Here is a 70,243-nt window from a genome sequence, read left to right on the forward strand (position 1 = left end):
GCGCAACGGTCGACTGCAACACATTTAATACGCGCCTGCGCGCGCAGAGGACAGAGCACGCGCAGAAGGCGCACCGGACAGTCTACAGGACCTGTCCGGTGCACCACCGGACAGCCCAGAGGCCCCACCTGTCAGAGCTCCAACGGTCAGAACCCAACGGCTGGCGCACCGGACAGTGTCCGGTGGCGTATCGGACTGTCCGGTGCGCCATGTGACAGCATCCGTCCAACGGCCACATTTTGGTGGTTGGGGCTATAAATACCCCCAACCACTCCACATTCAATATCATCCAAGTTTTCCACCTTCTACACATTACAAGAGCTATAGCATTCAATTCTAGACAAACCAAAGAGATCAAATCCTCTCCCAAGTCCGGAAACACTCCAAATCAAATAGTGACTAGAGAGAGTGACATTTGTGTTCATTTGAGCTCTTGCGCTTGGATTGCTTCTTTTCTTTCTCATTCTTTCTTGTGATCAAACTCAATTGTAATCGAGGCAAGAGACACCAATTGTGTGGTGGTCCTTGCGGGAACTTTGTGTTCCGTTTGATTGAGAAGAGAAGCTCACTCGGTCTAAGTGACCGTTTGAGAGAGGGAAAGGGTTGAAAGAGACCCGGTCTTTGTGACCACCTCAACGAAGAGTAGGTTTGCAAGAACCGAACCTCGGTAAAACAAATCCTTGTGTCTCACGCTTTATTTGCTTACGATTTGTTTTTCGCCCTCTCTCTCGGACTCGTTTATATTTCTAAGGCTAACCCGGCTTGTAGTTGTGCTTAAGTTCATAAATTTCAGATTCGCCATATTCACCCCCCTCTAGGCGACTTTCATAAACCCAAGTACTTACAGTGTCGTCCGCAGCAAAGTTTAGTTGAGCTTGCATACCTGCACCAAATGTTTGCCATGCCCTTTTTAAACAAGCTTTGAAGTGTCGATTCAAATGCCCAGTGCCACCAGCAGAATCTGCACTCAACTCAGTTTTACAATAGTGACATATAGCAATATAACTTTTTATACCATTCTCGATAATCTCCCGCTTATCCATATGCTTCCAGCACTCTGCCCTAGAAACAGATGGTTTAGCACCCTTTGCTGGCACATCAACACCAATATCCCCATCTGCTGGTAAGGAACTAGAACCAGACTCAGCCCCTTTACTACCATCTACTGGTACTGTTAAGGAAAAGGAACTAGAACCAGATACAAGCTCAGTGCCACCACCATCTCCTGGTACTCGTAAGGAGGGACTATAAACAGATCGAGACCCAGGGACTTCCATGGTAGGGGATAATTCACTAGAAATAGGATTGTTGGAATCATCTATCCTACTACTACGAAAAGCTTTTCTACCAGCTACCTTCTTCCTCCCCATTGTAGAGCAAATGAATATAGATCTAGCAAGTAGCAAGTGAGCAGCAAGCAAACTGGGGTACTGGTGTATAAATCTAGCAAGTGAGCAACAAGCAAATGAATATAGATCTAGCAAGTAGCAAGTAGCACAGATGAATCATGATTCAACTAAGTGAGAAACTGGTGTATAAATAAAGCAAGTGAGCTCGAGCCCATTAGTCTCAGTCGGCATGAATCATGATTCAACTAGGTGAGAATTTAAGGAGAAAGCACTTACTGTTTGCCTCTTGGGAAAAGGCACGAATGAAAAGGCCCGAATGCGAACCGGCTGAACAGGCACGAATTGGAAAAGACACTTACTGCGGCGGCGTCGACCCTTGAGCTGAGCGCTTGAGCCTTGAGTCCTTGACCCTTGAGCCGGCGTCAGCGGCGGCGGCGCTTCGATTCCTAGGAAACTACTTGTGAATCGGGATTAGGGTTTTTAGAGAACGAAGCACATCAGGGATCCGGCAATGAAACGCCGCATCAGATGCGACCGGTGGTCGGCAAAGGCGGCCATGGAAGAGAAGGTGATGGGGCGGCGGCGGTGGCGCCCTGGAGAGTGGAGACTGGAACTAGAGGCGTTAGGGTTTAGGCGAAACGCAAAAGACAGGTCGCGGCCGACAGAACCGAGGCGTCGCGGTAAATAAAATATGCGTCGCTACTCGCGAAGACGCGGACTCGTGGCCTGTGCGTGCCGTTTCCGTGTCGGGCCGTCACGAGCACGGCCCAAATACCCGTGCCGTGTTATTTGGGTCGTCGGGCCGAATCAGTAAGCATGGCCCAGCACGCTGTGCGTGCCGTGCTGGCCCGTCTTATTCCCTCCCGTGCTGGGTCGGGCTTCGTGCTTTCAAAACCGAGTCGTGCCCGTGCTGGCCCGATGGGCACGACCCAAACTTACAGGACTAGGTGGAAGGGAGCGGCACTGCGGCAACAAGCAGAGCCAACCTTGCCCTGCCCCCCGTCCTCTGCGACCAGCGACCACCCAACAAAGCCAGGAGTCTGAGCCCTATCGTGTAAATAGACCCAACAAATAAAATATAATGGTCTATATTTCTCACTCCAAAATTCCTCCCACCCCCCAATATTCTACAAATATTTCGCAAGTGATTTTTTTCAAATTCTTCCAAAAATACTTTGATACTTCTCCAAATAATTTTCCTCCTGTGGTACTCTCGAAATTATTTTAGAATCCCTACAAATATTTTCTTGTAAATTTCTCTTACACCGTTTATTCCCATGCGGATACATACGCCCCTATTATCATAGGGTAAATTCTACATGCAGATAACAGTTACCCCAGCTAATCGCATCCTTACCTTCCACTAATCCTCCATCTTGCCTATAAATAGAGGGGGTAAGGGGCAACCCCAAGCCATTCCATGGCTACCCGCTCACTCACTCTCACTCTCACTCTCACACAAACACATGGATCGTTCGTTCGTTCGTCCAAAATTTCGATCGCTCGTCCTATCGTTCGTTCGTCCAACTATTCACCTTTGCCAAAATTCTCTCTTTTTAGCTCACCTAAAACATGTCTGGCCAATATCTCGATCATATGAACTTAGAGGTTGTGAATTTCCTTCTAATAGAAACTTCTCGGTCAGCCAATTCCAAAAATTATCCAAGTTAAGCATGCTTAACTTAGAATTTCTTTTGAGACATGCTTTCAAAAAGAAAGGTGGACCTTGTTTGTATTAGTATGCTACCAATTCTATTAAAACCTTAGGTCAAGATACCACGATATCGCAACGTTCCACATGTCTAGGTTTTGTCTAGCCATTGTTTCTCATTTGACACTACAGGCAAAAAACAATTAACACCAGCACGAACCTCTATTCATGAACAACACGAAAATATTTCTTGTTACTCCACTCAAAAAACCTTTTGTTTTTTTTCAAATATCTCCAGATATTCAAATTTTGGAATATTCCAAGAATATTCATTTTTTACATTTTCTTCTCTAGTTTCTAAGGATATAAAATCCAAAACTCCTCCATCCAAACGATGATTTCAACAGTTCTTATTTCATATTTCCTATCAAATTATTCTCTATCCAACCATGTCATCCTCTAAACATGGTTCAGATTCTAGAAAACTCCAAAAAAATATACTTGTTCCATGTACCACATAGAATTCATGTCCGAACTCCAATTCAGATGATTCCTTCACCACTATTCTCATAACCATGATCTCTACCTCACTAAGTCATATGGACCACGACTATAAATACACTCTGATGGCTATCTTCTCCCTCCCCACACCCTTAACACCTTAAGCCAAGGCAAACCCCAGCACACTAAGTTTCTGTACCCTACCGACTACACTTCTACGTTGACTCACCTCCAATATACCCTTCAGGTAAGCATCTCCACTTCATCAACACAAACTCCGCTTGAAACTCTATTCACCATCTGCCACCATTCTTGACCACTATAATGAATATTTGTTGATATGTTCACTGGTTTGTGTGTCTGCTTTTTTCATGTTATGTAATTATCGGGACGTTTGTGCTATCCCATGAAGGCTAGAAGACATTTATGTGACACTGGCCATTTGAATCGACACTTCAAAGCTTGTTTAAAAAGGGCAGGGCAAACATTTGGTGCAGGTATGCAAGCTCAACTAAACTTTGCTGCGGACGGCACTGTAAGTACTTGGGTTTACAATCCACAATTAGCTCGTGAAGAAATTATTAAATACATTGTTTTCTGAAGACTTACCTATTATGATGGGAGAAAGCCCTAATTTTAAGAATCTGATTCAGCGTGCTTTCTGCCCACAATACCAACCTGTTAGTAGAACTACTATACAATCTGATTTGATGCCTTAGTATCACAAACAACTTGCTGTTCTTAAAGAAAATTTTAAAAAAGTTCAGTTTTCGTTTGCTTTAACTTCAGATATTTGGACTTTATCACATCAAAAGACTAGTTACATTTCTGTTGTTGCACACTATTTGGATAATTCATATTGTCTTCATAAGCGTGTTATAGGTTTTAGAGTGATGTATGATTCACATACTGGTACTGCAATTGCTAATCATATTCTTGAGGTGGTTAATGATTTTAATATAAGGAATAAGATTCTATCTATTACTCTTGATAATGCTTCCTCAAATACAAATGCGATAGACTCTCTTGCCCCTCATCTGAAGTCATACATAGATGGTTATGTTGTCCACCAAAGGTGTGTGTGCCACATTATTAATCTGGTTGTTCATGATGGCATAACAATTGTTAGTAAGTATTTGGATAATGTTCGTGCTGTTGTTCGTTTCATAACTAGTACTCCTCAAATGATTAATAAATTTGGTGAGTATTGCAAGGCAAATAATATGAAATCAAGGAAATTTGGCCTTGATATGAAGATAAGATGGAATTCGACCTACCTTATGCTTAAGAAACTAGAAGGTTATGAAAAGATTATAACTGTCTTTGTGAATGCTAATGCTCTTGATATTGATTTGGTTCTAACTAAAGTTGATTGGTATATGGTCAAACATTTTAGAGAGTTCTTGATGCCCTTTTATGTAGCCACAAATGTTTTATCAGGTGTTTACTATCCTACATCCTGCTTAGTCATTGATTACATTTGGTTAATTGCTGAGTCATTTGCTAAGCACAGATCTGATTCCCTTCTTTGCATTGTTGTTGCTCCAATGGAATTAAAATTTCTAAAATACTTTGATAACATATCCCATATATATTGCTTTGCAACTATTTTGGATCCTAGAAAAAAACTTGATGGGTTACAATCTGCTTTAGAAGGAACTGGTGACTTGCTAGATATGGACTATTCAGATGCTTTTAATCATGTGAAAGATGAATTATTTCGTGTTTTTGGCTTTTACTATGATTACTATGACAAATATGGTGAAAGTGATGTTACAGGAACAATGGATGAAACTGACATAGAACAATCAGATAGTTCTTTGACAGCCCACTTATGGAAGAGATCGAAGGGAAAAGAATTTGCTAACTCAACAGTAAATCAAAGGTGGAACCCTAATGCTGAATTGAATCATTATCTGTCTACTAACTTTGCAGCCACTGATCGCACCTTGAAGGGTGATAAGGTAAAATTACTTGAATGGTGGAGGGAACACAAGTACAGTTTCCCAGTATTATCTCATTTTGCTAGAGATATTCTTCTTGTTCCTGTTTCAACTGTTTCTTCTGAGGCCACATTCAACACAGTGGGTAGAATTATTGAAGAAAGGAGATCCTCTCTTGCACCTGAGACAGTGGAGGCCATCACCTGCCTTAAGGATTGGAAAAGAGCAGAAGATAGAAAGCAGCATCAACTTGAAGATCCTGAGATTGAACAAGCTTATGCTGATTTCAGCCATGATTAGTGTTACTTCTAGTTCATTCTGTTATTGTGGATTGTTAATGTAATATGGACTGTGGACATTAAAACATTTACCGATCTGTACTCTTTTCCTTACAGAGGGAGCCCCACACTGGGGTGTAAGGTTTTTAACGAGGTAGATCGAGGAATAAAAATAATTTTCCCTCAAAACTTGTTTGTGTTCATTTCTGTTAATTAGAAGAATTTCCCTCTGTTTGTTCTGTTTGTGCGGCTGGTTTATGTTGTTCATTTCTATTAATTTCTCTCTGTTGTTTGAGGGTTTCTGTTAATTACAAGTTTATGTTGTTCATTTCTGTTAATTAGAAGAATTTCCCTCTGTTTGTTCTGGTTGTGCGGCTGTTTATGTTGTTTCAGCCCCACATTGCTGTTTCTGTTAATTACAAGTTGTCAGTTTGAATTTCCCTCAGTTTGTTCTGGTTATGCGGCTGTTTATTTTTAATTTCGTGCCGGGCCTAAAAAAGCACGGCCCGATTCAAGCATGTCGGGCTTTAGTACCGTGCTAGGCCTCCATTTTATTCTATAGGCATGATAAGGTCCGGCCCGGTAGTATTTCGTGCTGGCCTGGTCCGACACTTTGAAGCCCGAAGCACGACGGGCTCGTGTCGGGCCAGCACGGCACGGCCCATCTTGCAGGACTACACGCCATGGTTTTCCCTTTTTGCCGTTAGCTTGCTTGGCACTTGGCAGAGTGAATGCCACAAGCTTTATTATTACCGCGCGCTTGGTGGGTCAGCTGTTAAAATCAGTCCGCAACGAGAGGGGAAATGCTGAAATATGTCCATCATTCGATCTCTTCTGTCAACAAAACTGTGTGCCATCCTTGTCCAGTTGCCGGCAGCACTTGCAGTACGGCTGGCTCGTGGAGCAAGGAGACTCCAGCACCAGCCACCACTTGACACACCAGCAGCTTCATTATTTCTTGTAGCCTAGCACTACCAGACACTAGCACCCTTGGTCGCGCTCGCGCGCCATGGCGAGTTGGCACCTGGACAGCCGGCGATCTGTTCAGAAGATCTCTCTGTCGTTCGACCGCCAGCAGGCTGTTGCAGCCTGACACGTGTGCTGGTGCGAGTACGCGACACACAGCGAGCAGAGACGCCAATTCGGTGATTCCTCCTACGTGGGGTGCTCACATGCATCTGCGGCTTGTCGCCGATTGTAACGCCGCCGCCGCCGCCGCCGCCGTCGGACTCGGATCAAGGCCGAGGCAGACGCGGAGCGGAGCAGGCAGGCCGCCCAATTATTCGCGCATCCCAGGGGTACCGCCAGATTTAGCATCTGTCCGGGCAGGCAAACAGCCGAGCACGGTGATCCGCCGCTTGGATCGGCAGTCCGCAGTCCCCACCCAAAGGCGGTAGCGCTTGCCGATCGCGGTAACCCCGCCATGTCGCGTGTGGTTTGGAACGCCCAGCTCGCGTCGCATCCATTGATCGATCGGGCGCATCCTACATACCGTGTCCCAGGACGGACACTGGGAACCACACGCACGCCCACAGCGCGACGGCGAGCACGGAATCGGAGTCGTGTGTGTGAGCACATGGAGCCCTTCACGGCTTTGCCGAAACGAGCCGGGGCTCGGCCGGTATAGATTGCGTAGAGGCGGCAGGCAGCCATGAGCCTGTCTACGTGCAACGTTTCTTGTCCCGGCAGAGCCATAGCCACCATCTGCCGGCCACTTAAAACGCCTGTGCTGCTGCCGTCTCCCGCCCGGCCTACTAACTGCCACGGTGCCACCGCATCGCACTTGATTGGGCCGGGGCGTTGCGCTCTCTGGTCTGGTCAAGGCGTCGAGCGTCCGTCCTCCAATGGCTGGCGCGGCGGCGGAGCGCAAGGTGATCAGGGTCCTCCTCGTCGAGGACGAGGAGATCCACAGGGTACGTCCGCGCTGCGCAGTGCGCGTCCACGCGTCCTGTTCCGCGCGCGAACTCGATGTTTCTATATATACGTTCGAATTCCCCCAGCGTGCAATGCAACGCCTGTTTGTGTGCTGGCTGGCTGGCTGGCTGCCGCAGGTTCTGGCGAGGGCGCTGCTGAGGTCGGCCTGCGGCGGCGTGGAGCTGCACGAGGCGGGGACGGGCGCCGAGGCGGTGCGGCGCGTGCGGGATGGCGGCGCCGCCGCCGCCTACGACCTCATCATCACCGACTGGAAGATGCCCGTCATGGACGGCCACGAGGTGCGGCATGCCGTATGCGTGAGCGCGAAACCCTAACCCGCGATTCACATCGGTCGATTGCCCCGCTAACTGCAGCGCGTGCGCTTTGCCATTTAACTGCTGCGCCGAGAACTGACTCTCTCGCTCTGCCCGCCCGCCGGCGTCGGCGGGCGTGCGTGCTTGCGTGCGCGCAGGCGACGCGGCAGATTAGGGCGATGGGCGTGACAACGCCGATCGTCGGGCTGTCCAGCGACACCCTCCCGCCAGACGTCGACGCGTTCATCAAGGCCGGGGCCGACGACTTCACCCCCAAGGTAACACACTGACGCACTGACGCCACTCTGTTTCGTTCTTGTCGAGAAGACAGACAGGCGGCTACATTCTTGAATCAAAAAAATAATAAAAAAGAAACAGAGAAGGGGATAGTTGGGCGGTGTAGTTTGAGGTTTGAGCGGCTCTGATAAATGATTATTCCTTCAAAGAAGACTCGGTGATCATTTTCTGATAACCTCTGTACCTGTGTTTGCAGCCTCTGTCCAAGGAGAAGCTCGTCCGTATCCTTACCAAGTTCCATCTCGCTTAGCTCTCTATTTGCTGTCCAAGGAGAAGTTCATCCGGGTTTTTTTTTTTGGTTGCCAAATTGGCAAATACAATCTCCACTTTGCTCTCTGTTTGGGTGCAAATCTCAATGAGTGGATAAATAAAGGGTCTCGAAGAATCGGGTGGGCTTTCTTCCACTATGGACCTTGGGCCTTATATCAGCTCGTGTTATCCTTCTCGCATATAATTCACACCCGCTCTGTAATCTGTACGTTGGTTGGTATTGGCATCACATGACAACAAGGCCCTCTTTGTTAGGACCGTCTCCTCTGAAAACAGCTATAGATCTGATTTCTCTAAAGTAGTTAGAGCCATATTGCAATTTATTTGGCAAATCAGCTTCGCTTGTGTTTTCTGAATAGTGTATGAGGAAAATGTGCATAGTGCTTATGTCTCATTTATTTAGTTGTATATATATAAGAGGCATATTTATATATAGACTCCAGGAACCCCTCCTCTTTTGTTGAAAACAAACATACAGAAAATAGAAATAGAGCCGCTTCATTCTTTTCCGCTCATCAACCAAACACACCTTTGATGAATTTTAGTAGGAGTCGGTAGAAGCTAGTTTTTGGTGCTCTAACTTCCAACAAGAAAATGGCTCCATCTCTTTAAAGACTCTCAACGAGAAACCGCTTTTCATGACTGTTTGGCAAGGCTTCACAATGAGCCAGAGTCACCCAAAGAACCATGCCAAAGGACCCCTAGATGTTTTCTACCTAGGGATAACAATGGATACCCGATATCTGGTGGGTAAAAACTTTATTAGGGCACGAGTATGACGAATTTTGATACTCAAGATATTTTATTGAGTCATTTATTATACCCATCAGGTATGGTGGACATAGACACGTTCCCTCTTGCCCTATACCCGCTACTCAGATAGAAACCCCGCTAACATATGACATGTATGTTCGGACTAAGTGACTTATTCTCTCTCATACATGGGCTTGTATGGTGTTGCCATTTAATCCTAAATGTTGTTGATCTTGTAATAAAATTATGTTAGTTTTGATAAATTTGTCATACTAGCACAAAAAATATGTTATTTTAACATCTTTTAATATTAATTAGTACTTACTTTTGTAATTTAAAATGATCCTGCCTACTTTAAAGTTAGCGTGTATGTATGTCCGATAGGTATCCGCTACCCTTGGTGGATATGCATATGATGTAATATTATTCTTATAATGGATAGTGAGTATGGAGCATTTTTTCTCTAGTGAGTATAGGTATGGCTTTTTGTGCCCATCAAATACCTTATCCGTGTGGAAGACCTCCAACCTCAAGAAGTCAAGAGAATACATTGTCTCGTTTGATGGTGCCATCTATTTCAAAAATGTAACGGGCAAGGATTTAAATTCCACAAGGAAAATGGAGTTTCAGCATTACGAAATATACAGCATGCGGAAGCAGAAGTAAAGATGTTCAGAAAAAACGTCTCGTAATAGACACAAGTGCATATAAAATGAAGTTTAACTGTTTAAGTGAGCTCTGCTAACACGTACTAAACGAAAATTCAAAGATAATGCAGGCAAAATTTCAAAAAAAAAAAGATGATGCATGGACTTGTGCATAGCTATGAAAATCATTTCAGAAAGAGGCACCTGGTTAATAACATATTTGTTTGAATCTTTCGGTGCAAACTTTATAAAACCGGGGGCAATCATAACATATTTCTTTTGCATTAACTTTTTCCTATTACAGTTCCTATTCAACATCCCCAATTTGATACTACCGAATTTGGTACAACAGATGAATCACCCCGCAAAGTCGATGCTCACTGGCTCAAATTTACAGTTGAGGGAAGCAAGTACGCGGTTATTTCAGCTATTCAGGATCCGACGAGCCCCTTGTGTCGTGCGTAAGCAACAATGGAGACAAATATAAAGGCACAAAAAAGCCCTGATACAAGAACCACCTGTGAAGGGAGGATCAAGTTACACAAAGCAACGCATCATTATATTTGTCGTGTTGCGAGCAGAAACCTACCCATTTGAAGATGTATCCGTGGCCGTCATTCCAGGTATACGGAATATTCATACCAAAGACTCCAGCAACTAATGAGTACAGCGACAGACAGACGGTACCAGAACTCAAGAATAACTCTAGCTGCAGGGACCAAACGAAAAATATGTTATCCTTAAGAGTGCAAAATTGCAACAAGTATTACTCAGGACTCTGCTTGGGTGATATCATATGGAATGCACATTCAGCACCAAGTGATTACACATCAACTACTGAAAGTGACTAAAATCAATCTGTAGTTCTGAAATTTCTACATCTCTAGCAGGGACAAGATGAGATCCAGATTATTGTAAATTATACCTGAATCAACTGATTACGGTGGTTATCAAGCTGCATTGCGAAAGAAGAAAAACCAAAATGTATTTAGAAACTGAATGGTCGAAAAATAAAAGGCAGTATGCATCTATATGGCGCAACATTACCTGGATATTGATGTAATCTTCCGTGTCATCGATGTACTCTCTCAACTGAAAAGGTGTCACAAACAAATACAACGTCAACACAGAGCTAAACCCTAAAATTTCTCTTACAACATTAGAATTTAAAAAATACCCATGTGAACAGCAACATAAGGGCAGGCTTTGCTAGTTTATTGTGATGCTGTAAAACTTAAAATCAGCTGTGCCAACTTACCGTTGTCAATTTGTTTAATGTGCCATCAACTTGCATGAAATATGCCTGCAGATTATAATAGCTTTAAATACTCAACCAAGACAATGACAACTGATAGGTTATGTCCGTCAGGTAAAGAAACAAAATACAAACCTCCAGCAACATCTCTAGCTCTTCAACATCATTCTCATTTCCATGCACAGTAGCTGCACTGGCTCTGCTTGCTCTTGATATTTTTGAACCAATAGTTGGGGAGGCAGGGAACCAATTTGGTCCACCAGAACCACTGACAGGGGAAGATGCCCCAGCCAACTTTCTAGACAAATAAAGATCAGCCATGTCATCGTCGTCATCCAATAATTGTTCAAGCTCATCTCTCACCTGGCAAACAGAGAACAGTTTGTGATTCCTAAACCACGAAGAGAAACGGTGCTAGTAGTCTATCACTATTCACCAAGAATACTAATGTCATGAAATAAAATAACACTACTACACTAGGGGTTGATTTGGTGACAAGGGGATCATTCTCCTCAATCCCCTCCAATCCTTCCGTGATCCCTGGTCACCAAATCAGCTCTAAGGGGATTTTTTATTCATACCATCACTTGGGAGGCACTTTTCATGTATACTACCAACATAATTAGTTAGTCAATTACATGTGGGGGCTGGTCCGACACATCATTGACACGGACTGACGGTATAAATGAAAAGTGCACCTCAAATGGCGGTACAGATGAAAATATACCTAACACATCAATAGAAAGTATACATCACAAACAATTAGCTCATACATGGCTACATTGTGAACATCTTCAGATGGCTCAACCAATTTCTGTTGGTTCAGTTTTAAAGACTTTTTCAGGAAACAAAAAGATTAAATCCCATTAAGCATTTTAAGTCAAACAATATACTCCCTCCGTTTGTTTTTATTTGTCGCTGGTTAGTACAACATTGCACTAAGTGGCGTCAAATAAATAAAAATGGAGGTAGTAGTATAATACTAAGATAATTCAAAGCAAGTTACTTTCATGATAACTAATTAACTAACATCTACATGTTAACTTCTATTATTGAAATGAATCAATTCAATCTCCATCCCAAATTATTAGTCATTCGAACTTTCTTGGGGAGTCAAAGCATCTCAAATTTGACCAAACTTATATAATAAAATAGTAACATTTATGATGCCAAATAAGTATCTTTAGAATTTTTATTAACTGTATTTTTAAAGTATACCTATTTGATGTCATAAATCTTTATAATGCTATCTATGGTTATGGTCAAACTTGAGATGCTTCGACTCTCTAAAAAAGTTGAAATGCTTTATAATTTGGAACTGAGGGAGTAGGGAAAAAACATACCCCTAAAGTCAATTGTAGGCATGTCAATCCCAAAATGCCAAAAAGAGAGAGCACTTTGTGTCACAACTATCTAGCCTCTTATAGTGGCATGCTCATGATCAGAACTAACATTCAGAACACAGTGAACAACAGAAATTATCCACATTCTAAAGAAAAATATCCCTAAGGCCCCGTTTGTTTCCTTTGATTTTAAGGAATTGGAATCTTACTATCGAAATAAGCTATTTTTTAGAATGTGACATTCCACCACTTTCCAAAGTTATCATATAAGCCTATCTCAAATTCATGGGGGTGAGAGATGAAAATTGATTCTATAGATTTACATGTTATTTTTCCGATGTACAACTTATAGCACACTCTTCTACTTGATTCGTTATAACATGAATGTAGTATTTAACTATCTCTCTCACATGATTTAAAATAATATACAAATATATTACATATATAAATATATGAACTTAATTAGTTTTGTCTAAATTATAATTATTAAAATGGAATTAAATTCCAACGAAACAAACGGGACCTAAAAGAACTGTAGAGAGAAGTATCAGGTAACAAACCAAAAGAGGTATGACAAACAGGAACCAGACCTTCTGAACCCTTGCGGTCAATCTTGTCATCCCGCTTTTTAACTTACGTACCCTATCCAAGTTGCGGCTGCTGATCTGCGATGTCCACAACAACTTGGCTTAATATGGAGAAATTGCTACACAGAATGTAAGAAGATGGTGTAACAAGGAATTAGAAAGATCTTAGCCTGACATGCCTTCATGGGTGTATGGAAAGTTGGAAATATATGATGTTGGCAAGGAGACAGATCTGTGGGCTTTGCTAATACTGCTTACCAATACAAATTTAGTTTATTCTAGGGCCCTTCATGCAACATAGCTAATATTATGTTGGAACTGAATGAAGCTTAACCATACAGCAGATCATCTGATAGACTGGATTGAAAAATGTGTTCCACAATCATGATATATACTATAGCTTATGTTTTCATACAAGCATGCTCACAAAATTAAAGGTGTTAGTATTTTTTACCTTACTTGCAAACCAGCATGTCAATTTGATTGCTACTAAATTGATGCAAAAATATAGTACCATAAAGGAGGTAGGATAAATAAAAATAAAGGTAAACGGTATTGCAATCTTTCATCGTAATACTGTGTAGCAATTTCTACTGAATCATGATAACTATACCAAGTTCCCTACACATAAGCAACTAAAATGTGATTGTGCATGATTAGTTATCGAATATTCAAATATATATGTATATATATATATATATTCAATCGTGAAAAAAGAGTAAAGTAGCATATTTCTGCATTATGCAATTAGCACGTCTTTTGAATGTTATTTAACTTAACTCAAATCATGTTTCTAGGATGCTCACACTTTATTAAAACACACTAAGGACAGACCTAGTGTTGGTGGCTCACACAAGAGTGGTCTAGGGAAGTAATGACTCACAAGAGTGGTCTAGGGAAGTAATGACCGAGGCAAGCCTTACCCCTATATTTTTGCTTTATTAAAACACACTAGGATGTTCAAATCAAATGCATACTAATGAAACACAGTATACAAGCACATCCACTCACCTTGGATGTCAACTCATCCAAAGCTGGGTAAGCATCGGTCTCAAGCTCAGTAGTGCGTGCATCAAGGAAACTGCAGATTGCTTCCAGAGTAACCTCCAATGCACGGAACTCAAAAGGAGATTCTGTGAAGTTCATGAAATCAGATAGAAGGATGTTAATGAACTGTACATAGCTATTGTGGGAATCCACCAAGAGAAACAAAATAACAAATATATGTGAAACAATGGCGAGGGCTTTGTTATACTTTTCATCTAGCATGACCGCATATATATTGTTTGCAAGTCAATTGAAACAGGAGGATCCGGCTGCAAATGGCATGCCAATTATAGTTTGTTTCATATAATAGAAAAGTTAAAACAATCTAGGAATAGCGTAGAAAAATGAATCACAAAGGTTCATATATATACCAAGTATTGATTTGGTACAATACTTAGAAATATGTTGTTGTGCTCTGGCTACATAATTATCGTCTTTGATAGAGAAAAGAAAAGGGATGGACAGGCACACACGTCACAAGCAATTCATAGCTCGAACATCTCAAGTTAAGCTCATTTATTCAAAGCTCATAAGGGAAGTTAAATAAACATAATTTAAATTGCAGAGTCATATAACATTATTGGACAAGTGCAAGGATACCCAAGGGCATCAGATATCAAAGTTAAGTGCCATGGATATATACCTTGGACTAACATGACATATTTTCCCAAAAGGAATGTCCCATGGTAAGGACATAAATTAAAAAGAGAGAGAGAAAGAAACAAAATGGTGTGACCATATCTCAATCAAAACATTAGGTCCATTTCTTTCTTGTATACTTTTATGGATCTACAAACATTTACTAGCTTGTTTGCTGTGTGTTCCAATTTTCTTGGGCATACAAGAGGGACAAATGCCAAACAATGTAACCAAATGAACATTACACAAATATATTAGTGCCCTTTTACCATAAGCAGTTGATTAAAAAAAATTAATAGCAGAGCCCAACTTACCATCTTCTTCTGCCCCTTCTACATCATGCTGGCCACTTAAGTTCTCTTTTCCATCATGCTGAGTAGCACTCGATGGTGCTAACCGCCTATGGAGCTCCTCTACTACAGGGATTACATTCTCATCAGAAGGATCCCTAAGCAGAACCTGAGCCAAGCCATGTGAATAACCAAATTAGTGACAGCTAAGAACGCGAAATAGAAGATCCTGAATTCAATCAAATAAACTATGGCTTTCCAATTATTTTATATCAGCAGGACCTGAGAACTATTACAGCGAGCTGCTACTTAAAATGGAGAATTCGAGGGCATAATGAAGCTTGTATTCAGGGAAAAAAATATTTTCTCTTCAAAATTTTATACAGACAACTAATCATCCAAGTTTGCTTAAGTGAAGTTGCTTATATAACCTGCAGAGATCTGTGATTACTCTAAATTATGGAAGGAAACGACTTGAAAGCTCCTAGCAGCTAAACAATCGGAAGGAGGAAACAGTAAGCAGTGAAATTCACCTCGTTGGAAGTGATGATCGCCTTTATATGCTGCTCGAGCCACCGACGAAGATTCCATCAAAAGAAAAAAAAACGTAACTCGTTAGAAATCTCCTTTACTTCTTTTTCCAGATGATGAAGCAGGTGTATCAAGTACTCAGGACCCTTTACTGTGAAAGCAGAACAGCACGATCCAACAGAATCCTCCTTAGGAGCATAATCATAAAGAAAGAAAAAAATCACCCGCGACTACGGGATAAATCAGTTCCTCCTAACAAGAATTTGGTTCTAATCACTCTGTTCGCAGCACCATATCTAGCCACAAACAACGCATACCACCCGAAAATCCGCAAGGGGAAAGCGAAATTGAGAAATCACAGGAAACCAGCCCCGCAGACGCTGCTCCGTGATTCCTCCTCCCACGCCACCCACCGAACAAAAAACGACACAATTGAACTGGCGAAGGCGGACGGGATCGGGGAGGGGAGGGGCACCTCGAGATTGAGGACGATGGCACGCTCGCGCCCGAGGATTGTGGAGGGGTAGGATAGCAGCGGGTCGAGGATGCGGAGGTCGCGCGCGTTGATGTCGACGCGGCGCATGATGGCGTACTTATCGGCGTCCAGCAGCTGCTCCTCCCCGGCCGCGTCGAGCAGGATCCAGCTCCGCGACGCGCCCCGCTTCTTCCCCTCGCTCCCGGTCCCTGCCCCCGCCGCAGCCATCTCCAACGGCACGGAGGCTCTCACATCTCCGGCGCCCGCTGACGCCGCCGCCGCCGCCGCCGTAGCCGCAACCGCCGCCCACGTGGACGGTGGACGGATGACCCCTTTATTACGACAGAAGATTTTCGACGAGGAAGGAGTGATAAATGGCGACGACGGGAGAGAGAGAAAGAGAAGGGAACAAAAAAAGGAAAGTACGATAGTAGGATAGTTTCAGAGGAGAGGAGAGAAGCGTGGGCGTGGCTGCTCGATCTCTTGCTGTACTGTAGGGTTCTGTGTGTTCGAGCGATGGGTGGGTGGATCTACGAATACGAGCAGGAGCAATCAGTCTGTTAACGGTGCGGGATGAAAGGAATCGTAGTTATGCTGGCGGTGCTTAAATTAAGCTCTTGTGCAGCATATAATCAATGATTTTATGAATTGACGGGGATGTTTATAAACGAGCGACTGTTTAACTTTCCAAATCTAAGTCTTAGAGCATCTTATCAATCTAAATTTTAGCTACTTAATAATACTATAATAGCTCTTCAAGAGACTAGTTATTTAACTTGTTAAGATATTCGGCTCTCTAAATTAACTCTCTTGCTAGTCAAGCTAACTTTATGTTGGAGAGTATGTTAGAATGAGATGTTATATATGTATAGTTTAATATCTATGGAGAGACAAATAAAGAGTAAAATAGAGAGTTAGAAATAAAGAGTCTTTTGGAGATGCTCTAAAAGGCTTACTAAGAGCATCTCTAAGAAACTAACTAAATGACTCGTTTGACCAAATTTTAGTTATTTAACAGTAAAATAATTGTTCGAGAGACTAGTCATCCAACTCGCTAAATTGGCTCTCTAGAGCCAAATTTGGCTAACCACTCTCGCTAACCAAATTTCTATCACACATAACATGTAGTAAATGAGTATCACAACCACATATACCGGGAAATAACCTAAATTCGATGAAGGAACATGTTTAATAAAACTATAAACAAATCCTCCACGGATTGTAGCCCGTCAACCGGTTGCGAACATGACCAGTCCTGGGTGATGGCTAAACACTGTATACGCCCGCTGGCTGCTGCCTTGCTTGCAAAGCATGCATATAAACAAGCATTCACTACGGGATGGAACTGCGAGGGTTGTCGTCGTAATATCATGTAAAGTTGCGTGGAACATTACAGAAACATTGGCGTTGGGCGGTCCGCGGTTGCTCGCGTGAGCTGCGCTAGTCAACGGGTCGAGGAGGGGGAGGGCGCATGGCACGACACGCCGAGCTGCGGTGACGCGGATCGCCCGTGGGGCCTGCCGGCCTGCCCCCGGAACCGAATGAGATGCCCACGCGCCCAAGGCCGAAGCCGACCCAGTTGGTTGGTCCACGCTTTTCTCGACAAGCAGGCGCGTGGCGCGGGCCGAGCGTACGCCACCCCGGGGCATATTTCTTTTCTTCGTAGCCGCCGGACCAGAAACACCCGCTAGCGCTAGATGTGCAGTGTGCTTGCCCGCGCGCGTCACCGCGTCCTGTACTCGTCTCGTGTTGGATCAGTGGTTCACGGTTCACGCCTGCGCGGCTTCAGGCTTTAACGATCAGATAGGGGATGCGATGCATGCGACGGCTTTATCTGTGAATCCGCAGGATTGCAGACAGAAAATCGTACGTGTGTGCTATCTATCGATCACGAATGTGTTTGATTTTGTCACCCCGCCCTGGCCGAATTTTTTATATTTTAGCCCTTCCTCGGAAAAAAATTCACGTTTGGACCTTAGAAAATTTTAATGTCGTTTTTGGACCCTTTGCTCGGCGCCATAGCCAATGGTAGGGCTGGAAAAAAAAGCTCGAGGCTCGCGAGCCGGCTCGGGCTCGATCAGGCTCGGCTCGGCTCGGTGAGGCTCGCGAGCCTAAACGAGCCCGAGCCGAGCCTAATTCCGTGGCTCGCTACACTAACGAGCCGAGCCGAGCCGGCTCGGTGAGGCTCGCGAGCCGGCTCGAGGCTCGGTCCAAACTACTTCTTACTCGTATCTCCGTTGACCAATGTGTAAGTGTGCTGTTTTGGTCACAACTCACAAGGAACTAGAGTGTCGGGATATATTTTTTATTATATGGAACATATTATGCTTCAAATTTGAGTTAATGACTATATTTACTGTTGTTGAGTACTTGAGTGTACAGGCTCGCGAGCCGAGCCGAGCCGGCTCGCGAGCCTATATCGAGCCGAGCCGAGCCTCGTTACCGAGCTCGCTAAGTGACCGAGCCGAGCCTGGCTCGGCTCGCTATTCCACCGAGCCTCACCGAGCCGAGCCGAGCCAGGCTCGGCTCGGCTCGTTTCCAGCCCTAGCCAATGGCGCCGAGGTAACACAGCTCGGCGCCATAGGCTATGGCGCCGAGGTGCGTGCTACGCTGGCCCAACCTGAACGACGTGGCGCCAACGTGGTACCGAGCTCGGCGCCAAGATCTATGGCGCCGAGCTCGGATATGTAATAGCAAAGTATGTCTAGCTCAGTCGGTAGAGTGCAAGACTTTTAACTTTAAGGTTGTGGGTTCAAGCTCCATCGTGGACGTATTTTTTTATCACTAATTTGTTTTTTTGTTGTCTATATTTTTCGTTTATGTCGCTGATTTGTCCGTCCAGATTTATTTTTCATCTAGTTTTTTTGTTTTTGTGACCGATTTATTTATTCATCTAGATATTTTTTGTTTTTGTTTATTCAAACTGCGTGACGCAAGTACCATGCACATAAGTAACCCACCCTATGAAAGTACAAAGTACTTTATAAAATCATCAAGTCACTGTTTATTTATACCTTGTATATTTATATTTTGGACTCTAATTATAATCTTTTTGTTTATTAAGTATATTTATATTTTGGACTCTAAAACTCCAATAATCTAATGTATTCGAAATTATACTTTTTAATATTAATTAAAATTTATCATTGTACATCACTACTAATGTAAGATTAACACAATCATTTGTTTATGATATAAATATTTTTAATATTTTAAATGGTGTACTTCAGTTTTTAGTATATTATTTAATGTTTAAAATCACTTGTAATTAGCGAGAGGACGGAATCAAGCTTAAGCATGTGGGGTTTACAATGCACCAAGGGCCAGACAGATTATTCAGTACTATTAAACAAAATGTAATAAACAAATCAGTCGCAAAAGCAAAAACAAATCAAGATGAGAAATAAATTTGGACGGACAAATCAGCGGCATAAACGAAAAAAACCACGATGCACCATAGCTAAACTGGTGGCCGCTAACCAATTTAAGTACGTTTCCTTAAGCTTAATAAACGAAAAAAATATGGACGGATAAATAAATCAGTCACAAAAACAAAAAATCTGGATAAGAAATAAATCTAGACGGACAAATCAGCGACATAAACAAAAAATCTGGGCAACAAAAAAAATCAGTGTCAAAGACAAAAAAAAAGTATGAAAACATGTCTATCATGGGGCTTGAACCCACAACCACAAGGTTAAAAGCCTTGAGCTCTACCAACTAAGCTAGACAAGTTTTGTGTACATAACAAAGCTCGGCGCCAAGATCTATGGCGCCGAGCTCGGTTCCATGTCGCGTAACACGCACCTCGGCGCCATAGCCTATGGCGCCGAGCTGTGTTACCTCGGCGCCATTGGCTATGGCGCCGAGCAAAGGGTCCAAAAATGACATTAAAATTTTTTAAGGTTCAAACGTGAATTTTTTCCAAAAAAGAGCTAAAATATAAAAAATTCGGCCGCCCTGGCTACGCTGCGGTCGCCTTGGTCTTTGTCTTTTCAGAAGGCTGTAGAATCCTCCTGTCTTCAAGTCCTTTTCAAGTGGTAAATTACACCCCCTCCCTTCAGTCCCTTGCAAGGTAAAGGAATGCTCCAGTATGGTCACGTGACGTCACGTCCTCGTGTTTTTCGTAAACAAAGCTTCCATCAGCTTGTTCGCTGCGGCTTGCTGCGGCTGCAATCCGGCTGCGGCTGCGGCTTCTACAGTATTTTTCTTTCTATGGATTGCAGCTGCAGCAATCCAAACAGCTGCAACAGTGTCGGCTTGCAGCCAGCCGAACACGCCCCATAATTCTGTTTTCTTTTTTCTTTTTACAAACACGCTGCCCTAATAAGACAGGACGGTGGATCTTACTAGATCCGGTGACGGGAACAAAGCAGATACAGCTAGCCTGGTATAGGAGTACCAGTGGACGTACGTCTGCTCCAGCTTTCTGAGAGCAACACCTCTGCGCATGGATTCCACTACGGACAGATATGGTACGCATACTCTGCCTCAGCCTCTAAAGTCTACTCTTCTCTAAATTTATCAGGGCAAATTCCTTCCAAGCGCACTCTAGATACAAGAAAATATCCGTCCGTCCTTTGCGTTTATAGAGATTATATCTCCTCTCATCTATTTATTTTAATACTCTAAACAATAGATCAAATAAAAATAAAATACATATAACATATTTGAGTCTATCACAAATACATACGTACAAAAAAAACTTAACATAAAATCCTAAGCGCCATGTACGGCCACGATTTCTATATATCACATAGCTAGACCTCGTTTAGATTGAATAATTGTTCGAACACGTTTCAAACCTTTGAGCATCCGAAAATCCTAAGCGGTTGTGACGATGGTGGTAATGGGGTCTTCGCTTGCGTCCTTGTGGCTTCAGGCCTCACAAGCGTGGTGGGCAGTGGCGCCAAGAAGGATGCATGTGCCACTGGTGCCCCTTCATTCTCTCATCAATCAAACAACTACAATCTCAAACAAAATCTATTAAACTTTAATAGGGGATCAAGTGTAATTGCAATGCCTCTGAGTCCTCGAATACCAGACATATACTTATAAAATTTGGTTACCATAATAACCGACATGGCTTCAATTATCGGATTGCCACACATCGACCATTGTCTAATTTTCATTCTGATCTCACGTATCTTGATGAGGTATAATTTGAGCACAACACACACACATGTAACAACCAAGGATTCATAGAGTTTATCGCCGATTACTTCAGCAGTGTGAGGAGCTAACACATAGATGAACCTATATATGGAACAATATATGCAATCAGATTTACTTGGACAACATAGGCATCAAAATATCAAATGTAATACATGCATGAAGATCTAGAACAAGCTATTAAATGATAATTTTTTAAATATGTATAACGGATCTGGAACGCAATGTTACCTCATGGCAATATTTTGAAGATTCCAAGATTTGTCAATGAAATGGGCTATAATGTCCATATAGCCTCTCTTCTGAATATCTAATGTTCGTAAATAAGTGGTAATAATAGCCACCCTTGAATCAATATCAGCCATGTAATCAATTCCTTTATTCCTCTCCGCTTCATTGTGCACCATGATATCATTTATGAAATGTAACAATGAACATAAAAAAGATCTAACACTTGGATATAGCATAGAAAAACAAAACAAGTCGTTTATTTAAATATATTATTGTGATCCTATTTTCAATAGTAGTTGAAGTTCACTTACGAATCTTTGGAAACCAGCATCATCGACCATACTCAAAGGGTACTCACGTAGAACAACAAGTGCTTGTCTGCTACATCTTGATCAAATGTGTAGTTTTCTACATAAATTTCCCTCATATTTGGAGCACCAAACCTCAAACAAAATTGTGCTGGGTCAGGTTTTTCGGCTTCGGATCCGGGGTTTTTGGCTTTGGGTTAAAAATCATGGTCTGTTCCCGACCCGTGAGTTATTATGGGTTAAAAAATATGTCTCGTACCCACCCGTTGTATTGATCGGGTCAGACCGAGCCGAATTTTTTCAGTCGGGTCGAGTTGGCTGGGTCGGTGACCCATGATCAGGTCTAAACACAGTCGTAGCATGGCTAGATGGTGCTACTGTGAGCGACACAACCTCTTTTGCTTCTTTTTTCAACCTAGAACTGGATGTGGACCTAGCGAAAGAAAATTGATGTTTCGTGTGTAAAGACGCGACCTAGGGAAATGGCAAGGTGTGTATTAACGTCAATTGGAAAGAAGTAATTTCTTAAAAATCTTGAGGGGATTAAGTGTCTTTTTTGTTTAACCTAGTAGTAGATGCTCTGAGTGTTATGCTGGAGTTTGGGGTTGACCATGGTCATATTACTGGTGTGCTACTAGACATCCTTCCCGAGGAATATCTCATATCCAATATGCAGATGACACAGTTAGGAATGGCAACGGGTCGGACTCGGATCGGATATTGAAAATATCTGCCCGCAATCATATCCACGGTCATAGATAATATCCGCTCACGACTATATCCACGGGTAGAAATTCATATCCACATCCATGTCCATCGGATTTCGGATATCCATAGGATATCCATCAGATATGATAAAACCATTTTCAACAATTGAATAACATAATTAATCAAATTTCTTTGCAATTTAACATCATACACAACTTAAAATTGAATAAAATTCAAACATACATGTCCTTCAACAAGCAACATTCTCAACATCATGCGAACGACGAACCTGAAGGCGCTCAGAGCAGGGCGGAGGCGCGAAGCTCAGAGCTGCGTCTATGCAGGGCGGATGAAAGGGAAATAGGCTTTAAACCTTTTTCCTAAATGATTTTGGTGGTTGAATGTCCAACACAAACAATTGGACTAATTAGTTTGCTCTAGATTACATGTTCTACAGGTGCCAAAGATTCAACTCAAAACCAATAAAAAGAACAAGACAAGGTTCAAAAGAAAGGAGCAAAGAGAAACCAAAGTGCTCCCTGGTATGGCGCACCGGACTGTCCGGTGTGCCACCGGACAGTGTCCGGTGCACCACCGGACCGTGTCCGGTGCACCAGGGAGGATTGCCTTCAAACTCTTCACCTTCGGGTTTCTCAGGCGCAGCCCACTATAATTCACCGGACTGTCCGGTGCACCACCGGACAGTGTCCGGTGCTCCAGAGTGAAGCGGCTCCGAACTGGCCAGCTTCGGGAAAGTGGGAGGTCGCTCCGCTAAAATTCACCGGACTGTCCGGTGTACACCGGACTGTCCGGTGTGCCAGCGGAGCAACGGTCATCTGCGCGCAACGGTCGACTCTGCAAAGCGTACAGTTGAATTCAGAGTGTCAGAGCAGAAGTCAGAGGGGCACCGGACTGTCCGGTGCTGCACCGGACTGTCCGGTGCCACATGAGGACAAAGCCTCCAACGGTCGACCAGCTCCAATCTCAACGGATAGGATGACGTGGCTGGCACACCGGACATGTCCGGTGTGCACCGGACTGTCCGGTGCGCCCATCGCCAGCAGCTTCTCCAACGGTTACAAAATTGGATGGTGGCTATAAATACCACCCCAACCGGCCACTTCAAGGTGTGGGAGTTCAAGCAACATTCCAAGTCACCTAGTTGACATACTCAAGCCCTCCCAACCACATATATTCATTGATCCATCCTATACACAAGATTTAGTCCACTATAACCAACACAAGTGCCACAAAAGAGAGAGCAAGCAATTGAGAGCTACTCAATTAAGTTTAGCCCTAGCGCCTTGTGAGATTCATTGAGAGATAGTGTGAGCTACATCTTTGTGTTCATTTGCACGTGGAGTTTTGACTCCCTTTCAAACTTCCTCCAAAGTGTTGGAGGCTTGTAAAAGCTAGCAAGAGACACCAAAGAGTGTGGTGATCCTTGTGGGATCGAGAGTGATCCTTGAGAAGAAGAAGAGCTCGCCGATCCTTGTGTGATCGGGAGAGAGGGAAAGGGTTGAAAAAGACCCGTCCTTAAGTGGACTCCTCAACGGGGACTAGGCCTTCGAGGGCCGAACCTCGGTAAAACAAATCACCCGTGTCCATTGTGTTTATTGCTTGTGATTTGTTTGTTTCCCCTTGCTCTAAGTTTTCTTGCACCATTATTTGCTAATATCTTTGGGTGTTACTTCAAGTTTAATTTCATTTAGTGAAGTAACATTTCGCAAGAAAGAACTTGGCTTAGTGCTCTTCTCATCTAAGGCTTCTTGCTTTGTTATTCTATAACTTACTAGTTGTATTGATTTGTCATTTCCGCATTATTTAGTAATACTCTTTTCAAAGCAAGAACTTAGTTTCTATTCTCCGATATTTGTATATCTTGTTCTAACCACTAATCAAGGGATCTAGTTGGGGGATAAAGTTGTAATTTTCAGGTTTCGCCTATTCACCCCCCCCCCCTCTAGGCAACTTTCAATTGGTATCAAAGCTAGGCACTTCATCTTGAGTCTAACAACTCGAAGTGATGGCTCGTAGAAGATCCCAAAAGTACAAGAAGACTCCTCCAACGAACGCAACTCAAAAGGAGGTAACTCTTGAGATATTATTTGATGATTGTTCTAATTATGATTCATGGTCTACTAGTGTGATAAATGCCTTTAGAACCATACATCCTCAATTAGAACAAATTATTGACAAGAGTATTTTTCCCTCTAGTTTTAATGGAAAAATTAATTCCGAGGAGGATCAAAGATGTTATCGCTTAAACTATCTAGCTCTTGACATCTTAACTAATTCTCTTAGCAAAGAAGATTATCGTGCCTTCATATCAAACTATGGCGAATCCATTCCCGATGCGCATGATATTTGGACTAGAATTAAAATCAAGTTTGATGAGTCCAAACATAATAGTTCATTTGATGCCTCTACTTCCTTGAGTTTTTGTGATACTAACCCTTGCAAGAAAGAAGGAGAAAATGAACGATGGAGACCAAACGATGAATCCACCTCTCCAAAAGGTTTGTCTTCCCATTTCGATTCCCACATGTGTTGTGTGGCTAATGAAAATGATAGCGGAAGCACAAACGAGGATGAGGAGGAAGAAAGAAGCTTTGTGCATCTCTACGCTCGCCTAAGCCAAGAAGATAAGGCGGTCATGCTCAAACTTCTAGAAAGAGCAAGAGAGCAAAGCGAAGCTCGTCAAAGGGTAGAAGATATTCTCTCCATGAAAATGCTACACTTTGACGAGTTGACTAAAGAACATGAGGAGCTAAAGTGCTCTCATGTTGATTTGGTCCAAAGGTATGAAACTATTTCAATTGAGCAAGATAACGCTTTACATTGTATCGCTCAATTAGTAAATAGGAATACCTTGCTTAAGGACCAAGTAGAAAAGCTAAAAGTTGAAAATCTAGCTTTTCAAGATAAATATGATATGCTTCTATGTTCTCATGAAAATCTTATGGATGATCATATCATATTAAATATTGCTCATGAGGTTGTGATAGAAAACTTAAAATCCCAACAACCTCACTCATGCACATATATTCAAATTGATACTATATTACCATGTGCTAATGCTTGTTGTCCGTCGACAAGCAAATCTTCTTTTGAGCTAGAATTTGCAGGAACAAATGATAATACATATCAAAAGCTCAAAGAAGAAAATAAGAGGCTAAAGATGAGCTTGACACAACTTAAAGGAAAATGCATTGTCCAACCTTCTCAAGATAACCGTGATCACATGGTGAAGAAGCTTGAGACGGGAACAACCGTGGCATGCAATACATCCCTTGAAGAAAATGTCAAGGATTTGAGGATTGCCAAGAGGAAGAAACAAAAGATGAAATTCGACACTTCCTCCAAAAGCCTCAACCACGCCTCCACAAAAGGTAACGTCCAAGGTAATGATCAAGCCACACTTCACATTAAGAGGTGTAGTGATTGCTTTGAAGAAGGGCACTTGATTAGGTCATGTCCCTACATTAAAAATGGCTTGATTATTAACAAGGATGATAGATTTTGTTTTAAATGCTTCAAGAAAGGACACTTGCTTAGATCTTGTCCTCATTTAAAACAAAAAGGCATAGGGTTAGAAAAGAAAGTTTTTACTAACCATGTAGCAGGCAACAAACAAGGAAAGAAGAAATCTTCAAAATTTGGAAAACGCCTATGCTACACATGCCGAAAGAAGGGACATCAATGCAAAGATTGTCCCATTGGTAAAAATCCCACTCCTAACTTGTCATTTGATTCATATATAACTAGGCAACCCAAGATTGCAACTTGTGCTAGAAAGGTAACGAGTTTACCAAGCGCTAGCACAAAGGACACTTGGATTCCTAGATCTTTGTTTACTAACCTTAATGGACCCATCAAGCGATGGGTACCAAAATGTGCTTGACAAGCTTTGTAGGAGAAGGAGATGGTATGAACCTTTGGGGTGCTTGAGGGAGTTAATTCAATTCTTATCGACTCAAGCTATCAATCTTCAAATGATCTACGTATTCAAGATTGACCCAAGGTTACTTCAATTTATTGTATTCAAAACTCATATCATCTCGGAAAGATATTAATGTTGTAGGAAATAAAGAATCATCATGTGCGGAATATCAAAGCCTACAACATGGAGGAAAGTCTAAGGATGGTAACATTTATATTCTTAAGTGCAAGTATCTTAAATCATCATTTCTTATGTGTCTTGTGTAGTCACATAGAAAAAGGAAGCACCTAAGATGTTTTTAAAATTTATGTCACCATTCTTTGAAGGAATTCCTCCCATATGGTAGATTGCATATTCTTCATTTCTATATTATGACAATCTACATGCTTTAAAATTGTTGCTATTTCCTATGGCAAGGTTTACACTAATTATTCTATTATTGCCTTGTTCTAGATATAGAGAGATATTTCATATTCTTAAAAGAATAAAGTGTCATGTAAGGAATTCAAATACTTAGGACACTTATAAAAGGAAAATTCTCTCTATAGCTAGAAAAGTGAGACTAATGTTTTTATCTAAGTAATTTAAGTAGTCTCACTTATAGGAATAAACTTCTCTTTAGGGATGCGTAATTTATCATGTCAAGAAAAATCAATCCAATAATTTATGTTGTATGTTTTATTGCTTAAATTGGATATGATTCTTCTTCATTTATCGCTCTCCATGTTATGGATTAGATTTATTCCCATAGTATCAAGAATTTAACCATGCTTGTTTTATGAATTAAAACTTAGCATACTTATTGGAATAATCTAGTTCATATTATAAAGTTTCCATGCTTTAGTAATCCACTTTTCATTCCTTATCAAAATGATTACAAAAAGGGAAACTAGTGCTTGTGCTGCTTTTAACATTTCTCTTGAGTCTACTTATGAAAATCTACAAGAGAGTAAGTGCAAGGTTAAAGCCACAAGCCTCAAGGGGTACTCTTCACCAAAAAGGAAGAAAGGTAAAAGCAAAGGTATGGGAACTCATCTCTTTAATATAGTTCCCTTCAATGGTTATTCTCTCTAAATTATCATTCTTGAAGAATAGATTCTTTGGAGTACTAAATTTGTCTTGATGTGCATTCAATCACATTCTCATAAATGCACTTATCCATTAGAATCTATTTCATACCTTTGCTATAAATATTCTCATATTGACTTGCTTTTAAGTAATAATTAATAAAATTCAATATGAAAAAGCAAAATCCTATGTTTGATCAAATAGTTAAAAAGTGCATATTCCTTTTTAGTAATAAGCACAAATGTTAAGGATTTTACTTCTTGTCTGTATGACTTGTGGATGATGAATCATGTATGTTAATTATCTAAAATAATCATCTTTCATCATATACTCCCTTGCGCTATTAACATCTCTCTTGAGTATTTTCAATGAGCTTGGAAGGAAAAAGAGACAACTACAAAGGGAGGACACTCAAATGAAAAAGGAAGAACATCAAGGACAATAACACCTACTTGGACAATAAGGTCTTCACAACAATCGATGGTGTGGTTGTAAGAATTCCAAATCCTTTTCATTATGGAATTACCAGGCTTAAGTTGATTATTGCAAATTTTATAAGCCTCGATCAAGGTGTGTAATGGGTCTTCCTTTGTGTCTTTAAAGGTGAATGCATCAAAATCAATTCTTTCAATTTCTTGATGCATATCTTTAGGGGGAGTTCATTCTTATATTTTGATTATGTTGAGACTATTGCTTTATCTTAGTAATTTCATATAGTCTCTTGCATGAGAATAGTGTTTCTCATGAAGTATGCTACTTCACATCAATCTATCTTGTTAAAATAATGTTGCTTTTATCAAGGATTGTTGCTCTCATTACTAAAGTAGCATGCTTATTGGATTCTCCTATTTTAAGCTTAATTCCTATATGTTACTCTCTTGATCGCATCCATTGTTTGTTTGATCATAGAATAACATCAAATGACACTTAGTGCCTCATATTCTTTCCAATCGATACCTCTCTTGATATGCACCAAGTTAAAAGGAGAATTCATGATTCATTTATACAATTTGTGATCCACTTAATATATGTTAACCATGACTTAGAAAAGGATCACTAGTTGTAAGAACTCTCTCTTGTGCAAAATATTTTCACACATTGTCATTGAGCATAGGTCCTAAGCAAACAAGACTAAGGACGAAAGCACAATGAAGAGTGCGTCTACAAGTAAAGGTACAAAACGGGTAAAACTTATTCCTATCATTTACATATGTACCTAAAATCTTCCTCTTATATACACTCTTTGCATATCTTGTATAAAAGGGAGAGAAAGCATGTTCTTTGCATTTATCCCTGCTTCACACCTAGTTTAACCTCTTAAAATTTCACTCATGCATTATTGCATCTTTGCTAAAACTAGATGAAGTGGTTCTATTGTCAAAGATCTTAAAGCTTAACCTTGTAACGAGGATAAGCTACCTTTGTTCCAAAGGTGGATGGTCCTTAAGTCTCTTTGAAATCTTTAAAGGAAAATGCTTAAAATGTTTGCAACATGCTTTCATAAGTGCATAAACTGTCTTGAGCATCACACATATACTATGACACAAAGCACTTCACTTTCTCTATGATATAGACTTGTTCTCATTAACCTAATTGTGTGCACTTGGCATTTAAGGCCAAAATATGTATTCCTCTCAAGGCACATATTTAGGGGGAGAAATCTATATTATATAGAACTATAATCATGCTTAATTGACATATCTCTTGATCATATCTCTTTCATTTTGGTACAAATGCATATATTTCCGTACCATGACTACGACTAATATGTTTCCAAGTATATTACTATGCTAAGTCGTAGATTGAAAGGGAAATGGAGTCTTCGGCGAAGACAAGGCTTCCACTCAACTCTATTGGTATTATCTACCCTTCGCCATCACTCCATACTATCTCTCCACGTTGGTATAATCTTTCACTCATATATCATTTACCAAAAGGGAAGACAACTTATAGAGAGGGCTCTAATGATTCCGTTTTTGGCGATTCATGCCAAAGGGGGAGAAAGTAAGAGCCCAAAGCAAAAGGACCGCACCACCACCCTAATTTTAAAATAAGTTCAATTGAAAATTTCAAATTGGTATCTTATTGTGTTCAAAAGGGGGAGAAAGTAGTATTTCAAAAATCAATATCTTAAAACCCTCTTGAACTCTAAAGAGGAGGATTTAATCTAGGGGGAGTTTTGTTTAGTCAAAGGAAAAGCATTTGAAACAGGGGGAGAAATTTCCAAATCTTATGATTCATTTACCTTTGACTATTTACAAAAGACTTTGAAAAAGAATTTCCAAAACATTTGCAAAAACAAAACTTGAGGTGCAAGCATGGTCCAAAATGTCAAAAACAAAGAAAAGCATCCATGCATATTTTATGAAATAAATATTGGTTTAATTCCAAGCAATCTTTGCACCTATCCTATGCAAACTAGTTCAATCATTCTCGTATATATTTGCTTTGGTTTGTGTTGGCATCAATCACCAAAAAGGGGGAGATTGAAAGGGAAATAGGCTTTAAACCTTTTTCCTAAATGATTTTGGTGGTTGAATGTCCAACACAAACAATTGGACTAATTAGTTTGCTCTAGATTACATGTTCTACAGGTGCCAAAGATTCAACTCAAAACCAATAAAAAGAACAAGACAAGGTTCAAAAGAAAGGAGCAAAGAGAAACCAAAGTGCTCCCTGGTATGGCGCACCGGACTGTCCGGTGTGCCACCGGACTGTGTCCGGTGCACCACCGGACCGTGTCCGGTGCACCAGGGAGGATTGCCTTCAAACTCTTCACCTTCGGGTTTCTCAGGCGCAGCCCACTATAATTCACCGGACTGTCCGGTGCACCACCGGACAGTGTCCGGTGCTCCAGAGTGAAGCGGCTCCGAACTGGCCAGCTTCGGGAAAGTGGGAGGTCGCTCCGCTAAAATTCACCGGACTGTCCGGTGTACACCGGACTGTCCGGTGTGCCAGCGGAGCAACGGTCATCTGCGCGCAACGGTCGACTCTGCAAAGCGTACAGTTGAATTCAGAGTGTCAGAGCAGAAGTCAGAGGGGCACCGGACTGTCCGGTGCTGCACCGGACTGTCCGGTGCCACATGAGGACAAAGCCTCCAACGGTCGACCAGCTCCAATCTCAACGGATAGGATGACGTGGCTGGCACACCGGACATGTCCGGTGTGCACCGGACTGTCCGGTGCGCCCATCGCCAGCAGCTTCTCCAACGGTTACAAAATTGGATGGTGGCTATAAATACCACCCCAACCGGCCACTTCAAGGTGTGGGAGTTCAAGCAACATTCCAAGTCACCTAGTTGACATACTCAAGCCCTCCCAACCACATATATTCATTGATCCATCCTATACACAAGATTTAGTCCACTATAACCAACACAAGTGCCACAAAAGAGAGAGCAAGCAATTGAGAGCTACTCAATTAAGTTTAGCCCTAGCGCCTTGTGAGATTCATTGAGAGATAGTGTGAGCTACATCTTTGTGTTCATTTGCACGTGGAGTTTTGACTCCCTTTCAAACTTCCTCCAAAGTGTTGGAGGCTTGTAAAAGCTAGCAAGAGACACCAAAGAGTGTGGTGATCCTTGTGGGATCGAGAGTGATCCTTGAGAAGAAGAAGAGCTCGCCGATCCTTGTGTGATCGGGAGAGAGGGAAAGGGTTGAAAAAGACCCGTCCTTAAGTGGACTCCTCAACGGGGACTAGGCCTTCGAGGGCCGAACCTCGGTAAAACAAATCACCCGTGTCCATTGTGTTTATTGCTTGTGATTTGTTTGTTTCCCCTTGCTCTAAGTTTTCTTGCACCATTATTTGCTAATATCTTTGGGTGTTACTTCAAGTTTAATTTCATTTAGTGAAGTAACATTTCGCAAGAAAGAACTTGGCTTAGTGCTCTTCTCATCTAAGGCTTCTTGCTTTGTTATTCTATAACTTACTAGTTGTATTGATTTGTCACTTCCGCATTATTTAGTAATACTCTTTTCAAAGCAAGAACTTAGTTTCTATTCTCCGATATTTGTATATCTTGTTCTAACCACTAATCAAGGGATCTAGTTGGGGGATAAAGTTGTAATTTTCAGGTTTCGCCTATTCACCCCCCCCCCTCTAGGCAACTTTCAGCGGACCTCAGAGCAGGGCGGAGGCACGGAACATCATACGCAGGCCTAGGTGACGGCGCGTAGGCGTAGGGATCCGGCAGCGGACGCAGGAAAGAACCGCCCTGGATGGGTGACACTGCGTAGGGGTCCGGCGGCGAATGCAGGAAAGAAGCTGGCTCCAGGCGTGATCGCGTGAGGCGTCCGGGTGGCTGCAGGATGCCTGGGATTGACCGATTGGGGATGGCCGGATGGGGAATTAGGGATTAGGGTGGGCTGGATGCTGGTGGCTTGGTGCTTTGGTGGGCTGAATGTTACTTTGGTGGGCTGGCGCCTGGGCTCAATAATGGACTAATTGTTAATTTCGGATATTCAATGGATTACCCGCGGGTGAGATTTAATATCCAAATCCATGCCCATTTTATCTCGGATCGGATACGGGTCTAACCCGCGGGTCAAAAAACATATCCATATCCTAATCCATCGGGTCGGATATCCGCCGGATATCCAAATCCACGGATTAAATTGCCATCCCTAGACACAGTGATCACGATTGATGGGTTTGATAAGTCGATTTTGAATTTAAAATTAATCTTATGCTGCTTTAAATGGTATCAGGTCTTAAGATTATCTTTCATAAAAGTGAGGTGTTTACCTTTGAATGGGTCAAAATGAAAAATAAATGATGGCTAATATACTTAATTGTAAGTTGGGATCTTTTCCTTTGAAATATCTTGAAATTTATTATTTTTGATGGCCATCTCAACTTGAGGATTGTGGCTCCCATTTTAGAAAAAATGGGAAAAAGAATGGACCTATGGAAGGGAGGTAGATTTATTATAATTAACTCTTGTTTGAGGAGTCTGTCGATGTATATTATGGGCTTTTACCTTCTACTATCCAAAGATGCTCATTGAAAAATGAACACCATCGGAGCGATTTTTTTTTTGGCAAGGTGCTGATAAAAAACAAATATTAAATGGCAAAATGGGAGATGATGACCATACCGAAAGACCAAGGGGGTCTAGGCGTAATTCATACGAGTTTGATGAATGACTGTTTACCCATTAAAGGCTTGTTCGGTTTCATATCAATCCATGTGGATTGGAGGGGATTGGGTGGGTTTAAATCCATACCAAGTCAAATAGTCTACTAAAATTTTCCAATCCCATCCAATCCATGTGGCTTAGGAATAACCGAACAAGCCCTAAATGGATTTGGAAAAATTTCTGGTGTGTGGATAACGTTTGGTTTAAGATCATTAGAGCCAAGTATATGCGAGATGATAACTTCTTTACGTCGAAAAGCAAAGGAGTTTCTCAATTCTGGAAAGGGCTCCATAAAATCAAACATATGTTTCTACTAGGTGTATGCCCGTGCGTTGCTACGGAGTCAATTCCTCCACCTTGCCTCCCTCTGCACTCTCTACCTCGGCTTCTGGCGCTTCCCAGACAACGCCACGCTCCCGCGGGGCTACGCTTTCACCGTTCAGACTTCAGACTTCGCGGCTCCCCAACCTTTCAAGATACTGGGCCTTGCGCCCTGCTTGCCGTCCACAGTCATCTCCATTCCCGCTGACTCCATGCCATCGAACGACTTGGCGGGGCTGTACGGAGCTTTGCTCACGACCCTGTTTCGTGCCATCATTTATTTAATCACTTGAAATCAGTAGATCCACGATAAAAAAGTTATACTAAGAAACAATTCTAAACTCAGTTCTAAGATAAGGCAAAAACAGGCATCTAAAGCTTACATCAGAAAAAAAATGGTGCTAGTTTGCAACCTTGAGACTGGATCTTTAAGTGGCCAGCTTTTCCAAATAGAACAGGATAATACACAGGAACATCCCGATTCTCAGATATGTTATTTTTCTAACAGGGGAAAAACATGGTATTTGGAGCAGCTAAATGGGGGTAATGTTGGTTTTTGTATCTACTGCTGGTCCCAGAACTCTGTCTTGTGTTAATATCGATTTGCAGATTTTTTAAAAAAAAATCTCAAGGGAGTTACATGATCCAAGGCTATTTGCAGCTATATGTTGTATTATGGAAGCAGGCTCTCTACCAATCTTTCTGTGAAGAAATTATAGATTTTTTTAGGGATGTCATTGAGCACTTGTCAGCAGAAAGTGCAATCATTTAAATGCTATAACAGCAAATTTTATTTTATTTTTACCCTGCCTGGAGGACAAAAAACAGAATACGGTACAAAATATACTGTTGATTACTGTGGTGCCAATAGTCGGGGAAAAAATTAGTGTGGTACCACATACAGCAGTTTATAACAAAAGTTTTAAACATGTAGATTGTAGAATAACAGGGCTCTCATGTATCATGCTAACCTGTCACGACGTTTCTCAAGGAAGCGCTGGAGAGAGTGCCTCCTGGCAATGGGGAGATCTGGCCAACAGATCAAGATAGTTTAAAGACGTGTTGGACAATGTCAACACTGGAAAAGGTATTCCATTTCTGGATTTTTACACAAAGATGCAGTGGTCTTACCAGCCTGAAGCTTGCTTATTGAGCTAGGGTCAGCAACAACCTGAGCTTGTCCAGCTGCTACAGAAGTGCTCTGCAGTGATGGAGACCGTGTAAGCACAGGAGAGAAGACTGCTGCTGGGGCGACAGTGGCTGTATGTACCATTGGAGGATTAAAAGCAGTGGCAGCACTGCCTTTGGTGGCTGCCGCAGCTGCCGCAGCTGCAGCTATAAGCATGATTGCCTGAGCCTGTCAATGCCAAATTAGTGTATTAGCATGTGTATTTTAACAGATGGTACAGAAGGACAAGATATCTGTAAATGGCGTGAAGATAATATTTACCTTTTCTGGTGGCACCGAGTCATACACACATACTGATCCACCATAGAAAATTGTAAGCTGTGTGGGATTAGCTGAAGGGTTCGACATCGGCAACATTGCAGACCTTGTAGTAAAGAATGCAAAAAAATAAGAACACACAAAGGCAGATAAAACAGCACCTCTGAATTGAAAGTAGGCAGATCCATGTCACTCCCACTACTGGTTGAGATAAAAGCATATCAGAAAGCCATGTGGTGGGTTCAAAACCGGCATAGGATAGAATGTGTGCGCGGACACGGGGGTAGAAAGCAATCGTCCTACTTCCTAAAATGATTAAAAAACGGAGGTAAAATTCTGATAGAAAGGTATGTCTACTTGGCCAGTGAACGGATTGGCTTTCTGGACAGTGGCGTTCAAATCATTTGTAGGCCTTAGTGATACAGATATCGGATCTAGTCACAACGATTTTTCCTGGAATCTGATTAATTCAGATGTCCCTATTGTTCAGAGCCTGGAACAATCTATAGAAGAGCAATGTGTAGAAGAAATTAGGTGTGGGTGTCACAACGAGAAGCTACCAGTGCATCTAACCTCATAGTTGCGGAGCAGACTGGCAATCAACATCGATATTGCAAGAACAACAAACTTCTACCCAACACATGCTCGACTTCCAGAACCAAATGGAAGAAATGATTCGGCCTTGGTACACCCACTGAAAATATTTATCGTAGTTGATCCTTTAGGTGCTCCTAATATTTCTGCGGTAAGGAAACAAAGCAAGAGATTAATCACCAAGAATCTTGCAAAAAGGCAAGAGAATGGTAAAGGCCTAACAATTGTGTGACTAACCCCACATTAATGAAAACATGGAAGATAGACAGTCTTCAAAATGGTGTTACAAATGGTCTGCTGCTTATATATTCAATAATACAGTTTCATGCCATAAACGAAATTTCTACCAACAGAGTGAAGTGTAAAAAGAATTGGGAGTGAGAGCAGACCTCCAAGATCAATGTCCCTTTTAAGGAACCGATGAGGATTATAATGGTCAGCATCATCACCCCAAACAGAAGCATCCATTTGCACGAGATGAAGAGGAACTACTAATATTGATCGCGCTGGCACAGTGACACCTGAGCCAAGAGTCAAATCTGCACTAAAGGAAAATGAAATCCAAAGTGAGTCAGAATGGAAAACATACGACAATTAAAACAGGACTACAGGTGACACACGGGTTTCTCTTGCAGCTAGATGTACAGAGTACAGACCAATCAAAATCAAACTTCAAACTTCAAACATCATGAATTCATGATCTCAACACACACAAAATCAGGATTGGCGAAGGCATTCAAACAGATTCCGCAAATGTCGATCAATCCTCTTGGCTGCCTCAACCACCAATGCCTCCAAAGCATCAGTCTCCCCATAACCAAGGCCACCCCGAGATGTTGTGGTGCCAACATATGCAGCAGCCTCGGCAGCAGCATCAGCCTAGCCACTATCGTCACAGCATACTCTCAGAAAGTTGATTGACTTGCCAACATATGAGATGGAGTTGTGTTGACTGAAAAACATATGTATGTAGAATTTAGAATAAAAAATACACTTTAAGTATTCTAAGCTTCTAGAACGAGGCTTCCTTTGTAATAACCAATTAACCATGCATAGAGAAATAGCATTATATGATCGGTTTTGTAGAGCTCACCCGATGGCGTTGCTTCCACTTTTGAAAAAAAGACAGCCCTAGAAGCTCGAATATGTGATCTCTCATTTCATCATTAGTCACAAGCAAACAATTTAGTTTGATCGCTGCATATAGCCAATACCTGGATGTTTGCATCTCATATAATTAGAAACATCCAGGAGGAAACATAACAATGAAGAAAACTGAATAATCAACAAACTATGTGATAATAGATGTCTGTGATCTCTACAGAATTACAACATAAACAAGAAACACCTCCTGGTTTACAAGAAAAGGTGGCCGCAACCACAAGGTCTTTCTGTTGTCTTTGAGAATTGAGCATAAACAGCAAGTTCAGAGATACTGAAGGCTAGAAACTTAGCATTACCAGTCATCATTTGACCCACTTGGTGAAGTATACAAAGCCCCATTTGTTCTCCAGGTCTCAATCAAATGCCTATTAGATGGATTTTCCATAAGCTTGGAAATTCATTTATTGTGTAGTATGACAAGTGGCCATTTTCCATGATATCTATCTCGAAGCTCTGTTATAACGCCATCCAGCTGCTCTATATTAAGCATGCAAAGTTGAACAATAATTAGCATGCACTGCTTAATTCTCGATGTCAACATGTTGAAATTCAGGGCAAAGTGGTGCACAGACCTGGGTCAAACTGAAACCGCCCTCCGCAAAATTTGGTTGATATAGTGCAATATTCGCACCATCGACTATAGCTCGGTAGTCTTTATTTGCTTCCAACCACTCCTATAACAGTCATAACCAGCATGTGAGATTATGTTCACAAATGGGTATTGTTTCTAATACAGGAAGAACCAAAGAAACAAAGTTACATCAATAAGCAAGATCTATTGGCATACAACTACAATGCATTAGCTATAACACAAGTTATAAGTGACAGCTTAGTCTAGTTATTAGGATATAGGATCAGCTACATGAACAAGCAGTTAGAACCCCGTTTTATCTGAAGGATGGGCAAAACAGGAAGCGATTTCTAGGTGCACAAGGATGCCTCAAATATGTGGCTCAATTCCTCGGCTTAATTCCTCTGATGTACATAGGCTCATCGAGCACCAATCATGTTTACATACTGATAGTCGCCTAGAGGGGGGGTGAATAGGGCGAAACTGAAATTTACAAATATAAACACAACTACAAGCCGGGTTAGCGTTAGAAATATAAACGAGTCCGAGAGAGAGGGCGCAAAACAAATCCCAAGCGAATAAGCGAGTGAGACACGGAGATTTGTTTTACCGAGGTTCGGTTCTTGCAAACCTACTCCCCGTTGAGGAGGCCACAAAGGCCAGGTCTCTTTCAACCCTTCCCTCTCTCAAACGGTCCCTTGGACCGAGTGAGCTTCTCTTCTCAAATCAAAGCCGGGAACAAAACTTCCCCGCAAGGGCCACCACACAATTGGTGCCTCTTGCCTTGATTACAATGGAGTTGTGATCTCAAGAACAAGTGAGAAAGAAAAGAAGCAATCCAAGCGCAAGAGCTCAAATGAACACGGCAAATCACTCTCACTAGTCACTAGGGCTTTGTGTGGAATTGGAGAGGATTTGATCTCTTTAGTGTGTCTAGAATTGAATGCTAGAGCTCTTGTAGTAGTTGAGAAGTGGAAAACTTGGATGCAATGAATGGTGGGGTGGTTGGGGTATTTATAGCCCCAACCACCAAATGTGGCCGTTGGAAGACTGTCTGTTCGATGGCGCACCGGACAGTCCGGTGCACACCGGACAGCCCGGTGCCCCCTGCCACGTCATCACTGCCGTTGGATTCTGACCGTTGGAGCTTCTGACTTGTGGGCCCGCCTGGGTGTCCGGTGCACACCGGACAGGTACTGTTTGATGTCCGGTATGCCAGCATGGGCGATTCTGACTTCTGCGCGCGCAGAGGGCGCATTAAATGCGCGGCAGAGAGCCGTTGGCGCGGAGATGACCGTTGCTTCGGAGGCGCACCGGACAGTCCGGTGCACACCGGACAGTCCGGTGAATTTTAGCGGGCTATCCGTTGGCGTTTCCCGAAGCTGGCGAGTTCCTGAGGCCGACCTCCCTTGGCGCACCGGACACTGTCCGGTGTACACCGGACAGTCCGGTGAATTATAGCCGAGTGGCCCTGGAAATTCCCGAAGGTGGCGAGTTTGAGTCTGAGTCCCCTGGTGCACCGGACAGGTACTGTTTACTGTCCGGTGGCACACCGGACAGTCCGGTGCGCCAGACCAGGGGTGCCTTCGGTTGCCCCTTTGCTCCTTTGTTGAATCCAAAACTTGGTCTTTTTATTGGCTGAGTGTGAACCTTTTACACCTGTATAATCTATACACTTGGGCAAACTAGTTAGTCCAATTATTTGTGTTGGGCAATTCAACCACCAAAATTATTTAGGAACTAGGTGTAAGCCTAATTCCCTTTCAATCTCCCCCTTTTTGGTGATTGATGCCAACACAAACCAAAGCAAATATAGAAGTGCATAATTGAACTAGTTTGCATAATGTAAGTGTAAAGGATGCTTGGAATTGAGCCAATATAACTACTTACAAGATATGCATGGATTGTTTCTTTCTTATTTAACATTTTGGACCACGTTTGCACCACATGTTTTGTTTTTGCAAATTCTTTTGTAAGTCCATTTCAAAGATCTTTTGCAAATAGTCAAAGATAAATGAATAAGAGTTAGCAAAGCATTTTCAAGATTTGAAATTTTCTCACCCTGTTTCAAATGCTTTTCCTTTGACTAAACAAAACTCCCCCTAAAGGAGATCCACCTCTTAGTGTTCAAGAGGGTTTTGATATACATTTTTGAAAAACTAATTTTCTCTTCCTTTTGAACACAATAGGATACCAATTGAAAAATACTTTTGGAAAGCACTAAGTTTTTGAAATTGGTGGTGGTGCGGTCCTTTTGCTTTGGGCTCATTTCTCCCCCTTTTTGGCATGAATCGCCAAAAACGGAATCATTAGAGCCCTTTAAGAACTATCTTCCTCTTTGGTCATAAGGAAATGAGTTAAGATTATACCAAAGACGAAGTCCTTTTGCTTTGAATTCTCATTTCTCCCCAAAGAATAGAGAGATGCTTGGAGTGATGGCGAAGTATGAGTTACGGAGTGGAAGCCTTTGTCTTTGCCGAAGACTCTAATTCCCTTTCAATATACCTATGACTTGGTTTGAAATAGACTTGAAGACACATTAGTCATAGCATATAAAAGAGATATAATCAAAGGTATTCAAATGAGCTATGTGTGCAAGCTAGCAAAAGAAATTTCTAGAATCAAGAATATTGAGCTCATGCCTAAGTCTGGTAAAAGATTGTTCATCAAGAGGCTTGGTAAAGATATCGGCTAATTGATCTTTAGTGTTAATGTAAGAAATCTCGATATCTCCCTTTTGTTGGTGATCCCTAAGAAAATGATACCGAATGGCTATGTGCTTAGTGCGGCTATGCTCGACGGGGTTGTCGGCCATTTTGATTGCACTCTCATTATCACATAGTAAAGGAACTTTGGTTAATTTGTAACCGTAGTCCCGCAGGGTTTGCCTCATCCAAAGCAATTGCGCGCAACAATGGCCTGCGGCAATGTACTCGGCTTCGGCGGTGGAAAGAGCGACCGAATTTTGCTTCTTTGAAGCCCAAGACACCAAGGATCTTCCCAAGAACTGGCAAGTCCCCGATGTGCTCTTCCTATTAATCTTACACCCTGCCCAATCGGCATCCGAATAACCAATCAAATCAAAAGTGGATCCCCGAGGGTACCAAAGCCCAAACTTAGGAGTATAAGCTAAATATCTCAAGATTCGTTTTACGACCGTAAGGTGGGATTCCTTAGGGTCGGATTGAAATCTTGCACACATGCAAACGGAAAGCATAATATCCGGTCGAGATGCACATAAATAAAGCAATGAACCAATCATCGACCGGTATACCTTTTGATCGACGGATTTACCTCCCGTGTCGAGGTCGAGATGCCCATTGGTTCCCATGGGTGTCTTGATGGGCTTGGCATCCTTCATTCCAAACTTGGTTAGAATGTCTTGAGTGTACTTCGTTTGGCAAATGAAGGTGCCCTCTTGGAGTTGCTTGACTTGGAATCCTAGAAAATACTTCAACTCCCCCATCATCGACATCTCGAATTTCTGTGTCATGATCCTACTAAACTCTTCACATGTAGACTCGTTAGTAGACCCAAATATAATATCATCAACATAAATTTGGCATACAAACAAGTCATTTTCAAGAGTTTTAGTAAAGAGTGTAGGATCGGCCTTGCCGACTTTGAAGCTATTAGAAATAAGGAAATCTCTTAGGCATTCATACCATGCTCTTGGGGCTTGCTTGAGCCCATAAAGCGCCTTAGAGAGCCTATAGACATGGTTAGGGTACTCACTGTCTTCAAAGCCGGGAGGTTGCTCAACATAGACCTCTTCCTTGATTGGTCCGTTGAGGAAGGCACTTTTCACGTCCATTTGATAGAGCTTAAAGCCATGGTAAGTAGCATAGGCCAATAATATGCGAATTGACTCAAGCCTAGCTACGGGTGCATAGGTTTCACCGAAATCCAAACCTTCGACTTGTGAATACCCTTTGGCCACGAGTCGAGCTTTGTTCCTTGTCACCACACCATGCTCATCTTGCTTGTTGCGGAAGACCCATTTGGTTCCTACAACATTTTGGTTAGGACGTGGAACTAAATGCCATACCTCGTTCCTCGTGAAATTGTTGAGCTCCTCTTGCATTGCCACCACCCAATCCGAATCTTGAAGTGCTTCCTCTATCCTGTGTGGCTCAATAGAGGAAACAAAAGAGTAATGTTCACAAAAATGTGCAACACGAGATCGAGTGGTTACCCCCTTATGAATGTCGCCGAGGATGGTGTCGACGGGGTGATCTCGTTGGATTGCTTGGTGGACTCTTGGGTGTGACGGCCTTGGTTCTTCCTCATCCTCCTTTTCTTGATCATTTGCATCTCCCCCTTGATCATTGCCATCATCTTGAGGTGGCTTATCTTCTTGATTTTGTCCTTCATCAACTTGAGCCTCATCATCATTTTGAGTTGGTGGAGATGCTTGCGTGGTGGAGGATGGTTGATCTTGTGCTCTTGAAGGCTCTTCGGATTCCTTAGGACACACATCCCCAATGGACATGTTCCTTAGCGCTATGCATGGAGCCTCTTCATTACCTATCTCATCAAGATCAACTTGCTCTACTTGAGAGCCGTTAGTTTCATCAAACACAACGTCACATGAGACTTCAACTAGTCCAGTGGACTTGTTAAAGACCCTATATGCCCTTGTGTTGGAGTCATAACCAAGTAAAAAGCCTTCTACAGTTTTGGGAGCAAATTTAGATTTTCTACCTCTTTTAACAAGAATAAAGCATTTGCTACCAAAAACTCTAAAGTATGAAATGTTGGGCTTTTTACCGGTTAGGAGTTCATATGATGTCTTCTTGAGGATTCGGTGAAGATATAACCGGTTGATGGCGTAGCAGGCGGTGTTGACCGCTTCGGCCCAAAACCGGTCCGGTGTCTTGTACTCATCAAGCATGGTTCTTGCCATGTCCAATAGAGTTCGATTCTTTCTCTCCACTACACCATTTTGTTGTGGCGTGTAGGGAGAGGAGAACTCATGCTTGATGCCCTCCTCCTCAAGGAAGCCTTCAATTTGTGAGTTCTTGAACTCCGTCCCGTTGTCGCTTCTTATTTTCTTGATCCTTAAGCCGAACTCATTTTGAGCCCGTCTCAAGAATCCCTTTAAGGTCTCTTGGGTTTGAGATTTTTCCTGTAAAAAGAATACCCAAGTGAAGCGAGAATAATCATCCACTATTACAAGACAATACTTACTCCCGCCGATGCTTATGTAAGCAATCGGGCCGAAAAGATCCATGTGGAGTAGCTCAAGCGGCCTGTCGGTCGTCATGATGTTCTTGTGTGGATGATGGACTCCAACTTGCTTCCCCGCCTGGCATGCGCCACAAATCCTGTCTTTCTCAAAATGAACATTTGTTAATCCTAAAATGTGCTCTCCCTTTAGAAGCTTATGAAGATTCTTCATCCCAACATGGGCTAGTCGGCGGTGCCAGAGCCAACCCATGTTAGTCTTAGCAATTAAGCATGTGTCAAGTTCAGCTTTATCAAAATCTACTAAGTATAGCTGACCCTCTAACACACCCTTGAATGCTATTGAATCATCACTTCTTCTAAAGACAGTGACACCTGTATCAGTAAAAAGACAGTTGTAGCCCATTTGACATAATTGGGAAACAGAAAGCAAGTTGTAATCTAAAGAATCAACAAGAAAAACATTGGAAATAGAATGGTCATGAGATATAGCAATTTTACCAAGTCCTTTGACCAAACCTTGATTTCCATCCCCGAATGTGATAGCTCGTTGGGGATCTTGGTTTTTCTCATATGAGGAGAACATCCTTTTCTCCCCGGTCATGTGGTTTGTGCACCCGCTGTCGAGTATCCAACTTGAGCCCCCGGATGCATAAACCTACAAAACAATTTTAGTTCTTGACTTTAGGTACCCAAACGGTTTTGGGTCCTTTGGCATTAGACACAAGAACTTTGGGTACCCAAACACAAGTCTTGGAACCCTTGTGTTTGCCCCCAACAAACTTGGCAACTACTTTGCCGGATTTGTTAGTAAGCACATAAGAAGCATCAAAAGTTTTAAATGAAATGGCATGATCATTTGATGCATTAGGAGTTTTCTTTCTAGGCAACTTGGCACGGGTTGGTTGCCTAGAGCTAGATGTCTCACCCTTATACATAAAAGCATGATTAGGGCCAGAGTGAGACTTCCTAGAATGAATTTTCCTAATTTTGTCCTCGGGATAACCGGCAGGGTATAAAATGTAACCCTCGTTATCCTGAGGCATGGGAGCCTTGCCCTTAACAAAATTTGACAATCTTTTAGGAGGGGCACTAATTTTGACATTGTCTCCCCTTTGGAAGCCAATGCCATCCTTAATGCCAGGGCGTCTCCCATTATAAAGCATGCTACGAGCAAATTTAAATTTCTCATTTTCTAAGTTGTGCTCGGTAATTTTAGCATCAAGTTTAGCTATATGATCATTTTGTTGCTTAATTAAGATCATGTGATCATGAATAGCATTAACATCAATATCTCTACATCTAGCACAAATAGTGACATGCTCAATGGTAGATGTAGAGGGTTTGCAAGAATCAAGTTCCACAATCTTAGCATGAAGAATATCATTTTTATCTTTAAGATTGGAAATTGTAACTTTGCAAACATCAAAATCTTTAGCCTTAGCAATTAAATTTTCATTCTCTAATCTAAGGCTAGCAAGAGATACATTCAATTCATCAATCTTAGCAAGCAAGTCAACATTATCATCTCTAAGATTGGGAATTGAAACATTACAAACATGTGAATCAACCTTAGCATTTAAAATAGCATTTTCATTTCTAAGGTTGTCAATCATCTCACGACAAGTGCTTAGCTCACTAGATAATTTTTCACATTTCTCAATTTCAAGAGCATAAGCCTTTTTAACCTTAACATGTTTTTTGTTTTCTTTAATTAGACAATCCTCTTGGGAATCCAAAAGGTCATCCTTTTCATGAATAGCACTAACCAATTCATTCAATTTTTCCTTTTGAGCTATGTTAAGGTTGGCAAAAAGGGAACGCAAATTATCTTCCTCATCACTAGCATTGTCATCACTAGAGGATTCATATTTAGTGGAGGATTTAGATTTAACCTTCTTTTTGCCGTCCTTTGCCATGAGGCACTTGTGGCCGACGTTGGGGAAGAGGAGTCCCTTGGTGACGGCGATGTTGGCGGCGTCCTCGTCGTCGGAGGAGTCGCTTGAGCTCTCGTCGGAGTCCCACTCGCGACAAACATGGGCATCACCGCCCTTCTTCCTGTAGTACCTCTTCTTCTCCTTTCTTCTCCCCTTCTTGTCGTCGCCTCGGTCACTGTCACTAGATATAGGACATTTAGCAATAAAATGACCGGGCTTACCACACTTGTAGCAAACCTTCTTGGAGCGGGACTTGTAATCCTTCCCCCTCCTTTGCTTGAGGATTTGGCGGAAGCTCTTGATGACGAGCGCCATTTCCTCATTGTCGAGCTTGGAGGCATCTATTGGTTGTCGACTTGGTGTAGACTCCTCCTTCTTCTCCTCTGTTGCCTTGAATGCAACGGGTTGAGCTTCGGATGTGGTGGCATCATCAAGCTCGTTGATCTTCCTCGAGCCTTCGATCATGCACTCAAAACTCACAAAATTCCCGATAACTTCCTCGGGGGTCATTTTGGTATATCTAGGATTACCACGGATTAATTGAACTTGAGTAGGGTTAAGGAAAATAAGTGATCTTAGAATAACCTTAACCACCTCGTGGTCATCCCACTTTACGCTCCCGAGGTTGCGCGCTTGGTTCACCAAGGTCTTGAGCCGATTGTACATGTGTTGTGGCTCCTCCCCTTTGCGAAGCCGGAACCGACCGAGCTCCCCCTCAATCGTTTCCCGCTTGGTGATCTTGGTGAGCTCATCACCTTCATGCGCGGTCTTGAGTAAATCCCAAATCTCCTTTGCGTTCTTCAACCCTTGAACTTTGTTATACTCCTCTCTACTCAAAGATGCTAGGAGTATTGTTGTTGCTTGAGAGTTGAAGTGCTCGATTTGGGCCACCTCATCCTCATCATAGTTCTCATCCCCTACGGATGGTACCTGCGCACCAAACTCAACAACATCCCATATGCTTTTGTGGAGCGAGATTAGATGAAATCGCATTAAATCGCTCCACCTAGCGTAATCTTCACCATCAAAAGTTGGTGGTTTGCCTAATGGGACGGAAAGTAAAGGTGTATGTTTGGAAATGCGAGGGTAGCGTAGGGGGATCTTACTATACTTCTTGCGCTCTTGGCGCTTAGAAGTGACGGAGGGCGCATCGGAGTCGGAGGTCGATGTTGATGAAGTGTCGGTCTCGTAGTAGACCACCTTCCTCATCCTCTTGTGCTTGTCGCCTTTTCGATGCAGCTTGTGGGAAGAAGATTTTTCCTTCTTCTCTTTGTGGTGAGAAGAAGATTTCTTCTCCTTCCCTTTGTTGGAGGAGCTCTTCTTCTTCTCCCTCCTTTTGGTGCGGGACTCTTCCGATGAAGTGCTCCCGTGGCTTGTAGTGGGCTTTTCGCCGGTCTCCATCTCCTTCTTGGCGTGATCTCCCGACATCACTTCGAGCGGTTAGGCTCTAATGAAGCACCGGGCTCCGATACCAATTGATAGTCGCCTAGAGGGGGGGTGAATAGGGCGAAACTGAAATTTACAAATATAAACACAAGTACAAGCCGGGTTAGCGTTAGAAATATAAACGAGTCCGAGAGAGAGGGCGCAAAACAAATCCCAAGCGAATAAGCGAGTGAGACACGGAGATTTGTTTTACCGAGGTTCGGTTCTTGCAAACCTACTCCCCGTGGAGGAGGCCACAAAGGCCGGGTCTCTTTCAACCCTTCCCTCTCTCAAACGGTCCCTTGGACCGAGTGAGCTTCTCTTCTCAAATCAAAGCCGGGAACAAAACTTCCCCGCAAGGGCCACCACACAATTGGTGCCTCTTGCCTTGATTACAATGGAGTTGTGATCTCAAGAACAAGTGAGAAAGAAAAGAAGCAATCCAAGCGCAAGAGCTCAAATGAACACGGCAAATCACTCTCACTAGTCACTAGGGCTTTGTGTGGAATTGGAGAGGATTTGATCTCTTTAGTGTGTCTAGAATTGAATGCTAGAGCTCTTGTAGTAGTTGAGAAGTGGAAAACTTGGATGCAATGAATGGTGGGGTGGTTGGGGTATTTATAGCCCCAACCACCAAATGTGGTCGTTGGAAGACTGTCTGTTCGATGGCGCACCGGACAGTCCGGTGCACACCGGACAGTCCGGTGCCCCCTGCCACGTCATCACTGCCGTTGGATTCTGACCGTTGGAGCTTCTGACTTGTGGGCCCGCCTGGGTGTCCGGTGCACACCGGACAGGTACTGTTTGATGTCCGGTGTGCCAGCATGGGCGATTCTGACTTCTGCGCGCGCAGAGGGCGCATTAAATGCGCGGCAGAGAGCCGTTGGCGCGGAGATGACCGTTGCTTCGGAGGCGCACCGGACAGTCCGGTGCACACCGGACAGTCCGGTGAATTTTAGCGGGCTATCCGTTGGCGTTTCCCGAAGCTGGCGAGTTCCTAAGGCCGACCTCCCTTGGCGCACCGGACACTGTCCGGTGTACACCGGACAGTCCGGTGAATTATAGCCGAGTCGCCCTGGAAATTCCCGAAGGTGGCGAGTTTGAGTCTGAGTCCCCTGGTGCACCGGACAGGTACTGTTTACTGTCCGGTGGCACACCGGACAGTCCGGTGCGCCAGACCAGGGGTGCCTTCGGTTGCCCCTTTGCTCCTTTGTTGAATCCAAAACTTGGTCTTTTTATTGGCTGAGTGTGAACCTTTTACACCTGTATAATCTATACACTTGGGCAAACTAGTTAGTCCAATTATTTGTGTTGGGCAATTCAACCACCAAAATTATTTAGGAACTAGGCGTAAGCCTAATTCCCTTTCACATACTTAAAGCACACATCAGGTCACCATTAGTAGTTAGTGTAAAATATGGCAGAATGCACCATCTTCCCGTCTATTTCCCCCCATAATATTGTTTCTCCATGATTTAGCAAATGAATAATCAACTTCAGTTGGCAGTGAGATAACCAGAATGCCAACATCAACACGTGCGAGCCATTGAAAGTTGAGAGGTAGGTAATCACAGGTCACAACAATGGGAGAGGGAAGTAATCACAGGTCACATCATCCCACAGCGTTATATTTAAATTGATCATAGCATATTTCTTTCATAATCTACAGCCACAAGGGACACTAAGTCACTAAGATACAGGGGCGACGAATCATTTCCACTCTATAATCTATATATTCAACACCAGTCCAAGTCTAGACAAACAAACATGATGATAAACAAACAGGATGACAGGAGATTCCTAATGTTTTCTTCAGTATGTTTGTGAAATATATGCAGTCCAAATTATTCTTCCTTAACTGACAAGCAAATGCACTATAAGATTTCAAGTATATCTTCACGAAAACATTATGTTTTTCATGTATTAAACTATCATGATGCAGTTTAACTGAGAACCAAGGATATTGATTGTCCATCTCAAGCTATCTAATGCAAAGTAAAAAAAGAAATGTCATATAGAATCCAACAAGGTTGCAAGTAAACATGTGCACCAGTTCAATCACAAACCAGATTGGCTCTATGTACAGAAGAAAGGAAACTTTCAACAGGACTACCATCAATGAGTTAAACTGCATCTAGAAATTTAGCACTATCATCTACAATCAGCTTAGTTCTTGTAAAATTGAGACCATCCCGATAATATCAACAAGCAATGTTTTAGGTAAAGGGTACACCAACGAACCAAGTTAGACAACTGATACTTGTGTAATGAGAACTATGTGTGTGTCGAAGGAAATCAATTACCTCACATTTTTCTGCTCTAATTTTGTTGTTGCCATTACAGTATTTCAAACACAGTTGGCCTAGGAAATATAAGAGCTTAGGAAGAATAAATTCCACTGAAAGGGTATGTTGATGAACAGCTTTTAGAGACAATAATTCTACCTTTGCAAAATGAGCATGCATCAAACAGGCCTCCAAATATGTAGCTTTCCTTGCAAGACGGAAGAAGGAAATAAAGTTCCCCATTCTGCATGCTCTGAATGTATAGGAAATGTAGGCATTAGATGAAAGCTATTACAAATATGGTAAGCACAAAATAATGCTTGATGGTATGACTACCTTGCAACTTCTCTTGCAAACAAGATCTCTGGACTGCCTCTAATTCCTGTTATTATGAATAATGAGCAAATAGATGAATTAGAGAAGGCTCTAGTAGATGAGCCTGAGATGCACAACAACCCTGTTCTATTGCAGAGTTGGTCAGAGAAGTTAAGTCTGCAGGTAATATGTTTTCACTTTGGGGCATTCTATTTTGGACCGACCAAATATGTGTCATTCAAAATGAAGATGACAATCAAGGTGTTTTGAGGCAAGAAAATTTTAGCCACACTGCCATAGAAGGTTGTAAGTTGGTCCAACCATATGGCAGCAATATATTCTAGCACAAAACACCTTTATTTAAATGGACTCCCAGGTATTCTATAGTAATGAGTTGTTTCTGGTTTTCATGTTATTAAGAGCACCCATGAGGGCTTATATGTGTTCTGAAGTCTGAAGTAACACTATTGCCTGTGTTTAGTGCTAAAAGTACACCTTTTGTCATCATGGTCTCAGCAAGTGGTGGCCCTTCAGCTGTCGCTTGCGGTGTTAGCACTGGACAGCAGCACAACAGAATGAATCCTGATCCAGCATCCACCGGCATGGATAATTTCAAAACACCAGAACTTACAAAAGAAAATGGTCTCCAGGAGGATGGGATAGGAGAGAGTAGTATGTATGACGAAAGGCAACCTAAGAGAAGGAAGCGTACCCTTATGAATAATGAGCAAATAGATGAATTAGAGAAGGCTCTAGTAGATGAGCCTGAGATGCAGAACAACCCTGTTCTATTGCAGAGTTGGTCAGAGAAGTTAAGTCTGCAGGTAATAGTTTTTCACTTTGGGGCATTCTATTTTGGACCGACCAAATATGTGTCATTCAAAATGAAGATGACAATCAAGGTGTTTTGAGGCAAGAAAATTTTAGCCACACTGCCATAGAAGGTTGTAAGTTGGTCCAACCATATGGCAGTAATATATTCTAGCACAAAACACCTTTATTTAAATGGATTCCTAGTCTCATCCCTTCTGCCAAGCTTCAGCAGTGGTTGCTGCTGCATCATTATCGTTTACCACAGATTGTATTGCAAAAAAGAACAAATCCGTCCAGCAAGAAGTGATCCCTTGGGTACCCACTACAGGTCTGTTGTACACCCATCCATGTGGATTGGAGGAGATTTGGTAGTTTAAATTCAGAGCAAGTCAACATATGTACTAACTATTTTCCAATCCTTTATCCAATCCATGGGACATACTAAATACCGAACAAGGCCTACATTTGGGGCTGCTACCTTCTGACCGATTAAGGCTTTCACCTATACGAAACATAGCTTCAGCTTTAGGGTCAAATACACCTATGACCTATACTCGAAATTTATCAGCTTCAGCTCAATAGTGGTCAATAACATCATAACCATGGAGTACGGAAACGAACTATATCGCACAAGTTCAATCAGCTCTGATTGTGCGCATACTATAAATGATCCTTTGTTGCTTTGGTTCATTAGTTTGCATGACTGATTAACAGAACACATAGGATAGTGAGAATCCCATACAAGGGTAGCCTACTGGTATTTGCAGAGGTTGTTTTACCGTGTCTGCATTATTCCGAAATGCAATTCACATGAGAACTAAGTTTTCAGAATTAAGCAAAACAAAGCATAGTATAATTGCATACCTTGGTCGAGGCCTGCGCAGCTGATATCGTTCCTCTCCGGATGGCGGGGGCAAGATCCTTTCCGTCGTTCTTCCTATCCAGCGGCACAATGGCGTGCGAATGAAGGGGGTGTGGCGAGGGAATGAAGGGGGCAGGGTGGGGGAATGAAGGGGGCAGGGATTTGAGGAGGGATGAACTGGATTTGAGCAGGGATGAACTGGATTTGAGCAGGGATGAACTAATTGATGACGACGGATTGATGCGGGCAGTTGTTGGAGGATAGCTCGGGGCGAATAGCGCGCGGGTGTGCGGGCGTTTGCGGTGGCTGTTCGAGGAGAGGTCTTGAGACAGGGGATAACGAGCGTGCGCGTCGTGAGCGTCATGGCGGCGGGATTCCCGGAAGCAGGGCGTGCGCGCGCGGGATTCCGCGGGATCCGCGAGCGCGGGATCCGCGGCGCGGAGGTGGTGGGCGGCCGAGCGCGCGCCTGGGTGTGGGTGAGCGGCTGCGAGATCCTCGACGGCTGTGCGCGCGGGAGCGGGGGCGGGCTGTTGCGCGCGCGGGAGCCACGGGCGTGAGGGGAGAGCGGGCGTCGTGAGCGTCATGGCGGCGGGATTCCCGGAAGCAGGGCGTGCGCGCGCGGGATGCCGCGGGATCCGCGAGCGCGGGATCCGCGGCGCGGAGGTGGTGGGCGGCCGAGCGGCTGCGAGATCCTCGACGGCTGTGCGCGCGGGAGCGGGGGCGGGCTGTTGCGCGCGGGAGCCACGGGCGTGAGGGGAGAGCGGGCGGTTGTGCGCGCGGTCGCCACGCGAGCTGGCGGCGGTTGCGGGCGGTCGTGCGTCCGCCATCCACGCGAGCTGGCGGTGAATCCGGAGGTCGGGCAACCGGGGATGGCAGACGGTTTGCAGCGGCGCGGAGAGGTAGGGCGGGTTGGCGAGCGGGGGCGGTCTACATTTAGGCCTTAATAGTTAGTAGAGATAGGGTGCGGTGAACTTTCTCATTTTTATCTTTAATCGTATTTTATTTCATTGTACTTTACCAAGGTTTATTTGGGGCTGTCCGAAACAAATTTAAGGGTGGAATTTTATACATGGTCTGTTGAGGACCTATTTGCTAACTGGGCCATGTTCAAATCTCAAATCTCCCAGTCCTTTCGTTTTTTTTGTTGCTGCTGGTCTGGTTTGGACCATTTGATGCAATCGAAACAAGATGATGATGGGAATGAAGTTCCCTAACAATCCAAATTTGATCATATATGATTCGATTTCTCTTATACCGCGTTTGGATGTAGATATTGGCGCACAAATTTGAAAATTGGAACTAGATTTCCTAAATTATGTTGTTTGGTTGTACATGGAATTGAGATTTGGAATCCGATACTCAATTCTCTATAATTAGACTATAACTAGAAACTCACTCTTTCAATATAGAGCGATACCCCTTTGAATTATGTGGAATTAGACCGTACAATCTTAAACTACAATTCAGTGATATCCAGACAATAGATTTGAAATTACATCTCATTTCAATGTTATGTCTGATTTGGTATTAAATCCAATTTAATTTCATACACTTCAGTATCGACATCCAAATAGAGCATTATGCAAAGTTGGGGAGCCCTGCTCAAGACAAAGGATCATTTGCGGTTGGAGAGGACGTTGGGTACCATGATGGAGTGGTTGCATAGTTTTCATCCGAAGGCTGGTGTTAGTTCTGATATTGGGGTCTGAATGTATGGTCGGCATCGATCTTAGCTGACGACTTGAGTCTTCGTTTTTGGTCTGTCTTCTAGTTTGTTATGCGTAACATGGTATTTGCAGTGAAATCTATGTCGAGTCTGATGAATTCTATGTTTGTTTTCTTAAAAGCAGAGTAATAATCCCATTAAAAAAACGACCTAGGAATTTTTCTATTTTTGTTCCTTTGAATAATGGCTGACTCCACGAGAAATACAGTCTTTAGCTTGCGTTGTGCCGTTGTTACCGACTTGCCGGTCATCATCGTCTGAATGACGACTTGGCGTTTGGGTAACTGGGGGAGGCTCACCCTCTGCTACAGCAATGAGCCAAGTGTATTCAGATTGATTGGCGCAAGCTTATGCGCAGTTGGGCCTGGCCCGTATTCCATCCACCGCCCTATTGGGTCAGTACCAGCCCAACCTGACAATGCAAAGCTCCGTCTCCGTCTCAAGGGAAGCAACGGCCACCATTTGACGAAGCTTACACGCAGGCGCAGCACAGCGTGGCAGGAAGAAAAGGGAAGCATCCAGCCAACATTCTCCCTAGGAAGAAAGGAACCCACCAAAGCTTCAAAAAAAGAAAAAGAGCTGCACACTGGTCACTGGAAAACGAAGGCAAACCCTAATCGCTACTCCACCGCAGCGCCCACTACACCGATCGGGCTCCGATGGACTTCGCGGAGCTGGAGGCCGTGGAGGGCCTCCGGTGGCCATGGCACTCGTGGCCGCCGACTACCCCCGCCGCCGCGTCCCTCGTCGTGCCCACCTCCGTCCTCTGCTCGCCGCTGCAGCACCCCACGGCGCCGGACCTCCTCCCGCTGCTACCCTACGCGCCGCTCCGCTGCGCCTCCCCGGGTTGTGGCGCCGCGCTCAACCCGTTCTCGCGCGTGCACCACGGCTCCGCGCGCTGGTCCTGCGCCTTCTGTGGCGCCGCCGCCAACCCGTTCCCCCGCCTACTGGCCCCCGACGCGCTCCCCGCCGAACTCTTCCCCACCCACTCCAGCGTCGAGTACTTGCTGCCCCCGGACCCCGCTGAGCCCGGGGGACCGGGGCCACCTGCGCTCGTGTTCGTGATCGATGCGGCCACGGCGGCCGAGGAGCTCACCGTGCTCAAGGACGAGGTGCGCAGGCTCATGCAGGGGCTGCCTGAGGGGATCAGGGTGGCGCTCGTCACTTTCGCTGCGTCTGTGTGGGTGCACGATCTTGGATTTGAGGGTTGCGCTCGGGTGGTTGTGCTTAATGGCGAGCGTGAGCTCGAGTCTGACAAGGTTTGTGAATTTGTAATATAATCCTTAGGACACCGAATTTGTAATTTGGTTCTGCGCCAATCTATGTGACATGATCAGCATTCTAGTTTCACGAGTATCCACAATCTGTTCCTGCCGCAGTCAGCCTTGAAATTTGAATGTAAGTATCTTGTTATAATGCTAGTTCAGGGGCATGTATTAACTTTTTGCCATTATTAGCATGACTCATCTAATCCCTCTCACGCTCACCTGCTTCAGACTTGCCACTAGCCCAGTACCAGTGGCAACTGGTCAAATACAGCAAGTACTATGTTTCCAATGAATAAATGCAGGGGCAATGCCATCTTTGAACTTATGTTACATAACTTTTGACTTCTGATAGTATTGCTTATGTTGAGGGCCGTTACATCTACTGAAATAGTCAAATGTACATTGTACATAGCAACTTGAAATAGTTATGCTTGTAAAATTCTTCGTGGCCTGGACACTTTATCCATGCAATGTACTCCTCTTTTTATAGGAGCTGTAGGTTCTTCATGTTCTAAGGTGGTAGTTGTTGTTGGATGTATAACCTGAATATCTCTGCACTGTAGGATAGCACTCTCACAAATGCCTATGTCCATATATAATGTTAGAGAAAATGTGGAAACTTGAAACTGCATAGCCAGAGAAAATTTTCCCTTTGTCTAAAACTTTGGGTTTGGTTTACAGTTCCTGTTGCTATGATCCTGTTGTCCAAACTTGCGATATAAAACTGTCTCACTCATGTTTTGAATTTCTTGAGGTTTGGTGATATGCTTTTGCAATTCCTGGTATTTTGAAAATTATTGTGGTTACTGTATATCACATAAACCTTCGTTTATATTTCAGATACAGAAACTTTTAGGTATTCACCGTTCACAGTACAAGAACTTGGCTATGCCAAGGTCCACTGAAGTGCAGCGGTTTTTGCTGCCTGTTTCTGAATGTGAATTTAACATCACATCTGCAATAGAGGACCTGAGCTCCATGCCTGCGTGTCCACGTGGGCATCGCCCTTTAAGAGCAACTGGCGCAGCGATTTCTACTGCTATTGCTCTTCTAGAGGGTTGCTGCTCACCCAGTACCGGTGGTCGGATTATGATCTTTACATCTGGTCCTGCAACAGTTGGTCCAGGGTGTGTGGTGGAAACTGATCTTGGGAAAACAATTCGTTCTCATCGTGACATATTCAATAGCAACGCACCGCTGACTGACAAAGCACGTGATTTCTATAAGAAAGTTGCAAAGAGGTTGACAGACCATGCATTAGTTCTTGATCTATTCGCCTGCTCTCTTGATCAGGTTGGGGCTGCAGAGCTGAGGAATCCAATTGAAGTGACAGGGGGTTTAATGGTGCATACAGAGTCATTTGAGTATGAGCAGTTCAAAAGCTGTTTTAGGCATATGTTCCGTCGTGAAGGCACCAATTACCTTAATATGAACTTTAATGCGACGATTGAAATAGTGACATCAAAGGAGGTGAAGATTTGTGGTGCCCTTGGTCCCTGCATTTCCCTCCGCAGGAAAAATAACTCAGTTAGTGATAAGGAAATTGGTGAAGGTGGGTCAAATTATTGGAAAACTAGTTCACTGAGCAGCAAAACCAGCATTGCTTTCCTTTTCCGAGTTGATTGCAATCATAAAGCTGATCCGCCGACTGTCTTCTTTATTCAGTTTATGACAAGGTACCGACATGGTGATGGTAGTTATCGCCTGAGGGTGACGACTGTTGCAAGAAGGTGGGCTGCTCCTCGATCTCCTGAAATTGCTGCAGGGTTTGATCAGGAAGCTGCTGCAGCTGTAATGGCCAGGCTTGCTGTTTACAGGGCAGAGACATACCATGTTAGAGATGTTATACGGTGGCTTGACAAGATGCTTATTCGCTTTACTGCTAAGTTCGGAAACTATGTTCCTGAAGATCCATCTACATTTCGGCTGTCAACAAACTTCTCCTTGTATCCGCAGTTCATGTACTACTTGCGGAGATCACAGTTCATTGATGTTTTCAACAGCTCTCCTGATGAAACTGCTTTCTTCAGGTTGATGCTGAATAGGGAAGGGGTTGTGGGGTCTCTAATCATGATCCAGCCTACTCTATTCCAGTACTCATTTGATGGGCCACCTATTCCTGTACTGTTAGATGTCAGCTCCATCTCTCCTGATGTCATTTTACTATTTGATTCATACTTCTATATTGTGATTCATTATGGCTCAAAGATTGCTCAATGGAGGAAGCTTGGCTATCATAAGGACCCAAACCATGAAAATTTACGGAAGCTCCTTGAAGCACCAGAAGTAGATGCAGAGGCACTATTGGTAGACCGTTTCCCTGTGCCAAAACTCATAAAGTGTGATCATCATGGTAGTCAGGCCAGGTTCCTGCTCGCTCGATTGAATCCATCTGTGACACAGAAAACACAGTTTTCAAAGGGATCTGAAGTCATTTTCACCGACGATGTTAGTCTGCAAGTGTTTATTGAACACTTGCAGGAGTTGGCTGTTCAGGGCTAGAAAGTCATGAAGCTTGACCTTGTCTGCTATTCCACTTTGGTCCATTAGATACTGAAGATATGGCTTTGAGAGGGACCAGACTTCATATTCACAGATGAAGCTTGCAAGTTTTTTATTGAACACTTGCAGTAATTGGTGTGCAGGATTAACTAGTTCATGTGGAATTATTTAAATGCAATTTTCTGCTCACTTGCAAATACTGGGGAGCTCTACTGCCTGGAGTGAGATCTCCCTGAGTTGTACATTGCTCAAGCTCCAGTTTGATGTAAGACAATTACATTTTACCCGTTTTGTATAGCATGTGGTATTATCCACTGGGGACGCTTGATTTCTTCAGAAATGATTTTTGTCATTCCACCATTTTTTGATTAAATATCAAATGGCACCTCTGTTCTGTTTTATTTTATTATATTTAATTTACTTTTGGGTGGGGGGGGGGGGGGGGGGGGGGCGGGTTGCTGTTTTGTAGACTCATTAGTTGGTATGCCCTTTAAACACAACACAAAGAGATAATATAACCTTCCTCTGGTTCTCACCACATAATCATTGGGAGGTTGCATTTGATTGTTGTGTGATCCCAAAAGGACACCCATTATTTGATACCATTTTCAAGAGATATTATGAAGGGTAGGCATGGTGCAGCTCACTAGTAGGTCGCAGGTTCGAAGCAGTCTCTTCGTATTTACAAGGGAAGACTCTTTCAAGATATATCATTTTTTAGATACTGTGCAGACAAAAATACGGTTGACATCTTACATACCGGTTACATTTTTGGACTCATAAATGTGTGATGAATAAAGTATGGTTTAGTTTGGTTAAGCAATGTCCTTGGCTTTGGTACGACCACAGCTCTAGCAGGACTGCAGGAGCAAGGAAGCTTCATGCTGTGATCATGCCTCAAGACCCAGCCAATTACTCAAATGTACAGATAGACTAGGGTTATATACTAATGGATTCCCCATCACCCGGCACATGGCCTGTTCCCCCCGCTTGACCACATACAGGTTGCCAAATATTATAATGACAATTAACAAACAGGTTAACTTACAAGGTACCATAATAATAATAGTCTCATTGATGCCCTTTACTTAACAATCACACAAGCTTGATTAACAACACTGGGATAAAATCACCAAGTAGATTCTGGGACACACGGTAGGGGACATCGCATAACACCAATCCAGCTACACACAGATAGATTATTGCTTCTGGTCCATGAACAAATTGAACAAGACAGGTCTCCCTCCAACTAGTAATTAAAACGCATTATATTTCTAGAAAAACCGCAGCACACTGCAAGGGCACCATTCTTTTGACACAACGGGCAGCGTCTTTAACGCTGTATCTTCTTCAGCTCCTGTTCTTGCACTTGTCCTTCGTTCTTGGTGCTGTATTTTTTTTTAAATGAAGAAAACATAGGCGGTTAGAGTTGACATGTAAATCTTATAATGGAACTATGGAAGATAATTTTATCTGGAGACACTAACCAAGACCTATGGCTTCAGAGCTCTTCATGATCCTCAGACGCCTGCATGACTCGACAAACATCCTGCAGGGACAACAATCAACAAGGCAGCATATAAGAAGCTGAAGCCTGAACATTTGCCTGATCAAATCCTAGATGATGGCACACTAGAATGCAGAACATACTCCCACGGGACGTCGCCAACGAGCATCCAGTCGCCATCCTTGTCTTCGTAAGTAGTGACCACATCAGCACCGCTGACCGGATCAACTAGTTTTCCCTCATTCATGTTGTTCCCTGGTAAGATGGATCATGGATGCAGCTTCTATGAGTTCAGGTCAGCTTCGCATTTGCCAAGTTTGTAAAGACGACTGGTGTCAGTTCGCAAACTGTATGCTCTGCAGATTCCTACGCCAACAGGGTAAATGTGATTTACCGGATGTGGTGAAGGTGCTGAACATCTTCTTCAGAGCAACGGAGAGCTCCGTGTAGCTGTTGTACATCTTCAGGTCCACCTTGCGCAGGTAGGGCGCGCCGTCCATGCTGACCTTCACGAAGGCGGAGCCGTTGCCGCCGGCGTTGGCAGCGGACTGCTGCTTCTCAGGCTCCTCTTCCTTCTTGCTCTTCACAGACTGGACGGTCATGACGTTCCTGCGGTATGACCGGACTGGTGGCCAACCCACAGCTTGTGCCCTGGTAACAATTATCCTCGTCAGAGCTTCAAACTGATATTTCTTTACTATGGTAGCCAGATCATGCATGTTTATATTCTTGTTTGCGACCGGCTCAGCGTTTCTGCTAATAATTTTAATGACAATGTGATTTGGTAAGGCCGCATGTGTCATGACCATGACTATTATTCAGAGAGAAATCACTTGGGGGGTACAAGTCTGGTTCTCCATTTCTCCTGATATCCAAAACATTCCGTTAATTATAACCGTCAATTCTATTTCAGTTTAAAGAGGGGGGAGGGGGTGTTAGCTACTACAAGGCCACTTTTTCCTAATGGAATCTGCCAAAAGGTTAAGTAAGTACGACATTCTTTTCAGACATGGACCGACAAAGGCAGGCATCAAATGAACATACTGGTATGCGGTTGCTTTTAAAAAGCTGTTGATAATTCGCGCGGCGCTTTGCGAGCTACAACGAACATACACAATATGCACTTTCTGCCAGAGGATCTTTTTCTATGGATATTTTGCGCTGCTAAAAGTGTGTCCCGTTGATATGCTAAGATTACGCAACGTACTGTAAATACAAAACTCTGAATAAATAAAAGAAAGCGAGGAAAAGAAGAAAAAAAAACAGCAAGTTGCACATAAATTCACGCACACGCTTTCTACCAAATGCCATTAAGCTGTTTCTACTTTTTTTTATTCCATACATAAAAAAATAGGGGTAAAAAAACGTAGCCCCTTTTATCATATATGGCACTCACAGGAATTTCATGGTTAGCAGTAACGTTCGTAATCATTAGTTTTTTTTTTAAAAAAAAGGTTAGCATCGTGGACTCGCGGTAATTAAATAGCAACGGTAAACTGACACTAGTAGCAGTCAATTTAAGCCTAAAATAACCCATGCAGACAAATCCACATGCGCGCAGATCGATGTACACGTACTTGGGTGCGGGTGGCTTCTCGGCATCAGCGGCCGGCGCCTCGGCGGGCCTCTTGGCCTTCTCGGCGGCCGGCTCCGGCTTGGCGGCGGCGGCAGCGGCAGCTTCCTCCATGCCGGCGGTGGGCAGCTTCAGCTTGAGGTCGATGGTGTCCTCGAAGCCCCTCTTGGCAGCCTTGGCCGCATCGGCGCCTCCTCCTGGCAGGCCGAGGCGGAGCTCCGTCCCGACGTCGACGTCGGCTCCAGCCATCGGCTCCGCAGCTAGGAGCGATGAGCAGCTGGTTGGCTAGCCTGGCGCGGCGGCCGTCGTCGCCTTGGGCACCTCCACGCTAGCTAAGCTTGTGCTTGCTCGGTTGTTCTTCTTCTTCGTTGGTCTCAGCTCCTCTGCTGCGCGCGTATGCGAGGAAGGAGAGATTTGGGGTTGCAGCGGAGTAGGAGGTGGTGGTGGAAGAAGAGAGGACCCAGGAACAGGGTGGAGATGCGTATATTTATATAGAGGGAGGAGTAGGAGGAGATGGGAGGGAGAGAGAAAGTGGAGGTAAATACTCGTATTCTAGGGTGATGGCAGGAGGAGAGAGAGAGAGGGAGGGAGATGGAACTGGGGTTGCAACTTACGATAGCAGTTAGTTAGACCATCAGTGAGGCCCCCTCGTTGGAGGTTGCAGCCAATAGTTTTTGTTTCCATGTTTCCTCCGTTTGGATTCCTCTATTCATGGGCAGAGGCCAACTTGTTAGCATAGCATGTGTTATGTGTATTATTTATCTTTTAATAATCAAACCAGTTCATGTGTGGAGTTTCGATTGGACGGTGCCGCAGCTAAACAATGATAATATATTTATGTGATTTATCTAGGAGCTTCTCCTTGTTTTATATTTTTTTTTGCGAAAAAGGATCATACTGGACCCTAGTAATTTGGATCTAGGAAAGGATTGTAGCCTCCCCTTATTTTTTTTGTGAAATTCCTTTGAGAGGAAAATAGCCAAGATGCCAAATCCATACGAAATACTCCCTCCGTCCCAAAATATTTTTTTCCATCTATATATTCATTCAAATGATAATAAAAACAGACATACATGCAAACTACATTCATATTAATATATTTCTTAACGAATGTATGATTAGTCTAAAACAAATTGTATTTTAGGATGGATGGAGTATAGTCTTTCTTCGACAATGGAGGTTGACACATATAGAATATAGAAAGTTTCACGGTAGATTGTATGAAATGAAATGAACTTCCTAGCTCGATTTCACTACTGGATGAGATAATGCGATGTACTAGTAAGTATATAGGAATTGCGATAAGCACAGACAATCAAAAGGAGGTTATGGTTTATGATGATAGTTTCTGGCTTTCCGCTATGAGGGGTGCTCCTCATATAACGGTAAAGAGCGCGAGAGCATCCATATATCCGACCGCAGTAGCTCTCAATCCTCATAGTAGCTTGCATTGCATGTGTGTCAAGGATCTGTTCCCACTTCCCAGCTTTCACCCATGAATGCGCGTTGTTCTTTATGCTACGAGAGATGATTTTTTTTATTGAATGTGTCATATGACTAAGGGGGTGTTTGGTTTCTAGGGACTAATTTTTAGTCCCTCAATTTTATTCCATTTTAGTCCCTAATTTACTAAATATAGAAACTAAAACTCTATTTTAGTTTCCCTATTTAACAATTTATGAACTAAAATGGAATAAAGTAGAGGGACTAATGTTTAGTCCCTATAAACCAAACACCCACTAACAGACCGTGTAAAATATCTCTGTCACAAACTTACAGGGACAGACATTAGCCTAACTTTAAGCTTACCTTTAATTCTTTACTAAATACCAACCGACGCAATGAGCACCAAAAGGATGACGAGAGGTTTCCCTGAAAGCAGGGGGGCATGCACGGCTTGCTAGGGTCTAGGGACTAGCGAACGGAGCCCTCTGGCCACCCCTGCATGCTGGCCTGGGTGCCGACACGTGTCGCAGGGTGAGCTGGACTGCGCCGATCTTGCCGGTGCTTCCTCCGGTCCTTCCCTGCGATGCGCTGCCTGACGTCATAGGCCTTCACTCCGTCCCTATAGTGAAACCGGATGGTTTTTCACCGCCGGCCCCCACGGCCAGGGGCTTGAGTTGGTGGGCCACCCAGGCATGTGGCCCCCGCGTCCCTCCGGGATGCCGATCTGTCCGCCCGTCAGGGCCCACAGCGGAGCAGAATCTACCTCGTCGCTTTTTCTCCGTCAGAGATCAGCTCCGGGAATGGGTGGGTTGGGTCTACTCTGGACTCTGAAGAAGGGAACCCGGTCGAATTTCCGGGGCTTTGTTGCGCACGGCTAGTTTCCTTTTGCTTGTAGTAAGATGTTTACAGAAGAAAAAAAATGTTTCCTGTTTTACCACTAGATAGTTTTTAAATCCCTCCCAGGACTCGTTCGATTCGCTCTCAATTCATGTGGATTGAGTGAGATTGAATGTGTTTCAATCCCAAGTAAGTTAAACTTGTTCTTTTTTTTCAATCACATCCAAGTAATAAGAATAACCGAACAATACAAAGTAAGTTAAACTTCTTATTTTTTTTAATTAGATCTTTTAGATTACCTTTTTGTAACCAGGCTAAGTTGTAACCTTTTCATTTTTTATTTTCAATAAAATCTCAGTAGGGGCTTTCCCTCCTGAATCTTTAAAAAAAATAACCGAACAAGTTTTCAATCGTTCCGAGGAACCAAACAGTGCTCGGCTAGTCAGTACGTACCGATTCGTATCGTATCGTTCCGCTCCGCTCCGCTCCGCTCGCTAAACAAACCTGCCTAAAAATCTCCCCAGTTTCCTGCGGCCCACTTGGAGATATGCGATTCCCATACCGATTTGACACCGTCGTGGAAAGGAAAACGGCCTTTAAGCACCATCATTAATTGCTAATGGTGAAGGAACTGATGGGTCGTCGTCCTTATCTTATCCCTCCCAGCGCTCTTTGCTCGGCATATCGCAGCCGTCGGTGTCACCGTAAAACACTGCTGGTTACATGGCCACACCAAAATAAAACCTCCAGTTTCTCCCATTTCACCCATTAAAAAATTACTTACCGGTGATAATAATTAATATGGCAAAAATGAAAGAAAGAGAGAAAGAGAAAGCAGGCAATCTGATCTGCAAGTACTGCTAGTGACGGTGACAGCTGGAGGGTGAAACAAGAGCAATGCCTTTCACGATCAGCAAGCAATTCAGCAGCAAAGGAGAGAGAGAGAGAGAGAGAGAGAGAGAGAGAGAGAGAGAGAGAGAGGGAGAGAGACAGGGGGCAGCAGTAGCTGGATTCCCCATGCCTTAACTGACTCTAAGGTTGGTGGGGCCCAAGTGCCGGGAGGGGTGGGGGCAGGTCAACTCAGGTGTCGGGCCCACGCCGGCGTGCATGTGCATGTGGGGTGGGCACGGAACGAACGGATTCCCCCAGCTCCACGCGACCATATTCCGGAACGGTTTACTTTTAATTAATCCGGCATTAGCATGATGGAAGCAGCGGGCAGCGGCACCGCAGCGTTTTTTTTCTTTCTTGGTTGGTTCCCAATCATTCTCCAGCCCACCGGAGGACCCCCCCGCCCGCGCCCACCAAAAGCTTTGAAAAAAAAATAGTAAATTATTACATCACTGCTAGCTAGTAGAGAGAGCGGAGGAAATGCACTGTACTGGCGCAGCTCAGAATGGGTTTTAACTGAAGGAGGCAAGGCCCGTGAGATAAGGAAGCAGCACTTGGATACGGCGTCAAGAAAAATCTTAGGACTCGATTTTACCATAAGAGTATCTCCAACAACGTGACATATAAAAATGCCCTATAATTTGAAAATAAGTATATTTTATAGAATTTAGGACACCAATAAAACACCCCGCTCCAACAGTAAAGCTCCAAATCTAGATTATAGGGCAGCCCACTACGGTGTAGTATATTTGAGTCACTTGAGAGGGTGCCCTATAGTTTTTTGACAAAAATTTATGAAATAGGGCACTGTTGGAGTAGTTTTTCCTGTGTAGAGCCTCATATTTCAATTTGAGGCACTAGTTTGAGGCATTGTTGGAGATGCTCTGAGAATCCAGTCAACTAAACTATAACGAGTTCGTGGTTAAAATGACGTCCCCTGGGTAGATGGATAGAAAGCCTTGAACACACACCACACCGGCCGGCTAGCATAATAATAGCGGCCATATGATCACGCACAGTAAAGCGAGCAGCAGCGCAAAGACGCGGCGGCGGCGGATGCCCGGACCTGGATGGGCCCTCACACGAGTATATACTATTGGCAGCGACGGCCGGGCATTGGCTCGTACAAAAAAACGCACGGTACGTTACGTTCGTCGGGGCCGGGGTGCTTGGTGGGCCGGGGGAAGAATGGAAGGGAAGCCGAAGGGGAAAGAGGGGCAGGCATGTGGGCGGTGTCTCGCCGGAGGCGCCGGCGCGGAGAGACCCAGGGCCATGTGCCCCCCGGCCGGGCCGGTGCGCCCCACCGCCCCTGAAAGCCCCTCTCCCGAGCTTGCGTATGCTAGGTCTAGAGCCTATAGTGCTGCTGCTGCATCTGTAGCGAGCGCACCAGCTCAATCCATACTAGAGGAAATAAAAATAAAAATAAAAATAAAAAAGCATCTAATAATCATAATAATAGTATGGTCTAGAAATATGCTGCGATCCGTCCGTCCATTCGCACGTGCCCGATTCTTCCTGCCCGAGACCTACCTAGCTGCTCTACCCCACACCGATCGATGATCAGCAGCACGATCCAGGAAATGTCAAGGGACGTAGACGTACGACGGAGGAAGCACAGGAGACCCTACTACTACTACTGGCATGCAGCCGGGCGGGCCGGCCAGCAAGTTTCTCGTATATCGGCAGCCGGCAGGACACTCGCTCGATCGCGCGGCCTGGTCGGCAATCGGCATGCAGCTTCAACTTCTCTGCTGCATGCATGTCCTGGCACGCGGCAGTAGCCGGCCGGCGCGGCGCGCGCTGGGGAACGTGTCGCCGTTTCAGATTGACTAGTAGTCTAGTACAAACGGGGACGCCGGCAGGCTGTACGACGTCGCTTTTTATTTTTTGAGGCACCGTCTCATGACCTGGCCTCTAGCTAACTGGTTTAGGGTTCAGAAGCTTAATTAACCTGGCCACACTCCAAATAAGAACAGTATCCTACTTCCATTTTTAATCCGTATGTGCCACCAGTACTACTGTACGCTACATAGTGTCATGAGAGATGGAGCACTTCAACTGATCGATGCGATGCGATCGAGAGAAGCATGGCGCGTGGACCATAGTATGGAGCGAGTGGAGACGTGGAATGGAGCAAGCATGGCCGACTCGCCCAGCCCTGCTTTCCTTGCCTGCCAATAGCGTGGGCGTGGCCCCAAAAAGCACTCGTACGTCCTCCGCACTCGCACGCCGCCCACAAGCGACTCCATGTCGTCGGCCATCGCGCATTCCCGGTGCGCATGCCTGCCGCCTGCGCGATCTCGAGCGCGCGTGATCGGCGTCTCGCTATCTCCCCCCGCATGCACAGCATGATCCGGAGACCGGGGCGTACGGCCGGGGAACCACCGATCCATCGACGTGACGCGCGCGTAGGTGCGGTGCGGTGCGGGCACTCGAGCCGGCCAACGGCCAAAGCGCCTAAAGCTCCCAGCGCCGCGCCACGAGATCTCTTGTCGCCGTCGAGGGTGTGTGTGTGTGTGGCTTTCCACCGTCATTGCGGTATGGCAAGCCGACACTTCGGTGCGGTGATCCGGCTACTACAGTGGTGCCGGATCTTTTGCACGCAACAAAATCCAATCACCTGCCCAACTTTCCGTGGGAAATAGGTCCATATGGGGGTGATGGGTATGGGAGCAAGCGGCGTAGACTTTGTAGTTTTGAATAAAGAGACAAGACACAAGAGGATGTCCATATTATGTTTAGATATGCATGCCCCGTAATGAGGTCCATTTTGTGTGTTGTTGGAGATGTTTACGTACGTTAGCTTATTTCAATTTGCTATGAAACATAGGTTTGTGTTTTTTTGTTTACGCATGACAGCGAGTTCGGTAAGGTACAAGTTTCATACCCATACATGTATTTGCAGGGAAAAAACTACACATCTACATGACTACATGTCACATGTCAGGTATACTGATACACTCGTGGCCACGAACTAGATTATTGCTAGAACAGGGGAGAGGATATTGGGGCCTATAATTTCCAATAGAAGTCCAATCAGTACACGCTTCGGCTTGCACCAAACACCCCGAACCCCACCGGGAACACTGATGCGTGATTTCAATTCAGTCGGGTGGGAATCAGCCCAATCAGAATATTGGTGGGCGCACAACCAGGTTTGAGTGTAAAAACCTAAATTTAAGCGTAAATACTGCTAGATATATCGTAAATGTCGGTGCAATAGTCAACACGATGTCACGTAACAAACATGTGTGAATTCAGGTGGTTACCGAAAATACCGAGCCAACACGAGAAACATTGATATCTTTGGGATGTCGTATTTATGATTGTGAGATTCACAAGTTTGAGCGTAAATAGTGTCAGATATAGCGTAAATATTATTATAACGGCCAACAGACATGCACTAATCCATGTGGTTAACGTAAATACCGAGACAACATAAGGGACATAGATATCTCTGGTACGTGGTATTCATGATTGTAAAATCTTTAAGTTTAAACGTAAATAGTGGCATATATAGCGTAAATGTTGTTACAATAGTCAGTATGATGTCAAGCCGGGGGCCTCATCCACGTCGAAACCGGCTACCACGGCTGCGGTTGGTCACCTCTTCGCTCGAGCCGTGAGCGATGGCGTATGTTCCGATTATCGCGAGACGCCTCCTCGCTGAATCTGCCCGCCACCTCCTCGTCGAGCCGCGGGGCGACAAGGTGCCCCTGCCGCGCATCGGTGACTCGGCTCAGCGCTCGCCACTAATGACTGCACGTTTGCCTCGCTGCGACACCAACGCTGCTCGCTATCGAGCCTCATCGCGCAACCCGCTGGTGATTGCCGTCAGGCTGCTTGGCGCTTGTGTCGACGCCGTTGGACCCGTCGCTTGCCGGAAATTTTGTCGGTTTAAGGCTCTACTAGCTGGATGCCCGTGCGTTGCAACGGGAATATATAATACCAATATACTACGATAACTTATATACAAAATCTGTGTTATATTGTTATGAGAAAATGTTTCATAATCAATTTGTAATCCTAGCCATACATAAATTTTGTTATTTTAATCTAGTTATTTCACCAATACATTGTAACCATCAGTATCATGCAGACTTCGATATATGCTACGATTTGTATGGTCTCATCATTGGAGAGCACGAGCACGTTCCACACATGCCGGAAAAATTCCCTCGTACATCGTTAGTCATCAGACACGCACCATCATATGCTCTTGCTTAAACAAAAAGGTAAGTGTGTATGTGTTTGCGAAGAGACTTAAAGGCAGGCCAGCACAAAAGCTACCCTGACGGTGGCGAGGATGACGAACTGGTCACTTTTGTCGATTCTCCTCTGTGTCACCTCCGGCGCCAAGATGACGCCACAATCCTCGATATAGTAGTCGTCGAATGCACGCGACATGACGAGTATCGATGACTCTTGGTTGGGCTGCCAAACGAAGTGCACCCCGGGCTCATCAGCGAGGTAGTACCCCTGGCCGTTGCACCACCGAATGCGCTATTCCACTACATACATCATGTTCGAGGACACTCACACAACGTCAGCAACGTCCATCGTCCCGGCGCACAAGAATTCATGTCCGGCCAGTAGCGACTTACGTGGCAGGTTGGGCTTCAGGTGGACGATGAGCTGGACGGCGTGATGGCGTCGTCGTCGGATGCGGTGTCCAGAACAACCCGAGAGTCGTCGACGTTGGCGACAACCATGAGGCCCCCCTGCTTAACGATGGACAGCGCGGTGCAGCTGCTCTGGACCGCGTCCAAACGGCGGCTTCGCGGGAGCTTGTCGTACACAGCGGCGCATGCGACCACGTAAGACTACTTTTAGAGGTCGAACTGACAGTCTCCAAGCTTCTTCTCGTCATCGATGAGCGACGACAATGCGAATGCCTCCTGCTCATGGAGTTTGTTCGGGGTTTGAAGTAGGAAACATGGATTCATGCTTGGCGTTGGTTTATGAAAATGACTCACAAGTCTAATCCATGGAAAAAAAATATTACGAAGAAAATTCACACATGCAAAAAAGGGAATTTAAGTATAATGCATTATTCAAACAAAAGAAATAGCATGCAAAGCTCTTATTTAAATAATATTACCTCCATCCAAAAATATAATTCAAGAATATCGGTGATACTTATATACTACTACGCATTGTGCAATGGTAGTAAGTGAGCTTGGAGAGAGATGTAGTAGATGTGTTTCCTGTCATAGATGTAGACATAAACACATATAGGTGGGTGCCCGTGCGTTGCAACGGAAACATTTAATATCATGATAACTTATGAACAAATGTGTGTTATACTGTTATGTGAAAATGTTTCGTAATTAATTTGTGATCCTAGCCATACATAAATTTTGTTATTTCAATCTAACTATTTCATCACTACATTGCAACCAACAGTACCGTGCAGACTTCTATACATGATAGCTGAATGCCCGTGCGTTGCAACGGAAATATATAATACCAGTATACTACGATAACTTATATACAAAATATGTGTTATATCGTTATGAGAAAATGTTTCATAATCAATTTGTGATTCTGACCATACATAAATTTTGTTATTTATAATCTATCTGTTTCACCACTACATTGCAACCATCAGTATCATACAGACTTTGATATATATCACGATTTGTATGATCTCATTATTGGAGAGCACGTTTCACACATACCGGAAGAAATTCTCTCGTACATCGTTAGTCATTGGACACGTACCACCATACGCTTTTGCTTAAACAAAAAGGTAAGTGTGTGTTTGCAAGAATAATGGTCAAACATTGTATAACCACAAAGTTAGAATACTATATTAATATATTAAATAAATTAATCCAATATACATAGATTAACCCAATTAACATAGGATAAATAAATATCTAATTATAAAAGTATGAAACGTGGTATAATCAATGTTGTTACTGCATAGTAAATATTCATACGAGACTAACACAACTGGAACGGTTCAATTTGGAATTAAAATAGGGAAATTACGAATTTCCAAAGTTTCTATGTATTTGATATAGGATTAATTAGGAAATCAATTTTATTGTTGTTTTCATGACAAAACAGAGGTATTATGTGATAAAAATAATATTATAGAATTATAGAAATTGGAATGAACTCATTTGGATTTAATATGAAATTTCCATGAATTAAATGGGTTTCTGCAATTATTTTTAAACTAAAAATCAATTTCTAATCTCCTTTTCCCTATTTTCTTTATTTCCTGGACTGCGCCACAAATTCCAGAAAGATCAGGGGCCAAGCTATAAATGTTTTTCTAGACTCAATTAGCATACAGAGTGGACGATGGGTTAAACACAAAAGACGTTTTAGTTGAAGTTGTACACAATTCAACATGAGTCATGTTGGCTAGAGGGTGGAAGGCTAGGCATTCTGCTCAATAGATCCAAGGTTCGAACCCTAGACAGCCACGGTTTGATTTTTTTCTGCGCGCGGAAAACTGGTGTGCGGGATTGGACGGCTGAGATTGTAGAACGGTAGAATGGACGACTGAGATCGCAGAATGGCAGAACACAAAAAGGCAGACTACTATTGCTAACTTAATAAGTAGTAGAGATTTTGGATAGCTTCAGGTCCAGATAATTTAGTGGAGTAGGTTATTAGGTGCTTCAGAGACTCATAGATGATATAATATATGTAATAACAAATCTATTTATACATACTCTCTATAAACATGTAACTACAATTTGTTTTGTGAACGGATTCGAGACGCTGATGGCCTAATGCATGTAGTATTGGCCAACTTATTCAGATTTTAGCCTTTTTTGGATTTTTTTTGCACAACTATGTCCTTTGCAGTTTAATTTTAAAAAATGGACCCTAACCTCGGCGCCATCATCATTGACGCCGAGGTAACGCACAACGACGTCAGTATCGTTGGTGCCAACTTTTCCTATGTGGCAGCCGATGTGGCAAGTCCCAGTGGGTCGGCGCCATATATCTTGGCGCCGACCCCCTTGACGGCGGGGTCCGGTGCTATCCAGGGTGGCGCTGACCCCCTGAGACTTGCCACATCGGCTGTCGCGTAGGAAAAGTTGGCGCCAATTATGTCGGCGCCACTATGTGTTACCTCGACGGCAATGATGACGGCGTCGAGGTTAGAGACCATTTTTTGAAATGAAACTACAAAAGATATAATTGTGCAAAAAAACCCTAAAAGAGCTAAAATGCAAAAAAAAAGTTGGAACTTAGTGCCATTGTACGAGCCTGCACTCCAGCACGATACATGGCATGGGCGCACGCGAATGGGCAGGAAACTGGACTTGTGTAGTGGGGGACCGCGCGCCGGCCGGGCGATGGCGACCGCGACGACTTGGGAGTCCGGACCGCGTTGCGTGCAAGTGCACCTTTCCTAGCCAGCACGGGCACATGAACAATCCCCCGGAGCGCGACCCTACCGTGCACCCATGCCAGCAACACCAACACCCGATCGAGCGTGCACACACAGCTAGAGCTAGACGCGCTCGTACGTACGGGCGCTGGCGGGCGAGCTGATTATCGAACTGGGATTCGGCCCCGCCGGCTCCCGGCGCGTGCGCCCACACGCCATACGACCTCGATAGACGGCTGGGCGCTGGCCCGAAAAAAGCGGTCGCAGCCGACGACGACGACGTACGGGCGCGCGCGCGCGGCCGACCGCCGACGCGCGAGGGCACGTGGTGAAGCTGAGGTCCCACGCGGCCTGGCCGGCGGGCGGAGACGATCGAGGGAGGGGGGGACACGCCCACGTGGCGCCCATCAATGGACCATAACCTGCCGGGGATGCATGGGCTACTGCCTACTGCCACTCCCGGTCCCGGCCAGTGCAGGCGTTTACCCACCGAGAGGGAGAGCGACGAGACGACGTTCCAAGCTTCCGATCCGGTGCAATTGGCTGCATGCGCGCAGCCGGTGCCGGGACCCCCCAGAGAAGAGAATTCGGCGTCTCGATTGTCTGCGGTCTGCGGTCGGCCGGCCCGATCGCGTGTCTCTCGATCCGACGGTCTGTGGGCGGCGCTGACGTCTGATGGCGTGGCCGCGTCGAGCACGCACCCGCCCCGCGCGCCGCGCGGCCAACGGATGCTGACTAATCCGAGCACGGGGCAGGCGGGGGCCGGGCAGCTCCTGCACGCAGACGACCGAGTGAGTGGGTTGATCGGCCGTGTCAGCGTGTGTGTGATGACTGCTGAGTTCAGATTTCAGAGCACGATCGAGCAGTCGAAGATGTTGCCTCCTCCTGCAGTAGCGCTCTCTGCCGAGGATCCAAAATCCAATGATCCAACCGCCATATATTCCGGCTGGACCACGCGCCGTTAGCTTAGGCTAGGCTATTGTTTCCAGGTTCGGCGGACTGCGAATCGGGTAAGAAAAAGAAAAAGGGAAAAAAAACTGCCAGCAGTGATGTACTGCTGGTACCGGTGCCGCATGCATCTGGATACCGATACCGGTGGTGGTGTACCGAACAGATATGCCTCTGCACAGCACGCACCGTATCGCGGGAAGTGGTCCGTGAGATCCCCCGGCCCGGCCCGGCTCGACGGCGATACGGTTCTGATATATATACTCCTACTGAAACGTTTCTAATGTCGCCGCCCACTTGCACTTTAGTAGTAGCACATTCTTGGCAAAAAAAAAAAAAAACACATCGGATTCTCCCTGCCGCCTGCCCTCTCTCTCGACCTGGTTGGTTGGCACTTGGCAGACAGTCTATCTTCGATCGCTCCCTCCCTCCCTCCTGTGTTGGCATGTCGCAGCGTCGACATCAATGTCGAGGGCCAGATCAGGCCAGTCGCGTGCACTGTCGCTGAACGCAACGCAACGCAGTGCGCCATGGATCGATGAGCAGTACTGGCCCCGCACGCCGACGGTGCTTGTGCTTCCATTCCCTGCCCGGAAACCATGAGTCCATGAC

At 44.1% G+C, this 70,243-nt stretch overlaps 5 protein-coding genes and 1 long non-coding RNA gene across 11 annotated transcripts; 2 read left to right on the plus strand and 4 right to left on the minus strand.

Moving 5' to 3' along the window:
* Nucleotides 1-7,268: 7,268 nt before the first annotated feature.
* On the plus strand, nt 7,269-8,849 carry LOC103643991 (two-component response regulator ORR41). The gene is made up of 4 exons (XM_008667175.3): nt 7,269-7,635; nt 7,774-7,935; nt 8,109-8,228; nt 8,444-8,849. The coding sequence occupies exons 1-4, from the start codon at nt 7,567-7,569 to the stop codon at nt 8,495-8,497; spliced, it is 405 nt and encodes a 134-aa protein (XP_008665397.1). The 5' UTR covers nt 7,269-7,566; the 3' UTR covers nt 8,498-8,849.
* A 1,209-nt stretch (nt 8,850-10,058) lies between these two features.
* LOC100283487 (uncharacterized) lies at nt 10,059-16,679 on the minus strand. Of its 4 annotated transcripts, none has more exons than NM_001412548.1 (11): nt 16,085-16,646; nt 15,612-15,641; nt 15,103-15,247; nt 14,114-14,235; nt 13,106-13,180; nt 11,308-11,535; nt 11,176-11,220; nt 10,965-11,009; nt 10,843-10,872; nt 10,507-10,626; nt 10,059-10,419 (listed from the first exon to the last, which is right to left on the minus strand). In NM_001412548.1, exons 1-11 carry the CDS (start codon nt 16,310-16,312, stop codon nt 10,345-10,347), a joined length of 1,143 nt encoding a protein of 380 aa, NP_001399477.1. In that variant the 5' UTR covers nt 16,313-16,646; the 3' UTR covers nt 10,059-10,344. The 4 variants fall into 4 exon arrangements, with proteins under 4 accessions (NP_001399477.1, NP_001149859.2, XP_035823384.1 ...); NM_001156387.2 differs by having other exon boundaries at nt 10,059-10,435; XM_035967491.1 differs by lacking the exon at nt 10,843-10,872 and having other exon boundaries at nt 10,091-10,419; nt 16,085-16,679.
* A 16,368-nt stretch (nt 16,680-33,047) lies between these two features.
* LOC103643992 (protein TIFY 3) lies at nt 33,048-34,546 on the minus strand. Of its 2 annotated transcripts, XM_020547299.3 has the most exons (5): nt 34,424-34,546; nt 34,244-34,330; nt 34,105-34,174; nt 33,945-34,002; nt 33,048-33,233 (listed from the first exon to the last, which is right to left on the minus strand). In XM_020547299.3, the coding sequence occupies exons 1-5, from the start codon at nt 34,517-34,519 to the stop codon at nt 33,092-33,094; spliced, it is 453 nt and encodes a 150-aa protein (XP_020402888.1). In that variant the 5' UTR covers nt 34,520-34,546; the 3' UTR covers nt 33,048-33,091. The 2 variants fall into 2 exon arrangements, with proteins under 2 accessions (XP_020402888.1, XP_020402887.1); XM_020547298.3 differs by having other exon boundaries at nt 34,105-34,330.
* Nucleotides 34,547-47,626: 13,080 nt separating this feature from the next.
* Nucleotides 47,627-47,967, minus strand: LOC109943795 (uncharacterized). The gene is made up of 2 exons (XR_002266876.1): nt 47,920-47,967; nt 47,627-47,836 (listed from the first exon to the last, which is right to left on the minus strand). It is a non-coding gene; the product is annotated as an uncharacterized lncRNA (long non-coding RNA).
* Nucleotides 47,968-51,774: 3,807 nt separating this feature from the next.
* On the plus strand, nt 51,775-55,444 carry LOC100191458 (Sec23/Sec24 protein transport family protein). Of its 2 annotated transcripts, XM_035964383.1 has the most exons (3): nt 51,775-52,558; nt 53,408-54,119; nt 54,233-55,444. In XM_035964383.1, the coding sequence occupies exons 1-3, from the start codon at nt 51,959-51,961 to the stop codon at nt 54,256-54,258; spliced, it is 1,338 nt and encodes a 445-aa protein (XP_035820276.1). In that variant the 5' UTR covers nt 51,775-51,958; the 3' UTR covers nt 54,259-55,444. The 2 variants fall into 2 exon arrangements, with proteins under 2 accessions (XP_035820276.1, XP_008666564.1); XM_008668342.4 differs by having other exon boundaries at nt 51,779-52,558; nt 53,408-55,442.
* Nucleotides 55,445-56,083: 639 nt separating this feature from the next.
* Nucleotides 56,084-58,492, minus strand: LOC100284262 (uncharacterized). The gene is made up of 5 exons (NM_001157157.2): nt 58,154-58,492; nt 56,971-57,227; nt 56,720-56,831; nt 56,557-56,618; nt 56,084-56,457 (listed from the first exon to the last, which is right to left on the minus strand). Exons 1-5 carry the CDS (start codon nt 58,396-58,398, stop codon nt 56,420-56,422), a joined length of 714 nt encoding a protein of 237 aa, NP_001150629.2. The 5' UTR covers nt 58,399-58,492; the 3' UTR covers nt 56,084-56,419.
* Nucleotides 58,493-70,243: the final 11,751 nt, after the last annotated feature.

The sequence above is a fragment of the Zea mays genome, chromosome 1 (genome assembly GCF_902167145.1).
Source record: "Zea mays cultivar B73 chromosome 1, Zm-B73-REFERENCE-NAM-5.0, whole genome shotgun sequence".
Taxonomy (NCBI): Eukaryota; Viridiplantae; Streptophyta; class Magnoliopsida; order Poales; family Poaceae; genus Zea; species Zea mays.

Coding starts and splice junctions, on each gene's coding strand:
- LOC100284262 (NM_001157157.2), bottom strand. CDS start 58,398: ATGGCTGGAGCCGACGTCGACGTCGGGACGGAGCTCCGCCTCGGCCTG. Junction 56,832..56,970: donor CAGCACCTTCACCACATCCG/GTAAATCACATT, acceptor CCATCTTACCAG/GGAACAACATGAATGAGGGA. Junction 56,619..56,719: donor GTTGGCGACGTCCCGTGGGA/GTATGTTCTGCA, acceptor TTGTCCCTGCAG/GATGTTTGTCGAGTCATGCA.
- LOC103643991 (XM_008667175.3), top strand. CDS start 7,567: ATGGCTGGCGCGGCGGCGGAGCGCAAGGTGATCAGGGTCCTCCTCGTC. Junction 7,936..8,108: donor CCGTCATGGACGGCCACGAG/GTGCGGCATGCC, acceptor GCGTGCGCGCAG/GCGACGCGGCAGATTAGGGC. Junction 8,229..8,443: donor CCGACGACTTCACCCCCAAG/GTAACACACTGA, acceptor CTGTGTTTGCAG/CCTCTGTCCAAGGAGAAGCT.
- LOC100191458 (XM_008668342.4), top strand. CDS start 51,959: ATGGACTTCGCGGAGCTGGAGGCCGTGGAGGGCCTCCGGTGGCCATGG. Junction 52,559..53,407: donor GTGAGCTCGAGTCTGACAAG/GTTTGTGAATTT, acceptor TTTATATTTCAG/ATACAGAAACTTTTAGGTAT.
- LOC103643992 (XM_020547298.3), bottom strand. CDS start 34,519: ATGTTGCCGATGTCGAACCCTTCAGCTAATCCCACACAGCTTACAATT. Junction 34,003..34,104: donor AATAAGCAAGCTTCAGGCTG/GTAAGACCACTG, acceptor TCTGTTGGCCAG/ATCTCCCCATTGCCAGGAGG. Junction 33,234..33,944: donor CTTGAGAAACGTCGTGACAG/GTTAGCATGATA, acceptor GGCACGAAACAG/GGTCGTGAGCAAAGCTCCGT.
- LOC100283487 (NM_001156387.2), bottom strand. CDS start 16,312: ATGGCTGCGGCGGGGGCAGGGACCGGGAGCGAGGGGAAGAAGCGGGGC. Junction 11,536..13,105: donor TGACCGCAAGGGTTCAGAAG/GTCTGGTTCCTG, acceptor TCTGTTTGCCAG/GTGAGAGATGAGCTTGAACA. Junction 11,010..11,175: donor CATTAAACAAATTGACAACG/GTAAGTTGGCAC, acceptor ACACCTTTTCAG/TTGAGAGAGTACATCGATGA.